The sequence below is a fragment of the Miscanthus floridulus genome, chromosome 4 (genome assembly GCF_019320115.1).
Source record: "Miscanthus floridulus cultivar M001 chromosome 4, ASM1932011v1, whole genome shotgun sequence".
NCBI classification, from domain to species: Eukaryota; Viridiplantae; Streptophyta; class Magnoliopsida; order Poales; family Poaceae; genus Miscanthus; species Miscanthus floridulus.
The window spans coordinates 69,287,030-69,359,118 of NC_089583.1; the positions used below are offsets into that span (position 1 = coordinate 69,287,030).

The 72,089-nt window shown below is 43.2% G+C and overlaps 2 pseudogenes; one reads left to right on the plus strand and one right to left on the minus strand.

Moving 5' to 3' along the window:
• Nucleotides 1–26,286: 26,286 nt before the first annotated feature.
• Nucleotides 26,287–41,153, minus strand: LOC136548613 (xylanase inhibitor protein 1-like; annotated as a pseudogene).
• A 16,607-nt stretch (nucleotides 41,154–57,760) lies between these two features.
• On the plus strand, nucleotides 57,761–65,954 carry LOC136548614 (nicotianamine synthase 9-like; annotated as a pseudogene).
• Nucleotides 65,955–72,089: the final 6,135 nt, after the last annotated feature.

Sequence of the window (72,089 nt, forward strand, 5' to 3'; positions counted from 1 at the left end):
CACAATTGCTTAGAAAGATGACCTATTAAAAGCTAATCGTAGTAAACTAGTGTTGGTCTTTTGAGCCTCATGAACCCCATGTTATATTGCTGAGTACGATATGTACTTACGCTTGCTTTACTTTTCTATACTTTGGATAAAAATCCTAGATGGGTACTAGATTGCTTGTCTGAAGGAGTTAGACTTGTGGTCAACCAGTCAGTCATCTCTGTGGATTTGGAGTCTTCGCCTGAAGATCGGAGTGTTCTTTTCGTTGTCTATACTCTGAGGTTATATTCGTTATACTAATACGTTATGTAATAAGTATTGTCTTTTGATATTACCCTTATTTGAGGCTATATGTGAGATTTAACTTCCTGGGCTCACATATAGTATGTATCTAGTTTTGTCTTTAAAACTAGGTGCTACAAAGTGGTATCAGAGCAATGCTAACTGTGGGACGCAAGTCTAGATAGAACTGGATGTTTTAGTATGCTTTCATATTTGCTTAGTTCTTGTTTTCTCTCCAACCTTGTTATTTGCTAAAAGTTATGCTCACTTCAGCCTCTGTCTGTTATGAAAATTTTGTCTCTATTCTCAATCCTCTATCTTTGTCTATATAGATGGGTCATAATGAGGAGACCACCGGTATCAAAGGTTAGGAGGACCAAGCTACGTTGTCCTTAATTGCCTTCGACAAGGAGAAGCTGGCAGCTATGCAACAACAAGTACTAGAAGGAATGACTCAACCTAGGAGTTTTCAATAGTGCTTGCCACAAGGTCAAACCAAAGGGACCAGTGAAGAGACAAGTAGCAGAAGCTTGGAAGAATATGAAGTCCAATGAAGATATTGGAAGAACGGCGCGTGGATGCCAGGATCACCCACAGCAGAAGCAAGAACAGAAGGTCCAGAAGAAATAGGAGCAAGGAAGTAAAGTAAAGAGAAACTACATCCAAGGAAGATTGAATAATGTGGATATGACTACTACTCATGGAGCTAAGGAGGTTGTGTATGGTTTCATTCTAGTAAACTCAGCTCCCGCCATAGTGTTGTTTGACCCCAGAGCTTCACATTCGTTCATCTCTGCCAATATGTAGAAGATCATAAGATAACTATGCTTCTGATAAGGAAACCAGTGATAATTAACTCCCTAGGAGGTGAAGTGAAGGCATACCACATATTCCCAAAAGTTAGTCTTGACATAAAGGGGGTGATCTTCATGGCAAACCTTATCGTTTTGGAGTAAATGGAAATTGATGTTATCCTAGGCCAAGGATGGCTATCTGCTTGTAAAGGAGTGATTAAGTATGCCTAACATTTGGTTCTTCTAACAACACCGTTAGGAGAAAGAATTGAGTATGAAGGTATTCAGCTTGTACCTAAGGACAATGTGGATAATGAGAGGAAGGCAATATCATCAAAGACACCAATGAGAAGTAATCAACATTTGAGTTCAACTACGTTGCCACATCCAGCTTTAATCCCTAGTCAGATAAACTAAGACTCTAAAGAGTTAGAAGTTTCTCAAGCTAAGATTACTCCACTCTTTCCACAGGAGGTATGCATAGATGGGTGGATAATCACCTACAAGGAGTTTCAACCCCGAAAGATCAAGCGAGCTAAAAAGCGGTGTAGTCAAACAAAGATGAACTTACAGAGTCAGCAAGCTAACAATACTCTAAGCAACAATTATGTGGAGTATGACATCACTAAAGATCTAGCTAAGAGAAAGTGTTATCATTGCCAGCAGGAAGGGCATTATGTTAAATCTTGCCCATAGAAGAATCAACAATTACACCAGGGAAGTAGCTAGAGTCAGATCACTACCGGACTGTTACAGAAAGTGTCAGTGATACCCAACCTGAAAGAAGCATTTGGTGAGAGTGGTGAATGAAGAAGTCATGCTAGACTACCCAAGAACCTTAGTTAAGGAATATGAGTTTGTGCCATTTATGTAATAAAAACGATGGTATCGCAAGTTGAGTCAATGATTGAGATGTGCACTTTTATTGCTTATTGAACTGTCATTATGATTATGATTGTTTTGAATCTTTGTAATGATTGCAATGATCTTGTTAGGTGTTCCCACAATTTCATTTAGTTTATAGGCCTAAGGTATAAGGATTAGTGCAATAGATAGATGGGATGGTTTTCTTCTGTTTCCCATATCCTGTCTTTTCGCAGCAGTCTGCACTCTTTGGCTTATATCTCTGATTTTGGATGATAAAAAATCAAGATAAAATTCTAGACAATAGTAGACTTCAACATATTTCTCTGACCATAAGAATCGCCCTTATAGCCATTATGGTTTAGGACTTATGAAAATCACAAGACGATGCATCTATGCTGTCTGAAACCTGGAGTAGTTTCTGTTGTGCACTATTTTCGACCAAGTGAACTACAGAATTAGTAAAAGTGTTCTATAAGGAAGTTGTGGATAATTTTATAAACTTTCCAACGGTATAAGCTACAACTTTATTGGATTAACAGAATGAGAGTTATAGCTGATTTACCACACTACTATTTTTCTGCTCGCGATGAAAATTCAGATTTCTTGTCCTAGCCCATATACAAGAGTATCATTGGGATGACAGAACATCTTGATACTAGTTAGCCCATTTGAAGAAGGTGCAAGTTACCCTTCTTGTGTCCCCTGGTTTATCTTTTCTTAAGGGGGTAGCCAAGTGGAAGAATTTGTAAGATGAAGTATCATACGTTCTAGTTTGCGCAGTGAAAGCATGTTGGTACCCAAAGATGCAAGAGAAACTCAGAGTTTCAATAAGGTTTGGTTAGAAGTTCAAGAAAGGTTTATCCAAGATCATCAAGATTTTGGTAGAGCTACTAGAGAAGCTTTTAAATTAGGTTGGATCAAGAAACCTCAGGTAAGTGTTTGAAGGAATCCAAGAAGAGGTTGAAGTAAAACCTAGGTATTAGCTTTGTCAGATCAGGACAAGAGTTTTATATCCACTATGATGCACCTTATCAAGGTGTGGGATGTGTCCTTGTATGAGAAGAAAAGTAGTGGCTCGTTCGTTAAGTCAGCTAAGGATGCATGAGTTGAACTAACTAACATGTTATCTGGAGTAATCCATTGTGAAGCATGGAAATACTATCTTCTTGAAAGTAAAAGTGACATCTAGGAGGATCACAAGAATATATAGGACATCTTCACCAAGTTAGTCTTGAGCTTGTGATATCCTCGTTGGAATGAGATTGATTATGACTTGGAAAAGTGCTATCACTTTGAGAAGCAAAGTCATGGCCGATGCCCTTAGCAACGGAGAATTGTGCTAAGAAGGTTCGAGTGACACCAAGGATTAAGAGTTGCATTCCCAGTTCGACCAACTTAATCGGGATCATTAATATTTTGAAGATTGGTGGTAGACTCTCTTTCAGACCAAGAAGATAAGGAAGCTCCATTGGAAGGTGAACATATAATGAAAGAATTATGGCCTAGTGATTAGGGTTACCTGAGAGTTGTTCAAGGTACCTGTCTAAATTTTGGAATTAGTTAGGCAAATTACTTGGAGTAAGGGCAACAGGTATGCAAAGTAAAGTGGATCTTTATCAAGATGATGGAACTACACGAGAAAGTAAAGAAGACTCTAAGGACAGAGTATTCCCATCTCTTAGTCAACGTCATTCGAATCTCGAGGACAAGATTCATCTTAAGGGGGTAGAATTATAACACCCTAAAATTTGCCTCTTTTGAAATAGAGCTAAAATGATTTATTTATGAATTTTTGTTCACATGAAATATAGGAAAATAAAAATTTTCATTAATTTAAAATTCATCATAAGGTTTAGCAACTGGCTGTGCATACATGTTGGTGCATAAAGTTTATCGGGATGAGTGGTGTTGATCCAAAACTCCAAAGTAATTTGGAATGTTTTTTAAAAGGGTTTGAAAATGGCTTTGAAATAAAAGAAAAGAAAATTAGAAAATGAAAGAATTTAAAAATTTATTCTCGGAAAACTTACCTAAAATTGGTTCATTTATGTTTGAATTAAAAAGTATATTTTGAATCGTATTTATACTAGATTCGGTTCATATTTGAATTTATTTTGAATAAGAAAATAGAAAAGGATTTTATTGGAAAATTTTGCTTTTCTCCCTTTCCAGTCCAAACCCAAGCGTGGCCCAACCTCCTCCTCCTCATCCTCCCACGCTCGGCCTATTTGGCGGCCCAGCCGCTTCCTCCCCTCCTTCCTGCCTCCCGCTTTCCTCCTTCTCCCACGCAATGGCCTGCTCCGCACGGCCCGCTTCCCGCATGCGCGCGCCTGCTCACCGCGTGGCCCAGCTTTGTGCCCTAGCCTGCTTTGGCTTTGGCCGCGTCGCCCGCATGTGCCCCATCCCTTCTCCCTCACTGCACCGCTGGCCCCGCGTGTCAGCATTCCCTTTCCTTTCTTCCCCCGCTCCCTTCCTTTCTTTACTGTCGGCAATGGCGCTGCCACCTACGGCAAGCCACCGCGCCGTCGCTCCTACAAGGCAGGCGGCCAATTCCACCGAGCGCTACACCCCTTCCTTCTATCGCATCGCTGCCCGCCTATAAAGCACAACGCCGCACCCCTTTCTTCTCCCCTTCCTCTGCTTGCGCTCACCAGTCACCGCCGCCGCCGTAATTCACTCACTTCGGTGCCTCAAACCTCAACGTCGACGACTCCCTGAGCTCCGCCGTGTTCTCCTGCAGCCGTAGGTATCACGAATTTCGCCACTTTGGTCACCATTGCTCGGATTTCCTCTAACCGCACCATGGTTCTCTCTAGCCACCACCACCGTCGATGACCCACCTCTGGAGCCCATCCCTGACACCACGCTTCCCTCCTACCGACTTGCGGTGAGATCCCCATCCTTCCTATGCCCTCCATGCATCGTTTTGCGCACTAGAGCACCGTACCGGCGACCTCCAAATGCCGCTGGCCATGGCATGCACGTCGGCGGTACCGTGCGGCCGACGGAAGTACTCCCGAGCACCCTACGCCGTTGGATCTTGCACGGCCGGCCACGATTGAACCATACCGGTTTGTGGTGTAACCGGTCCATCGTGGACCCATAGACCTAGCCCATGGTGCTGCGTCAGCGTGTCCACCACGTGCGCGTGCCACATGTCACCCAGTCAGCAACTGCAGTCAACATCCAGTCAGGCCATACGCATTTTGAAAAAAAACCCCTCTATTTTCGGTAAATCAACCCGCAATCCGTAACAGTTCAAATTAATTATTATTTAGTCATGTTTTTATTCATTTAGGTCCCTGTGTTTTCCAAAAATAGTACCCGCAGTCCAGTAGCCGTGTAAATTTATATTTTTAATTATTTTAATTTAAAAATAAGTTCAGTTTATTTACAAAAATGCCATTACACCTTATTTCATGCGTAACTTTTGCCTTTTAAGTCTGATTTGACCCGTTCAAATTGCGTTAGGACTGCATTTACATTTTCTACGTGTTTTATACTACTATTAGGCATGTTTTCAATATTTAAAATTCATGGGTAGATTTAATCTATTATTTAAATAAAGAAAAACCTATTTAAATCATGACTTATTCATTTCAACTCCGAAATAGTATACTCAAGTTGCGTTAGATTCATAGTGACGAGATCTACGCTTTAGTAACAATGTTTACTATATTACTATTTCTAAAAAATCATGGTTTAAATCATATCTTGATTAATAATTATGTAATTGGACTTTATAAATAAAATATGATTTGTTTTACGTTAGTTCTATAATTCAAATCTAAAATTTACTTAATTCAATCTATATTATTTATAAAATATCTTATATATATGAATTTATATAGTTTAAATAAATGAAGCCTATAGTTTTTCTTTTCCACGTATAAAGCAAATTTCTTAGTAGTTGTATCGTTTCAACCATAGCTCCGATTAGAGTGCCACTCGCGACTGATACGTAGAATCGTGTTTCAAACTCTTTTACTTATTTTTCTATGATTGGTGTATTGTTCTAATATGGCTATGTATGTATGTTATGCATGTCCATTTGGATGCTTGTGTGGTGTTCTATGATTATGTTCAGTCGGTGAGATATACGTGGTGGTCAAGAAGAAGAAGAAGAAGAAGAACATTGAAGATTAAAGCTTACCGAAGGATCGATGTTTTAAGTCAAGTATAGCATAGGACCATCCTTGTTACCTATTCAACTTTACTCAATTAATTCATGTTGCATGTGTCTACCTTGGCAACTGTAGTAATTTCCCTAGCTAATTGATATCCTGGATTCCTTGATACCTTTGGGTTATTGCATTGGGTAGTTTTTGCTAGTGCTTAACCAAAACCATGATCTTATAACTTGACTAATGGTATATGCAATCAACATTCAAACATGACTTTTTAGCAATATGAAAATAGGGGGCTGGAGTGTTTAGCTACTTTCTAAATGCTTCAGATTCCTCTCCCTAAGGACTTATCTATAAGTGATCATTTGGGACTTACAGTACAACTATGAGGGCTATATGGCTATGGCTTTAGCTCAGTATAAGGACCTTTTCTAGCTTGTTAGTGGTTACCTTTATGGCGCAAGAGGGTATGTTTCCTTTCCTGCTAGGATGTGTGTATCGTGCTACATGCCCACACGTGCCACTCCTAGAGGAGGGCCACATATGGCTAGACGGCTGAAACCTTAGCGGCCCTAACTTATTAGATGAACCTTTGAAAGGCTTCATAGTGAACCTTGTCGACCTTTCTTGGTAGTGGGTCAAGAGGCTGATCACCTCGGGCGAAAGGGTAAATCATGACTCATAGTGAAAGTGTACAACCTCTGCAGAGTGTAAAATGGTTATAACAGCCGTGCTCACGGACACGAGTGGCCTTGGAGCCCTTACGAAATAGATGATCATTAATGGTTAATGATGATACTAATAATTAATTGTTTATGCTATTCATTATTCATGTTTACATGCTCATGTGTTTATGGGCTTATGATAAACTCATTGCTGCACAATTGCTTAGAAAGATGACTTGTTAAAAGCTAATCGCAGTAAATCAGTGTCAGCCTTTTGAGCCTCATGAACCCCATTTTATATTGCTGAGTACAATATGTACTTGCGCTTGCTTTACTTTTCTATACTTTGGATAAAAATCCCGGATGGGTACCAGATTGCTTGTCTGTAGGAGTTAGGCTTGTGGTCAACCAGTCAGTCGTCCCTGTGGATTTGGAGTCTTCTCAAAATCGGAGTGTTCTTTTCGCTGTGTATACTCAGAGGATATATTCCTTATACTAATACGTTATGTAATAAGTATTGTCTTTTGATATTACCCTTATTTGTGGCTATATGTGAGATTTGACTTCTTGAGCTCACATATAGTGTGTATCTGGTTTTGTCTTAAAAACCAAGTGCTACAGATTATATTGCATTTGATTAGTAGTAGCACCCTGAATTTGCTTAGATGGATTCGGAATTGCCTGGGCATCATCACTCTTAGCTAGTGTTGCTTCTTAGTGGCTAGTACCGACTTTATTAGTCCCCTGAGTCAACGGATGCAGAATATTATAATAAGCCGGTCCAACCTGATCAAGTGGAAATCCATGAAACTCCTCCTTCATGGTATTTTGGAATATATTCAAGAAAGTTGTATTATAATTCAGCATTGCATCATGAACATATTTGTTGATAGCTTTTACAAAGAAACGCCTATCATTAGCTTTGTCTGTACCTGACTGTCCATGCATCAAAACTCTCGGCGGTCGATATTTTTGAACAACTTTATTGTCGCGTGTTTTGGTGTATGACAACAAGCACTTATTCTAAAACTCCTTTATAGCCTTAACAATGACATCTTTGTCCTCATCAGGTAAGTCTTCCTAAGGTACCATAAGAATCTCCTTGTTGTTGTGAACCGCCATGATGATTGTGTCCCACCGGGCGTGCCAAAAAGTGTGTTGACACAAAAAAGTGGCGATGTGATCAACACACAGTAAGCTAAAAGATCTGAGCGGAACAAGACCAGGGATCTGCTTAGCTTCAACTCGGAACCAACCGATTCTGAAAACCCAACGACGTGCCAGTCAATTTAACCTGCAATTGACAAGGAAAGAAAATCTTATCAGTAATTGAAGGTGGAACATGTCGGTGTTGCACCCGACAGTTCCAAATGTATAGCTAGATAGCCGATTCAATAAGGCTATTGACTAAATAGTCGATTATCCGGTGTATCCATAAAATAAAGACCTCTAAATCAAGGATTATTGGCTAATATTAAATGATAATGATATGAATCAAAATAACCGATGCTCATGGATCATAGCAGATTTATGATGACTGATTAATCTAGACAAAAACTAGTATAATACCCCCCCAAAAACAAAAACAAAAGATATTTCCTTAACATTCCAACATATATGACCAAATGGTCGATTGATGTCATCGATCGATTAGAGCATTAATAATCAGCAAAGAAGCAATATAAGAAAGCATCATCGGCTAAATAGAACATGATCGATATAAAGTGTCGAGCTGATAAGTTTGATGAAAAGAGTATAGTATGCGAACAAATCGATTGTCTAATATAAATGAATCTACAAACAGTTTGAGTCTAATCTATTATCATCAACAGTGAGGTTCCATCGGATCAATGCAATTATGATATTGATAACAAACTAAAGCCAAAGAATCTATAAAACCATCTATATATTGACAGATTCATGAAAACATGCTATATGCGTGAGAGTATAGACAAATCGGTTAAAATAGCCGATGCAGTGATAGTAAACAAACATAGTATATATCTTGATTATGAACAAGACCACTAATCGATAATTTCTAATCTAAAGTCTTATCAGTGAGGTTCGACCGGATCGATGCAGCTATGGTAGTGTCATTAGATTAAATCTCATTAATTAGTGAGTTTATTCAAGATTGAAACATGTCTTTGGATGCATACTATGTTTGATTGGAATAGAGATAAAACAACCGATCTAGCGGAAATAAGCTATCAATTATAAGATTTAAAGCGTGACTAGATTAAAAGACGACCAATTAAGATGATATGATGTTGATCTATCTCTATCTCAATCGAGTGATTTTGTTATCATTAATAAAACATTAATTATAATAAGATCGATAACTGGTGAATCAACAAAAAATAGCAAGAAAAATCTTACTAATCTTAATAGATTCGATAACTGGTGATATTGTATTAAACAACAAGTTATTTAACACAAGATCAATAACTTTGATCTATATTATGATTCGTAAGAGATCAATCGGCTGATGTAGCCTTACAAACAATGATATGGATCAATAACTAACTAATATTATAGCTCATAAAAGATCAATCAGTTGATGCAGCTTTATAAGCACAATACAAGTCATGACGGTACTCACAAGCAAGCTGGAGGTCGATTAGTCGATGCAGCCCTGTTTGCTGAAGAACTCGCCGAGATCTACAGTACTCCTACTCCTAATGCAATGGCGAAAGCCAGAAAGATTGTATTGATGGAGTGTTCATTTTTTGTATAATAATCAGGTTCTAATATTTATACCCGGAACCTAAATATACTCAAATACGACTCATTACAATTCTTGGAATAAAAGAAAACTTCCTAACTTAATAATAACTTAGACCCTAATTTTCCTTATTTGTAGAGTCTGACACATCTTCCTCGCGCTATTCAAGCATAGCCCATTGATGCCGTCTGCTGACGTCATCTATAAAATAGCCGATTCTGACATCGCATCTAAATCAGCTGATACCGATTCATATCTAATTGATTCTTTGATGACACAATCCTAAAAACTCCGAGTTCCCACGTTCTTCTTACCAAATTTTGGTGTAAACAGGGGCGCAGTCTCCTATGCCTTAGAGTCAGGAACAAATTTGATGTTGCTAGCTTGGGAAGTCAATTCGGCTCCACCTCCATCGTCGTCGGAGTCAGGGACAAATTCCAAGATCTTGTCGCCACTCCCAACTTCCGAATCAAGGGTGAAATCGACACCCTCCATAGCTGGCCGAGGTTCAGGGTACTGCAGCCACCATGTTCCGTGCGCCGCCTTGCCCTTTCCACTCCGCCGGCCAGCAGCCTGAGGAGGAAGTGCCCATCGGTGAAGGTGGAGAGGGCTTGAGTGGCGACGATATTGTGGGCGGCACATCTCCTTCAAATACCACCTGGATCTGTGAGTTTTCTCGGTGGGGAGAAGAGAACGGGAGCGGTGGGGAGAAGAACGGGAGCGGCATAATTCTCATCGGGAGGGATGAAGGGATAAGTAGAAGAGAGAATAAATGAAAAAGGAAGCAGCAGATCACGTATTTTTTTATTTAAGTAAACTTTATCTTCTTGTTCCCCAAATGCATTGTATTTGGGGACACCTCTCAAAAGCTAGAATACACTTTATTCCAGGACAGAGGTAGTAACTCTATAAATACGAAGCCGGATAGGGTGTGTGTTAGTGTGCTGCAACCATTGCTTTGTTGATAGATCCTCAAACCATCATGCCTCTCTCGTTCTTGGTTTTACTACTGATTATTACTCCTGTCATCGTCGGTCAGCAAGGTAACCAATAATCTTTCTTCAACTTCATCGACCATATAACTTCAGAATTGATGAGAATGAATCGTGCATGTAGATTTCTTGAGCATTGACTGCGGCGTGGACGCCAACTATAGCGGCTACACGAACAAGTTCACCGGCATCTTCTATGTCTCTGACGACCCCTACACCGACACCGGTGAGAACCGAAGGATAGCCCCCGACTGCAAGAGGCGCTTGGAGCCCCATCATCAAACGTTGAGGAGCTTTGTGAGAGTATATTAGGCAACTCCGAATATGGTTAGTTTAGGATTGATTGTAATCCTGGGACAACCTTCCTTATCTCTAGGAGAGGCTACTTGCCCTCCAAGCCATGTACTCCTATATAATCAGCCCAAGGGGCTCAAGCAATACATCCACGCATTATACACCAATCTTACATGGTATCACTAGTCTAGGTTCTAACCCTAGGCTTTCGGCTTCCGCTGCCCTCGTGCCGCCCCGGGGAGATCAATCTCCACCGGGGGCAGAGCCCTCATAGGATGCGCGACTGATCCTTCTGATCCACCGCGCCAGGTGGTCAACCAACAACAGAAGGACCTACCTCTCCCATCGCTGCCAGGATCCACCGCGAGTGCCGCCGTCTTCGCCGCCCCTGTCGAGCGTCTGGCCTTGCGTCCCCATCTACTCCTCCAGCGCTGCCACCACCGCTGCCCTTGAGCACAATCCTGCTGCACTTGAGCGCGAGTGCGCGACTGCGGAGAACCGTAGGGGCGCTTAGCCGACCGCCGCTCCATTGGGGCCGTCTGATGGCCGCGCAATGCCCCTCCCTCGCCAGTCCAGCCGTGCCGCCTGCAGTCGTCGTTGGAGCCGCTGGGGCGACGGCCCGGCCACGCCATCTGATGTCGTTGTCGCCGGGTTGTGGTGCCTCGCCTGGCCTGCTCCACCCCGCACCCTCGCCCTCGATCGCGCTGCTCCTCCGCCATGTTGGCGGGTTGCCGCGCCGTGGGGGCTTCACCCCATGTCGCTGCACCCTGCTGCTCGGCCGCTGGACGGCCGATTCCTCCTGTTCCTGATTTCTATTCCCCTTTGTTCGTGTTGAACTGGGAAGAGATAAGGGAGGGGATGGGGCACTGCTAGGGGCATCCGAGATTGTACCCCAAGGTTCGTCTTGCTACTGCTGTTTTTTTTCTTTTCCAGATTAGAGATCGGGTTACGTCGCCCTGCCGTTCGTCATTGCTTCATCCTCGACACTTCCGAAGACGAGGTTGTCGTTGTGCCCTTCAGGCTGCTGCGGCAACGCTCGTGATCCAGCCATCCTCGCCGGTGACGCTGCCTTTTCAGGCGGTGGCGCCACCCATGCTGCTGGTCCTCGTCACGCTGACTCTCGGTCTGAGTCCGCGTCTATTGCCGCACGCTCGCGGACACCGCCGCCGATATTGTTGAAGGAAGATGCAGTTGCACTCTTTAGCTGCACCATCTACCATCGCAGTCGGCCTATCGTCTTGCTGACCCTGTCGGCAAGAAGCTGCTGATTTTGTGTATTCGGGCGCCTTCACTGACACATCGGACCCGCGCCCTCCTCCACGGCTTCGATCACGTCCACCTCGACCTCGGCTACTTCGGCACTAAGGGGCTACGATCTGCTTGACAAGCCTCTTCGGCTCCCATTCCAGCCACAACATCTGCGGCACATCGACAGTTGCGACTGCGGGGGGATGTCATCTCTTCGGCTTATTCTCGAGTCTCATCGTCTGTGCGCTCCCGTTGTGACTACGGGGGATGTTAGAGTATATTAGGCAACTCCGGATATGGTTAGTTTAGGATTGATTGTAATCCTGGGATAACCTTCCTTATCTCTAGGAGAGGCTACTTGCCCTCCAAACCATGTACTCCTATATAATCAGCCCAAGGGGCTCAAGCAATACATCCACGCATTATACACCAATCTTACGAGCTTCCCGTGCGGCCTGTGGAACTGCTACGCGCTCAGGCCCGGCCCTGGGGCAGGGCGAGCGGGGCGGCCGCTCCAGGCCTTCGATGCCAAAGGGCCCAGCAGCCGTGTGTTGGACGTAGTAGGGCTTTGAGCAGCAGCTAACAGCCAGTAGAACGCTAACGTTTTGCTCAAAAAAAAGTAGAACACGCGCCGGTGCAGTCTTGGAATCTTGCACGCCTGCACATCCTCCTCTCCAGATTTCTGGATCCAATGGCCATCCTGAATCGCTAATTCCTCCTGTTGTGCTAAATGAATGATCAACTTTGCATAAATAATGAATATTAAAGTTAAGTGTTTATTATTAGCAGCCTGTTCGGTTGGCTGATTCGTATCGTTGCAGGTTCGTGAAGAAGTACTACTGCCTGGTTTGTGTGAGAGAAAAATACTGTTCCAGCTAAAAATTTACGATCGTTTACGATAAGTCACAACCAAACGAACAGGTTGTAGATTGATGATAATTTTGCATAAATAAATATTAAAAGAAATTTTAAGGTGATTTAATATGTACTTCCTCAGTTGTAATGTAAACTGTACTTCCTCTGTCCTAAATTAAAAAAAAAACTCAACCCATGGGGGTAAGACAGCCCCCAGGCATCGTACTTTAGAAAAAGACCTGGCATCGTGCTTTAGAAAAAGACCTTCTCACGCAGGTCGAGAAAACCCTCTGAACCTCTGCCCTACCCATACACAACGGCACCGCAGCTCCCGTGAGACTGAACTGGCCTTAGACCTGTGTTTTGACGTGGGGCAAACGAGGCGATTTTTTTTTCAACGCGCAAATAAATTGTGTCTCCTTCGGCCAACAAATCCGTTCCCGAGGGGGTTCGAACTCTGACCAGCAGGGTGCAAAGCGCACAGCCAGACCAACTCGTCTAGCGTTCGCTTGCCTCCGTCTCAAATTATAAGATGTTTTCTAAACATACTATATATCTAGGTGTGTAGCAAAGGCTATAAATCTAAAACAAAAATTTCTTATAATTTGAAATAGAATCAGTAAATCGTTTTTCTTTTGTCCTAAATTAAACATGTCTATTTATATGCAACATCAAACAAGATTTCAAATGATCCTGAGTACAAATAAATTATTTCATAAAATATTGCTTATATATTTCAAGTGTTTATTTGTAACATTTAATATATAATTATATAGTATTATTTATTATTAAGATGACTGTATTATGAAGCCCTGATGATTGCGTGCGCCGCTCCAGGCCCTATAAAACACAGGACCGGCACTGTACGCGCTCCCCACCATGGCCGGAACAAAATACCTGGTGAGGGTGGAGTTCGCGTACGGCAACTACGACGGCGACAACAGCTCGTATCTGGAGTTTGACCTGTACCTGGGGGGCCAACTTCTGGGAAACTTTCCATCTGGGACCTGATGCTACGTCGTCGTCGGGCATTTACTACCCGCGCGAGGCGATCTTCGTCGCGTGGGCAGGCTGGGCACCGTTGTGCCTGGTGAATACCGGCCGCGGCACGCCGTTCGTGAACGTCGTGGAGCTCAGGCCGCTTGGTGCCGGCCTCTATCCGCAGGTCGCACCCGGCCTCATCATATCCATGTATTCACGGGAAGACATGGGGGCAAACGTTTCCACATGGTACGTCCTGCGTTCCGAATTATATTTTGGCAGACAAGTTTTACAATGTTATGTTATCAGGTTATTCACCGGTATAAAAGTAAAAGAAACACACACACACACACAAATAGAAGAAAGTAATATGCAAACACATCGAACGTTGAAAGCTTTGTTTGCCAAATAAAGCATCTCTATTGTGCCTTCACGTTGCAGCTAGACCACTTCATAGGCCGCCCGATTCGCTAGTGCATTGGGTCTGGTTCGGGCCATGGTTTTTGACCCGTGGCCTGATCTAATCCAAAAAATGACCCAAAATGTGAAACCTGAGAAATAGCTAGATCCGATCCGCCAGTATGTCAGGTCGGGCTAACGTCAAAGGTTTTGACTTTCATTTTTCCCAACATGATCTTAACTCAGCCCGACCTGAGGATCATCACTATAAAATGTGATATTTGCTGTTGGACACCGCCAACTCATAAATTTGTCAGTATCATTATAAAATTGTGTTTCTTTGCTGGACAACATAGCTAAAATAAGCATTTTTCTCACCGATCTCGTCACGGTCCGGTGCCATGACACCGCCTGCATCTGGCACCCCCGTGATGGTGGCGCGAATGTGGCGGCATCATAGATCTCCGCCTCGAACAGACCATGGGCTTGGACTCGATCTGCCGCGCCAGGACCAACCACGGGAGTAGCCCTGACTTGTTCCAATGCAATAGACCATACTGTAGGAAGTTACGAACTAGCACAAAAATTTGCTTGAGAGCTTTAATCGACGTTTTGCAGCGTAGCGTGGTGGTATATCCGCTCTCTCCAGGAGCTTCTTGATGAGACCCATGGAGAGTTGCTATTCACAGGGGCGAGCGGCGCGGGGACTGCTACATGCAGCGGCGGCGACGTGCTGTGGGGAATCAGGGCGAGGATGGCGGCGCCGAGGGGCAAGTGGGGGCTGAAGCACCTACGCGCGTGGGGCAAGCCAGGATTAGGGTGGTGGCGGGGCAGCCACAGTGAGATGAATTAAGAGTAAGAATTAAGATTGAATAAGAAACTACTTTTCATTAAGAGTGAGATAAAGATGTGATGAATGTCTACTCTTCATTAAGAGTGAGATACAGATTTTATAATAAACTGAGTGAGATAAAGATTTTAATGAATGTGACCGTCGATCATAACAATGATACCTCTAAGCAAAGAAACAGTTAAATTCCTGAATTTTTTAAAGTTTCGAGACGAAGATAGCGTAGTCACCATCAAAGATATTAAAACAGTGCTTAAAGCACCATATAAGGTTTTAACAGATTGAACCCAAATAAGAAATTGAAAGATACACTATCTTTATAAAAGATGAGAAGATCTGGGGGAGCATGATATGTAGAGACCTAAGACTTGAAGAGAAACGGGAATGTGTGCCCACTTCAGTGATTCAAATCAATAAATTTCTCAATATCTGTTGATGTTGTATGACTTATACAACACTTATTGTTGGCTTTTCGAAGAAGATGAATAATATTAACAAGGATCTTGTGATACAGAAGCCTGTAGAATCAATTGCCTCCTGGCAATGAAGAGCAGCAACAGCCCCATATGAAAGTGCCAGTAGCTGAGGCCTTAGAAGGTCTCAAAGAATTAGTAAACCCGTTTTTTGATGACTATAAAGTCTATGTTAGTAAAGAAATTCAAATGAAGGATGATCACACCTCATTTGAAGAAGTCATGAGAAGCGTTTACTCGTTTAAATGGCAAGAAGCTATGAAAGTTGAAATGAATTCGATGAATACCAACGATGTTGAGGACTTAGAAGTAATTCTTAATGGAGCCAAAACAGTAGGCTATTGATGGGTCTACAAGACAAAATGTGACTTCAAAGGAAATGTAGAAAGATATAAAGCACAACTTGTGACAATATTCTTTACACAAAGAGAATGAATATATTACAATGTGAGTTTTCTCTCCGGTCTTATATAAGGATTCTTTTAGAATCATAATAGTGTTAATGGCACATTACGTTTTAGAGTTACATCAGATGGATGTAAAGACGACATTCCTCAATGGAGATTTGTATGAAAACGTTTACATGGCACAACCCAAAGATTTTGTCATGGAAGAAAAAGAACATATGGGATGCCGCCTGTAGAAATCCATTTATGGGTTAAAAGTAAGTCTCTAGACAATAGTATTTGAAGTTGATGAAACGATAAAAAAATTTGGGTTTTAAAGAAAATAAGAAGGACAATAGCATTTATGTGAGGTTCAAGAATGGAAAATTGCGGCCTGGGAGGGAACTGCACGCGCGCAACGCAGGTTGGGCCAGATTTGCTGTCGGGCCGAAGAACAGTAACAAATTGAGCCATTTTCTTTTTTCCTTTTCCAGTAAATTGTTTATTTCCTAGAAAATGATTAATGGCTCAAAGAAAAACAGTAAAGTTTAATGTTGATTATCTTCTAATTAAATTTGAACCAACAGAAGAATTTAATTCGAAGAGCAGTTATATTTAGTAAATTATAATTATGTTTATCATCTAATTAAATTAGAACCAACAGAAAAATTTAAATTAGAGAAGTAGTCCATTTTATTTAAGTCAGATTATGGTATTATTATTTTCTGACCAACGTTGATGATGACAATATTATAATGAGTTCAAGTTTGAGGTTTAAATCTTTGATAAATTTCACACCAGCATGGTCAATTTTTCAGAGAGTAGATAAGGACTAAGAAATGTTCTTGAAACTAATAGAATATATTTTATTAACATATTTCCGCCGCAATAAAGTTGATTATCTTCTAATTAAATTTGAACCAATGAAATAATTTAATTTTGAAGAGTAGTTATATGGATTTTAAGTTAATTTATGAATTTTATGCATTAATTCTATTTTCTGCCTAACGGTGATGTAGAATTGATGCAGAAGCATATTGCATGTTTTATTTTTAAACCGATGAGACCACTCGGCTGCATGCCAACGGGCTGCAATGCTGGGGTATGTGAATGAAAAGGCTTAACTCAAGCCAGTTCAGGACAATTTTTTTTTAAGTTTACTAATTTTTTAATTAAATTGGAACCAACGGGAAAATTTAATTAGAAAATAAAGTATAAGTGAATATTTTTTTTGTCATCATGACTAAACTTTTCATTACGGTAATTTGTATATAGATTTATCCCGCATGAGGAGAAGTTTGGCATAGTTCTTATGCTAGTCAATCCTTCATGGCAGGAGAAGTTTTGTGATGACTCATATGTTTTTGTATCTCGCATAATGAGAGAAGTTTGGATAGCTCTTATACTATTCTAGTATTAACCATGACACAATAGAAATGCACCGTCATGGTCAATACTAATCAAAAGACAAGAAAAAGATGCAAGCATGACTTGCAAAAGTACAATTAATAAAAGACCTCAATGAGTTTTTGAAGTGGAATGAAGAATGTGTACTCCTATACGGAACAAGAAATAACTTTGTTTGCATGATGTAATCATGTGAATGAAGTAAGTAATCAGTGTCTCGTCGGTCACAGTTTTCCTGAATAGTTCTCGAAATTATGATAGTATAGTTCATGCCATATTTTGAGAGGGAGAATTGTGAGATGAATTAAGAGTAAGAATTAAAATCAAATAAGAAACTACTCTTCATTAAGAGTGAGATAAAGATGTTGATGAAAGTGTACTCTTCATTAAGAGTGAGATACAGATTTTATAAGAAACTGAGTGAGATAAAGATTTTGATGAATGTGACCATCGGTCATAACAATGATACCCCTAAGCAGAGAAACAACTAAATTCCTAAAATTTTTAAAGTTCCAAGAGGAAGATAGCATAGTCACCATCAAAGATATTAAAGCGGTGCTTAAAGCGCCATATAAGGTTTTAACAGATTGAACCCAAATAAGAAATTGGAAGATACACTATCTTTATAAAAGATGGAAAGATCTAGAGGAGCATGGTATGTAGAGGTATGTAGAGACCTAAGACTTGAACAGAAGAGGGACTGCGTGCCCACTTCAGTGATTCAAAACAACGAATTTCTCAATACATGTTGATGTTGTATGACTTATACAATACCTATTGTTGGCTTTTCGAAGAAGATGAATAATATAAACAAGGATCTTGTGATACAAGAGCCTGTAGAATCAAATGCCTCTTGGCAATGAAGAGCAACAACAACCCCATATGAAGTGCCAGTAGCTGAGGCCCTAGAAGGTCTCAATGAATTAGTGAACCAGTTTTCTGATGACTATGAAGTCTATGTTAGTAAAGAAATTCAAATGAAGGGCGATCCCACATCATTTGAAGAAGCTATGAGAAGCGTTTACTCGTTTAAATGGCAAGAAGCTATGAAAGTTGAAATAAATTCGATGAATACCAACGATGTTTGGGACTTAGAAGTAATTTCTAATGGAGCCAAAATAGTAGGCTATTAATGGGTCTACAAGACAAAATGTGACTACAAAGGGAATATAGAAAGATATAAAGCACGACTTATGGCAATATGCTTTATGCAAAGAGAATGAATAGATTATAATAAAAGCTTTCTCTCCAGTCTTATATAAGGATTCTTTTAGAATCATAATGGTGTTAATAGCACATTATGATTTAGAGTTACATCAGATGCATGTAAAGACAGCATTCCTCAACGTGGATTTATATGAAAACGTTTACATGGCACAACCCAAAGGTTTTGTCATGGAAGAAAAAGAACATATGAGATGCCACCTGTAGAAATCCATTTATGGGTTAATAGTAAGTTTCTATATAGTAGTATTTGAAGTTGATGAAACAGTAAGAAAGTTTGGGTTTTATAGAAAATAAGAAGGACAATAGCGTTTATGCGAGGATCAAGAATGCAAAATTCATTTTCCACATCCTGTGAATAGATGACATTCTACTCATTAGTAGTGATGTTAATCTATCATTGGAGAAGAAGAAGTTTTATCCTCAAGTTTCGATGTGAATGATCTTGGTGAAGCCTCATTGGTTCTAGGAATCGAAATTCACCGAGATAGAAGAAAATGGGGTATTAGGACTATCGCAAAGACATACTTAGAAAAGATTATAAAGAAATAAAGTATGCAAGCGAGTAAACCTACGCCTACTCCTATAGTCAAGGGTAATAGATTTGGGAGCTTTAAGTATTCCAGGAACCGATATGAGATCGATCAAATGAATATGGTTCCATATGGTTTAGCTGTTGATAGCTTGATGTGTGTATAAGTACAAGTAAGAACTTACCCTGACATAGTTTATGTATTCGAAATATTTTGGCAGAAGTCCAGTTTAGATATAGATCACTAGAATGGAGTTGAGAATGTCTTGCAATTTTACAAAGTATCATAGGTCTCATGCTGAGTAAGAAAGAATAAGTACTCTCAAATAGTTGAGAATACAAATGTTAAGTCATAGCGAGATGTGTAGTGAAATCAACAGTAGTTGCTAACACTCACAGTTGAAGTATTATTGTGGAAAAACTCCAAAAAAATAATTGCAGTGTCACCAGTAATGCATACTATAGTATAGCTTGACATGAGGCTTAAGGAACAGGCAAAAGGAGGTTAAGGGAATTTGTACCCAGATTTAACAATGGTAGACAACAGCAATAACCATTTAAAGTAAGTTAACTACTAAGATAACATGTCAAGTGTGCTGCCAGTCACATTGACACTAAGTTATATGTTGTAAAAGAGAAAATCCAGAATCATTCGAAAAGCATTGAGCACATAAGTACTGAGTAAGTACTTGCGTCTCCGCTTACCAAAGGCTAATCACCCAGTGCGTTCAGAGAACACACAGTCGACATGTATTTATGGGAAAGACTATGATTTTTAAATACTAAGGGCCTAGTTAAGAATCTGTTTCAAAACAGAGAGGTGCATTGTAGCTGTTAAATCTAATGACAACTGACCGTGACGATGAGGCACGCTCTATGCATTGATCTGTGATGGAATTGGAATAAGATAAAGTAAGTAAGTTAAGTTTAAGTTCTAAGGTGAGATCAAGGGGGAGCATGTTAGTTTGATATCCACCAATTGGCCCAATGGCCAATCGGACCCTTTGACCGTGTTCTGATCGGGGACACTTAATCGACCATTGGTCGGTGGGCCCTTGTCACATAGCGCTATATAAAGATAAAGGTGGGAGCTAGGACACAATGGATGAGGTTTATTGCCGCCACTGACCCACCAAAGTAACCCTAGAAGGCCCCTCCGATCGTGGGCAGCGCTGCAAGTGACGGGAAGCGCCATCGACCGCGTCGCCGGCACCTGGACTACACCGCCACGCACTACGTAACTGCTGCCATAGTGATTTCTTCCCCTCCACCTCCTCTGCCAAGCCCGAAGGTATGGGTCTCTACTCTATCTCCCTCTCTCGAGTCTCCTGGGTCATGTACTTGATCAATTTGAATCAAATAGAGATGAATCCACCCACTAATCTACACCTAGATGATCCTAAGCACTTAACAGCCACCACTTCCGCCATCGTGGAAGGCAACGCGGCGCGGCTCGACTGCTCGAGTGCTTGACATCTAGCTCTGCTGCGGCGCACACTTCAGCGTTGACGCCGGGTGCCATGCCACACGGCGGACCTGTGGCTCGCCGACTGGGAGGCACACCTGGCTGGACAGCAGTGACCCGTGGTGGAGCGGCGCAGCCATGCCGGCGGAGAGACATGGGCAATAGGACACGTCGGGCGGCTGTGTTGTCGTCCTACAATGGCGTCATCGTTGAACGCTAGAGAGAGGGAGGGAAGCGAAGATAGAGGCCTAGAGGGTCCATTTGGATCCCTTACCAAACATCGCCTAGCTTTGCTTTGGTAAGAAAATACAGGAGAGGTGAGTGAACACGCAAGCTGCCTAGGAGTTTGTGCTGGCAAGCAAAATCCTTGCCACAGCCAGAGAGCGAATTTGGCTCGCACGGCCTGGCAAGTTTGTTGGAGTCTGCGCCGGTGAGTCCATGCTAGTCTGTCTTCGGAACCAAACGCGCACAGAGTGTAGGGCAAAAAAGACATTTACACCCCCTTCTCTCTCGTGATTTTGGATAAATGCTTATTTAATGTTTGGAGTGTCAAAAAAATACGATTTCATAACGGTACTAGCCAAATTTATGAGTTAACAGTATCTATTAGCAAACACCACATATGAATGGTGTTCCCAAGCAAAATTTGTCTTATTCTTAATATCTCAAACACGATTTCATGATAATTCTAAAAGATATTATTAATACTAATTGTAGTAAGCTATTTGTTTGAATTGACTAAAGTAAGTTGCCGCTGCTAAAAAAAAGTTCTTGGTAATTAAAAATAAGTTCTATGTAATTTAAATAGCCTAGCTTATAGTCTTGCTTATGGTCTATTTGAATTATTCATCCATCTATAGCTTATAAATGTTATTATCCGACTCCCTCCAGCTATTGCAGTTTATAAAAAAAGCACAGTTGATTCAAACGGGTCCTAAATAGGTACTAAATTTTAACCATTTTTCTATCCTCCAAAGGAACCATGTTTTGGTTTGCCAACTTTGATAATTAAATATCGTTACTGTATGAATAACTCTTATTGTGAAAACAGTTATTTACTCTATAATAATAGATAGGTAGATCCAAAGAATATGAATTATACAAGTTTACAATACCTTTTGATGAAATGAAAGAAAGGGCTCCGGTGTATAGAGAGGGCCTCGCCGTTTAATAGGGAACCATAAAAACGATGGAACCCAGTGTTTTTTAGTATCGTTAGAATTTGTTATTTCTATAAATCGTTCAAATTTTCTCGATATATAGGTTCTATTACGTATCTAGATATATATTATATTTAAATATATAGTAAAAACTATATATCTAAAAACACCATAATTACTTATAATTTGAGACGAAAGAAGTATCTGTATTTTCAATCCACATACAACCGAAAGAAACTAGTGGCCATGATATAATATTAGTTCATATGGTATCACATAATGACATAAATAGCATAGCAATAGAGCGGTACAAATTAAATACAGCTAGCTTCAAACGGACGAATAATTCCAAGTTATAGAAATCCCTACGAGTCTGCTCAAAATAATCACAATATAGAGTAAAGTACATGATCAATCCTTGCAGTTTTATCAAGATGTGTTATGTCGATCATCATACTCACGAATTACATCGTTTCGGTACTCAAATTTATCGAAGTGGGTCACACCGGTCCTCATATTCTCAGATTGCATCGTTTCTGTCCATTCCATAATCTATCTCGGTCTCGGAAGTCATCCAAACAGGCCTGGACACAATTCTACACACCAATGTGACATGCTCATATGGTGCTGACATGGACCCGATCGACATATATGTGTCACCTACATCTCTTCTCTCCCACCTCACTCATGACCATGGTCGGTTGGCCCATGCTGCTCGTCGGCCATTCAGGAAGGGGGAGGGTGTGCGGGCGCCGGGCGGTCTTGCCGGCTAGGGGACAGAGGAGGGGCAAGGATAGTAGGTGCTAGCACTGGTCGGGGGCATGCAGATGACGAGGACGTGACCACGTGCATGGGAGATCTCGCACTGCCTTCCGTGCTAGCCAACCTTAATGGTGAGGTCATGTTGGACCTACATGTCACTGCCAAAGCCAACACTATTGCCTCCCTACGCGCCACCACCACACCGTTGTCGCCACCACCCGGCTCCCAGCGAGCCATGCCACCCGCAAGCCATGCCGCCGCAGCCACAGCTTACTCGTGTGCGCTTTGTCGCAAAGCTATCGCTCACCACACCCTATGCACCGCACTCCCACCGCCACTGCCGTCGCCGCCGCACAACTCTATGCTGGCCACGTACTGCCCGGCCTAGCTAAAGTGTCATCCATGAGCACTAATGGCCTGCAAAGCGTAGCCAGCCATCGATGCCCACCGCCCATGAAGAAGATGATAGTTTGGGGAGGGGGTAGGGGCCGGGCTTAGGGAAGTTTGTAAACTTTCATCTACTTTATATGCCTTGGCCATCTTGCACATAATACCCTCCAATCTATTATGTTAAGCAATTCAGACCTGTCTTGGCCTCCACTTGTCAGGCCTCACAAGTCAGGTTCAAATCCGCACACACTCAGCTTACCACCACATCGGCGTACGGGCACGGGCTCAAACCCGTTTAGATGACCACTTAGACCTGGGCATAGATTAAGGACCAGCGTACACACCTCTACAAGTTTAAAGATTGAAATGATGCAATGTGTGAGTATGAAAACCGGTGTGACATACCCAAACAAGTTTGAGGACTAGCTATATACACTTTACTCCGTTATATATATATATATATATATATATATATATATATATATATATATATATATATATACTATTCTGTAGCTAGCCGTAGAATAAGTTATTCTGTGGCTACTTTGAGTTACGATAATTACTATATTAATTTACGAGATTATGGTATCTCCCTCATAAGTGATTTACTATAGCATTATGGTAAGTATCATCTTGATTTATAGTAACCCATGTATCGTAAATGTGTATTGTCATTATCGTAAATTGGTATAAATATTATCGTAATTCAGGCATTGTTATATATATATTCTTATGTTCTGATTTTGCAAATGTAGCCTTATGCCACCGTGTAATTCAGGCATTGTTATTTAAAACCTGGCAAGCCAGCCGGCGGTTTTAGCAGCTATTTCAGCTGTTGTTGATCTGTACTCCCTTCGTCCCTAAATATATGTCGTTTTCGTTTCCTAAGAAATAATTTTGACTAAATATATATAAAATATTAATATTTATGGTACATAATTAATATCATTAGATAGATATTTTAATCTAATTTTTAATAAATTTATTAGGAGATACAAATATTATACGTATTTTCTATAAATCGAGTGAAAATTTTGGCACGAAAACTAACAACTACAGTTAATTGGGGGACAGAGGAAGTATTAAGGCACTCCCAACCATGAAACTAAATGGTTTCTATCTTCATAGTGCCAACTAAGAAAAAAGATGACATGGCATTCTAATTAAAGAAGAGAGATGAGAAAATAGTTTCTTAAGACAGTTCTAATAAGACATTAATGATGGTTTCTATCTCTATTAAATAAGATGTCAGCTAAGCAAAATACTAACATGGCAGGTAAGGGCCTGTTCGGCAGGACTGAAAAATAATGTTCCGGCTGATTGTTGTGAGAGAAAAATACTGTTCTGGCAGGACATGAACAGTGCTTTCATGAGTGACTGAATCAGCCAGCCGGCCGGCTTAAAGCCAGCCGAACACGCCCTTAGGGAAAGAGAACCAAAATAGAACCAAAATAGAAGAAATCGTTTCTGGGGAGGGAAACGGCATCTCCCCTCACCCCGATGAGAAACGATGCAATCGCCGTTGCGAAAAAACCACCGGAGTCTATTTGTGGCCTCGCCTGCACCGGCCTCGCTGCCGCGCCCGCAACCGCCCACGCCGGCCACGCCCGCGCCCGGCAGCGCTGCCGCACCCGCACTGGCCCCGCTCGCCCACGCCGGCCCGCGCCGCCGTGCCCTCGAGCTCCGCCCGCGCCGGGACCGCTCACCCAGGCCGACGGCGCCGCCGTGCAGCAGGACGCCGCTGCCACGCTCGCCACCGCGAAGGCCGCGCCGCCCTGCAGGCCAAGCTAGCCGCACATGCAACAGGCTGCCGCGCAGGCCAAGCTCGTCGAGTAGGCAACAGGCTGCCGCACGGGCCAAGCTCGTCGCGTAGGCAACAGGCTACCGCGCAGGCCGCGAAGGACAGGCAGGTCCCGCCTCCGTCGCAGGACGCGCAGGACCCGCTGCGGCGCCGTCGCGCAAGCCCCGCCTCCGTCGCAGGACCCACGGCCTCCCGTCCACCCTCCTCTGACCTGCTCTGCTTGCGAAGGAAGAACCGAACAAGAGAAGTTGACGTGGTAGTCGGAGGGAGAAGATGGAGTTGGGAGAGAGAACGAATGCTACATTTATTACACGAAGATACAACCATTGTGTGTGATAGTTTCTACGAATAGTTGATAGTTTCTATGAATAGTTTCTAGCTGACATGGCTGTTATACAAACCGTGCTTAGTTTAAGTATTGGAACTACCCTTAGATAAAAAATCATGTCTATACGAGAACCAAGATATGATTAGTAGAGAAGGGAAAGAGAAAATATATGATTGAATAAAAAAAATTGATAGAAACCATCTATTAAGATCATAGTTTCTATTCACATTGTCTACATCTATTAATAGACGTATGTGTAGATTCTGGGATTGAGAGTAGCCTTAGCGACTGAGGCACTGAGGTACCGTTGGATGGCTGAAAGCTGCTCCTGCAACGAGCAGCCGAACAGACCCGAGTGACATGGCGACAGGAAGTAAATGGGGCAAGAATAGCAGTGACAAAGAGACATCGGTATACAGTGTCAGTCGGTATAGGCTGTGTTTAGTTTTCAAAAAAAAAATCAAAAAAAAAATGCTACAGTATCCATCACATCGAATCTTGCGATACGTGCATAGAGTATTAAATGTAGACAAAAAGAAACTAATTGCACAGTTTGGTTGGAAAATCGCGAGATGAACGTTTTGAGCCTAATTAGTCCATGATTGAACACTAATTGCCAAATAAAAACGAAAGTGCTACGATAACCAAATTTCTAAATTTCGTGAACTAAACACAGCCATACAACATTTGTTCATGCGTACTCCTTATTCAATTGAGTAGAACAAATAATATTAGACTAATTCATGACCTGCAAAACAACTAGCAGAACATATAATAAACGACATTGGATCCATATATCATCGTTATATGGATCTCGATCATTTTATTAGGAATCTGTCTATGCCTGACTCAGTGTTTTAAGCCGCCCGACACTATTTCCTTCACATCTTCCTCCTCCTGACGTGCCATCGCCACCCACCGCCTACCACTCCGCCGCGCGCGCGGTAGGTATCATCGAAGCTCCGCCACCACGACCACAGTCGTGGAGCTCTGACGAGACCCTACCGCACCCACGGCGGCCTCCTTTTTTCCCATCCCCTCTCCCTCCCACCGCCGCCTCCTATGCCACCGGAACCCTAATCATCATCCCCCACCGCCTGGCCGGCCTGCCTCCCACAAAATATCTTCTATGACCGTTGGATTTGAAGAAGAACGGAAGAGAAAGAGATCGAATCGAGTGTTGGATTGCTCCAAAACACTAGAGTGCTATATAGAATTTCTGTTTTTTTATTAGTAGTACATACGTACGGACATACTGATTAATAGCTGTAAACCAACAAGCTAAGTAACATCACGTCCAACCCTTGACGACGCCACTGTAGCCGATCCTCTTGTCCTCGTACCTGTCCCAGACCATGATCCCGCCATAGTTGTGCGCCTTCTGCACCTCGGGCAGCAGGAGGTAGTACAGATACTTGAGGTAGACCGTGATGGTGCCCTGCGCCCCATCCGGCACGCCGCTCTCCGCTGTGGCAAGGCCAAAGTACACCTCCGTCTTGGGGTACCTCGCCGTCCGCTTGTTTCACTCCTCAACGACGCCCTAGGTGCTGCCGTTCTTCAAAGAGCACCTATCATCGCCATAGAACCTGACGTGGATGCGCTCGAACAGCCCCGTTTGCAGTGCCCGGTCGACGCGCCCGTCGGGGCACCCGCACCGTGGCGACACCATGAGCCGCACCCCCTTGTTCCGGGCAAGGCGGCTCGTCGTAGTGGTCATCAGCCCTGCCATTGTCGATGTAGAAGTCGATGCCATCCATGGCGGCGTCGCCGAACAGGCGGTGTGGGGGATATAACCCCAGGTATCCACGGCAATGGACATGGGCCATACCACCAGGGGAGGGCCAGCCCATAAGATCAAGGCCTACGGTGCTTGGCTTTGTCGGCGTGCACCGCAAGGCAATCAGAAGGCATCTAGAAGATAGAGAAGAATATGTTCGGATATGATAGAAATCGTATTCCTTGTAAATACTTACCATATAGCCGAATAGATCTAGGCCTAAACCGACTTGTAACCCTACCTCCCAGACTATATAAGGTGGGTAGGGACCCCCTCGAATTCAGGTCATATTCAATACAATACACCAAAGACATAGGACGTAGGGTATTACGTCGATCAGACTGCCTGAACCTATCTAAATCGTTAGTCTCTACGCTTGTGTCACCATTTGGTTCCTTTTACGTGCACCTCCACCGATTCATATACTACCATGGGCATACCCCTCGGTAGACTACAGACCATATTTCATCGACAGTGGCGCGCCAGGTAGGGGATGTGCGTGCTAATTCTATGGCGAGCCAGATGGTCCACTTCCCGAGCTCCATGATCCTTCTCGAGCTAGGATAGACCTTCACGGTCAGATATATGACCTGGGTCATAAAGGCCAACGGCGTCGAGGAAATCGTGGAGGCGGTGCAGAATCACCCTGCGCCAATCATGCCAACATCTACAACGACATCTCTGATCTCAATGCCTCACCGCTGGGTGAGGAGATCCATCAGCAATGATGATCTTATCGCATCCATCGATCAGGGCATAGACCGCTTAACGGAATGTTAGCTCCTCGTGGATTCGGTCTTAGATCAATCTAGAGTGAGCAACGAATTTCCCATACTCCAAGATCACCAAGCCGCTGCAACCGAGCGACCTGCTCGGCCACATCGTTCAAGGCGGCCAGATTTCGATCTGGTGATCACGGCAACTCTGGAAGGGCGTACCGTTCAACGCCGACCACTCCCCGTCCCGACGGAGAGCATGCTGAAACCCTATTCTTTCAGGCTGGTGGGTGCGGGTCTGATCTATCAGGGCACCGTGCACCATCTTTTCGCCGACCACGCCGAGCGCAGCCACATCAACGACCTATATTAGATCAACTTCCTTGAGGTCGACTAGCCTGCCCCGATGGTAAACATGGTGCAAATCCAAATAGATCTTCTGGATGACACGCTCCATACATCGAAGGCTCTACCAGCACCTGCCCACCTTTCTCTCTAGGCTTTGGGAGAGAGCTCTTCACGGTTAGCCACGACAGCATCGCTATCAATGGAGAAACCAGTGTCCAGCGCCGTGAGCGCGAAACTAGGAACGCTGATCATCGGCGACGTCGCAATGAAGAAGCAGAAAACGCCATCCAAGCTGCCGGAGGTGACCCGCCGCCTCTCGCTCATAATCTTCAACAAGAGTTCCTTATGGTGGACAACCAGCAAGTGGAGTAGACGCCGAGCGCCAATCTAGCTATGGCCACCCACGAGTTGGCTAGACTCCCACCAATGTCGGAGGTACTCAAGATTCAAGTGTTGCTTAAAGCAGCTTAGGTCTAGGTCAACGACATCCAAAACCTAGCTCCGTCTTTTTTTACAGCGACCGCACACAGTCATAACCCCCGTGGTTCTTGCCGTGATGGGAGGAGTCGTTACCATAGCGGTCAGATCATCCTAGGAGGGTCCAGGGGCAATGTTGCCATCAATCTCGGATCACAAGGACCACGAAATCAGCGTGGCCGACAAGCTCATAATGCCAACCAGGAGGTTAATCAACCCGTGCACGGTGACGCTCACGACCGCATCAACTCCAATCTCGATGCCCACAATCGCATCGAGAACAGTCATGCCCAGCGACATCAAGCAGAACTCCAACGTCAACAGGAGTACGACAACCAACACGGCGACCCCGTTGGCCTCCGACCACTCCCCGCTATCGAGCCAATAGGACCCCGCCCCTTCATAGCAAGGCTACGAGCTGTATAGTGGCTTGCAGGCTTCAAGATCTTCGGGGTTGATCCCTACGACGACAAGGCTAATCTCGAGCAGTGGATGTAGCTCTACGAGATCGCCGTACGTGCCGCCGGGGGAAACAGCGACGTAATGGCAAACTATCTGCCTGTTATGCTCTCCCAATCTGCCAATAATTGGCTTATGGGTTTGGGGGAGGACTCCATCGAATCTTGGGATGATCTTAAGAGAGTTTTTATCAAGAATTATATGGCAATGTGTCAGCAGCCTGGCATGAAGTATGATCTAGAGAAACTCCATCATACGTCTGGGGAACCTTTGCGAAGCTACATCAGGCGTTTCTCTGAAACAAGGAACACCATCCCCAACATCGGGGACAACAAGGCCATCTCCGCTTTCACTAGAGGACACCACCATCAGGAGTTGCGCTCCAAACTTTAACGCAAGAGGCCCCAGACCATCGTCGAACTCCTCAAGGTTGCAAACTCATACGTAGATTCCAAAGAAGTTGATTGGCACTTCAAGGATGATGTTGCTCGTGCTTCCTAATGAGGACATCACTCCTTTGGATGTACCAGCTGATCCTCCAACCATCATGCAAGGTCCAATGACTCGGGCTCGAATGCGTCAACTCAATTTACAGGTGAGCTCGTTCTTAAGCGATCCTTTTCATACTTTTGAGAATAGACTACTACCTAATGATGTTATCTTGCTTAGGAACATTGGAGAGGGTCAAGAGGGACTAAGAGGACGTGGAGGAGGTGATGATGACCAGCAAGGACATCCAACACAAGCCGGAGGCCCAGTCCAACACGAATTCGAGTCTGCCTCGGTCTCTAGGACCAGTCTGCCTTAAACTGGTCTCCCAGGACGCATCCGGACTCCGTTTTCGATGATCCACATATGGATAGAAAGCTAATTTGATAAGGAAGCCAATCCAAGTGGTTTCATGTCAAAAGCTATTCGGAATCAATGGGAATCGTCGAAACAAGTCAGCATCCAGAATTTGCCATGGTGCTGCGATACCGTCTTTTGGTCCGTTGGACCATGTATCGAGTTTGGGCCCATTAGGGGCGCGTCTAGGGGTCTTGCACGACCCTAGAGTCTTCATAAACAGTCGCCACCCCTCCATTAGGGTTTGGGTTTTGCTTAGATTATTCTGTCAAGAACAGTTTCATCGTTCATCGGTTTGTGAGACCCCAACTCGTGAGATTAATCATACATCTGCAATTTGGTTGCGATCTTTCTTGTTCTTGCTTATGTTCTTCGTTGCGCAGGCAGGGATTAGCCTTCTTAGTGAGGTCAACCTGGTCCGAGACTTGGTTGATAACCAGAGGAGCTGTGGTGCTAAGATTGCAGGGTTTGATCTTTCGATCTGAAGCCGGATCGGTGTGTCATTCTCTGCCACAACGATAGTTATCATCACCTGACGGAAGATCGGGATCCCTATCTCCACCAAGTGGTAATCAGAGCTAAGGTATACCGTCAGGTTCACTTTTTATTCCCTAGTTTCAGTGTTTCATATTCATCCCATAGTCCAGTGCCATACTCGTTTTTCCTATCCTAGAACCTTCCGCACCATAGCCTTTGCATATTTCAGTTTCAGAGTCCGTCGTGTTGAGTTTGTGTCCTGGTCGAGGTCTTGTTGCTGGTTAGGTCGTGTTAGAGTCCAGTTCGTGTGTTTTTCCCCATCGTTTCCATCAAATCTTGGCTGTTGTGACCAATTTTGCATACATTGTTCCCGTTTTGTCCTCTAATTCGGAGCCAATTCTTAAAACTGGTCTAGTTTTCGCATACGAACTCCGTTTTCGACGTTCCATATATGCAAATCGATTAGAAAATTTTTTTGGATCCGTCCATCCCTACCTTGTCAGGGTTCGGAATTTTTAGATTGGCCAAAAAGTGGTCACAAGATCCTCGTTTCGTAGTCACAAGGTTTTTGTCAATTTTCATCCAGTTTTCTGAAAATTCCACAGGCCACGTCTTACACTTGTTTGGGCTCATATTTTCTATGGTTACTGCTTTTATGCTCCTAAGTAAAGGAAAAATATCAAAAAAAATAAAATAAAAAAGTCAAAATTTCCCAAAAAAACAACGACAGCCCAAAAAATAGAAAAAAAGAGGGGCAAAAGAGGAACAATATCTAGAGGAGCACATAGAGAAGCCCAAAGTGAGCTGTGTTTGCGTGTGCTGTCTGGTTTCTTGTTTGTGTTGCTGTTTTCATCCACCATACTTGTTATCCACCGTACTTTTGTCACAACCTGGTACTTGCAACACTTTAGACCAGCAACAAGAACAAGTACTTCGGACTATAATTCAGCATTACTTTCTGTTACTGACTTGTGTGCCAGATATACATATTACTCTTTGTTTTGCCTTCCAAGCTCCACAAATTCTTCAGATCAGTACAGACAAAGGGCCTTGCAATCTCGGTACCACTACCTCACAGGTATCACGAACCAGCCGCTGGTTGTACCGCCCACTGCTTGCGTTGGTAAGAACTTGGTAAGAGCTTGGTAAGACGCTTCCACTTACTGTGAAAAGTGACACCACTACAACCACATAGTCATTTGGTAGGGATAACTTTCACCTGTTTGTTCCTGTTTTTGTGTTTTCAATTACAGGAGGTAAACAGACTGCAGATAACAATCCTAAGGGTTTTAGCGAGTGTGTCAGCCAAGAGCGACTACAAGCTGTTGTAGAGGATGCCCAAAAAGGATGAATGAGGCCGTTAGGAAGGCCATCACTAACGCACTCATTGAACTCAACATTGGCAATAGCATGGAGAGATTGGACAAGCGAATTTCTATGCTAACCGACAAGGTTACTGAGTTGGAAACCTTTGTGGCGGGCAACAATGACGTTTCTGGTAGCAACACCGATGGTCAAGACACGGTGCATGATGCCGCTGGGAACATAGGTCGAGCAGCTATCCGACAAGAGAGATTACGGCAACGTCTTCGCCGCAACACGACAGGTATGGGTGGTGTCCACCACCACCACCGTCAAGGTAATAATCACCGTGTGCCCGATGATCCTTATGCTAAGATTAAGTTCACAATACCATCTTTTTCGGGTCATTATGATGCTGAGGGATATCTTGATTGGGAGATGACGGTAGAACAAAAGTTTAGTGCCCACCTTGTACCTGAGCAGCATAGAGTTAGACAAGCTACTAGTGAGTTTAAGGATTTTGCCATTATTTGGTGGAATGGGCTAGCTGCACAGGATGCTTTACCTGGTACATGGGAAGAACTTAAGGTAGCTATGCGTGATCATTTTGTTCCTCCTTATCATAGAGACTTACGTAAGAAATTGATGCGTTTAGAACAAGGAGATAAATCTATACAGGATTACTATGGTGAGCTCCAAAAGGGATTGATGCGCTGTAGTGTTGTAGAGGGAAACGAAGATGCCATTTGTCGTTTTTATTCTGGTTTGAGGCGTGACATTCAGGACATTGTTGATTATAAAGAATTTAACACTATCAACTAGTTGTTTCAGTTTGCTATGCTTGCAGAAAAGGAATTGCAGGGGCGTGAACAGCAGGGCAAGAGCAAGGTCAGCACCAGCACATACACGCCACGCTTGGCACCATCTTCAGGGCTGACCAAGCCAACCACTTTTCGGACGCCTCCACCAGCGAGCAAGCGACCAACAGCCTCTGGAGTTTCCGCTACACCTAAGACACCTCCCGCACAACCTTCAGATTCAGGTAAAAATTCTTTGTAGGTACCTACCAAGAGTTTCTCATCTGTTGCATCGACGGGACGCACTTCAGGTATTCAGTGCCACCGCTGCCATGGCATTGGCCATGTGCAGAAGGACTGCCCAAGTCAGCGGGCATATATTGCTACAGAAGATAGTTACATCAGCACCTCTGACATTGAGGATGAAGAAGACCAAGATGCAGATGTGGAGGACGGCGAAGTCCTTGGTGACGAGGCCACGGCGTCCTATAGGAGCATTATTGTACAGCGGGTGCTCAGCTCACAAGTCCAGCAGCCTAAGAAGCTACAACGCCATAACTTGTTCCAGATTTTCTTCGTCATCAGCGACCATCGAGCACATGTCATTATTGATGGAGGTAGCTGTAACAATTTGGTGAGTTCTGATTTGGTCAAGAAGCTTAGCTTGACCACACGCCCACACCCACGTCCATATCATATTCAGTGGCTAAATGATTCTGGTAAAGCAAAGGTAACACAAACTTGCAGAGTTTCATTTTCCATTGGTTCTTATGCTGATTCTATTGATTGTGATGTGGTACCTATACAAGCTTGTTCACTTTTATTGGGTCGTCCTTGGGAACATGATAATGATGCTACACACCATGGTAGAAGTAATAAATACACTTTTGTGCATAAAGAAAAGAAAATTACTTTGGTACCTTTGACCCCTGCTCAAATTGTACAAGCTGATAGAGAACGCGCTGCTAGTTTGAATGATGTTCAATCTGAAAATCAGCAAGTTGCTAATTCTATTTTCCCACCTAAAAAGGATAAGTTTACATCTATTTCTAAGGCTGAGGGGATTAAATTGAAGGGTGGTGTTATGCTTGCAACAAAATGTGACTTTGCTGAAATTTCTATTGATGATATTTGCTATGCTTTGGTATGCAAACGAGCTATGTTTTCACTTGATGATATTGTTAGCTCGGTACCTCCTGCTATCACTAACCTTTTGCAGGAGTATGAGGACATTTTTTCAGCTGAGATACCCCCGGGGCTGCCACCTATGAGAGGGATAGAGCATCAAATCGATTTGATTCCGGGAGCAACCTTGCCCAACCGAGCTGCATATCGAACCAATCCTGAGGAGACTAAGGAAATTCAGCGGCAAGTCCAAGACCTTTTAGACCGCGGGTATGTACGTGAAAGCCTTAGTCCTTGTGCTGTTCCTGTACTTTTGGTTTCTAAGAAAGATGGAAGTTGGCGTATGTGTGTTGATTGTAGAGCCATCAATAATATTACTATTCGGTATCGTCATCCTATTCCTAGGCTAGACGACATGCTTGATGAGTTGTGTGGTTCTATAATTTTCACTAAGATTGACTTGCGAAGTGGCTACCACCAGATTAGAATGAAACTTGGAGATGAATGGAAAACTGCATTTAAAACCAAATTTGGGTTGTATGAGTGGTTAGTTATGCCTTTTGGACTGACAAATACACCTAGCACTTTCATGCGCTTAATGAATGAGATTTTAAGAGTTTTTATTGGTCATTTTATGGTAGTTTACTTTGATGATATATTGATTTACAGCAAGTCTTTTGATGAACATATAGATCACTTATGTGCTGTTTTTAATGCCTTACGTGATGCACGTTTATTTGGTAACCTTGAGAAGTGCATCTTTTGCACAAATCGAGTTTGTTTTCTTGGCTATGTTGTAACTCCACAGGGAATTGAGGTGGACGAGATGAAAATTGAAGCCATAAAGAGCTAGCCGGTTCCTCAAACTGTCACACAGGTGAGGAGTTTTCTTGGTCTTGCAGGATTCTACCACCGCTTCGTCAAAGATTTCAGCACCATTGCTGCCCCATTGCATGAGTTGACGAAGAAAGGAGTGGTGTTTCATTGGGGAGAGGCACATGAGGAGTCATTTGACACTTTGAAGGACAAGCTTACACACGCACCATTGCTGGGAGAGGCACATGAGGAGTCATTTGACACTTTGAAGGACAAGCTTACACACGCACCATTGCTGCAACTTCCAAATTTTGGTAAGACATTTGAGCTAGAATGTGATGCTAGTGGACTTGGTATTGGTGGTGTTTTGATGCAAGATGGTAAACCTATTGCTTACTTTAGTGAAAAATTACATGGTCCTGTTCTTAATTATTCCACGTATGATAAAGAATTGTATGCACTTGTCCGTTCTTTAGAGACGTGGCATCATTATTTGTGGCCTAAAGAATTTGTTATTCATTCTGATCATGAATCGCTTAAGTATCTTTGCTCTCAAAATAATCTGAATCGTAGGCATGCTAAATGGGTTGAATTTATTGAGTCTTTTCCTTATATTATCAAACACAAGAAAGGGAAGGATAATGTGATTGCTGATGCTTTGTCTAGAAGATATACATTGCTGTCTCAACTTGATTGCCGGATTTTTGGTCTTCAATCCATTAAAGAACAATATGCGCTTGATCCTGATTTTAAGGATGTGTTGCTTAATTGTAGAGAGGGACGCACATGGAATAAGTTTATGATCAGCGATGGGTTTTTGTTTAGAGCTAACCGTCTATGCATTCCAGTTGGTTCCGTTCGTCTTTTGTTGTTGCAGGAGGCACATGGAGGTGGATTGATGGGACATTTTGGTGCCAAGAAGAGGAGCAGGTGCTGTCCACACACTTGTTTTGGCCTAGGATGCGGCGTGATGTGGAGCGGTACGTGGCTCGGTGTGCCACATGTCAAAAAGCTAAGTTGCGATTGAACCCACATGGTTTGTATATGCCTCTTTCTGTTCCTTCTACTCCTTGGGCAGATATATCTATGGATTTTGTGTTAGGATTGCCAAGGACTAAGAGGGGGAGGGATAGTATTTTTATGGTGGTTGATCGTTTTTCTAAGATGACACATTTTATTCCTTGTCATAAGAGCAACGATGTTGTTCATATTGCTGACCTTTTCTTTTAAGAAATTGTTCGCTTGCATGGTATGCCTTCTACTATTGTTTCAGATCGTGATACAAAATTCTTGAGTCATTTTTGGCGCATGTTGTGGAATAAATTGGGGACCAAGCTGCTGTTTTCTACAACATGTCATCCCCAAACTGATGGGCAAACTGAGGTTGTGAATCGAACATTGTCCACCATGTTGAGAGCCATTTTGAAGCGCAATTTGAAGATGTGGGAAGAGTGTTTACCGCATATGGAGTTTGCATATAACAGGGCAGAACATTCCACCACCAAGGTAAGTCCTTTTCAGGTAGTGTATGGTTTTAACCCCCGTGCTCCTATTGATCTTTTGCCTTTACCTACCACTGAGAGAATACATAGTGATGCTAGAGAGCGTGCTGATTTTATTCGTAAGTTGCATGAAACAACTAAAGCAAATATTGAAAGTATGAATGAAAAGTATAGAATTGCTGGTAGTAAAGGTAGAAAAGAGATTAAACTTGAACCGGGTGATTTGGTTTGGTTACATTTAAGAAAAGATAGATTTTCTGAGCTACGTAAGTCTAAATTAATGCCAAGAGCAGCTGGTCCTTATAAGATTATTGAGAAAATAAATGATAATGCATACAAACTTGAGTTGCCACCCGAGTTCGGGGTTAGTCCCACATTTAACATTGCAGATTTGAAACCTTATTTGGGAGAAGAAGATGAGCTTGAGTCAAGGATGACTCCAATTCAAGAGGGGGAGGATGATGAGGACATCACTCCTTTGGATGTACTAGCTGATCCTCCAACTGTCATGCAAGGTCCAATGACCCGGGCTCGAATGCGTCAACTCAATTTACAGGTGAGCTCGTTCTTAAGCGATCCTTTTCATACTTTTGAGAATAGACTACTACCTAATGATGTTATCTTGCTTAGGAACATTGGAGAGGGTCAAGAGGGACTAAGAGGATGTGGAGGAGGCGATGATGACCAGCAAGGACGTCCAACACAAGCCGGAGGCCCAGTCCAACACGAATTCGAGTCTGCCTCGGCCTCCAGGACCAGTTTGCCTTAAACTGGTTTCCTAGGACGCATCCGGACTCCGTTTTCGATGATCCACATATGGATGGAAAGCTAATTTGATAAGGAAGCCAATCCAAGTGGTTTCACGTCAAAAGCTGTTCATAATCAACGGGAATCGTCGAAACAAGTCAGTGTCCAGAATCTGCCAGGTTGCTTCGACACCGTCTTTTGGTCCGTTGGACCATGTATCGAGTGTGGGCCCATTAGGGGAGCATCCAGGAGTCTTGCACGACCCTAGAGTCTTCATAAATAGCCGCCGCCCCTCCATTAGGGTTTGGGTTTTGCTTAGATTATTCTGTCAAGAACAGTTTCGCCGTTCATCAGTTTGTGAGACCCCAACTCGTGAGATTAATCATACATCTGTAATTTGGTTGCGATCTTTCTTGTTCTTGCTTGTGTTCTTCGTTGCGCAGGTAGGGATTAGCCTTTTTGGTGAGGTCAACCTGGTCCGAGACTTGGTTGATAACCAGAGGAGCTGTGGTGCTAAGATTGCAGGGTTCAATCTTTCGATCTGAAGCCGGATCGGTGTGTCATTCTCTGCCACAATGATAGTTATCATCACCTGACGGAAGATCAGGATCCCCATCTCCACCACTTCCCGTTCGGATCGCCACCCACGTCGTGATGATGATCGCCACGAAGAACGGCATTATGACGATCGCAACAGGTGTTACGACAATCGCGAACGCCAGCATAATGATCGGCCAGAGGGATTGAGGACTACATAGCCACATCGCCGCTGATAGGAAAACTTCATCAACAATGTAGAGCAGCCATGCGCTGAGCGCAATTTTAATGCTGCCTACAAAAAGCTCCTTGATGGTCTGTGCCCAATTCACAAGAATAACAAGCACACCATGAGACAATGCTATGGCATGGCCAAAGCTTTCCACGATGAACAATAGAAATGGTAGACGTGTAGGACGATGAGTCCAATGACCACAAGGAGGAGGAGCGTCCTAAGGATGCACGACTTATTTTCTAAGATGCCAACAAGATGGTCGCCACAATCTTCGGAGGATGCGTCATCTCTGAGAGCAAACGCTAGCAGAAGCTCACCGCTCGGCAGGTCATGTTGATCACCAAGTATGACACGGTCGTCGATCCCAAATATCTGGACTGGTCGGAGCATCCTATCACATTCAGTAGGGCCGACCAGTGGGCTAATATCCCATACCTTGGGCGTTTTCCACTCGTGATGGATCCAACCATCCGCAACGTGCGGTTCAAGAAGGTCCTCATTGATGGCAGGAGTGCCCTAAATGTCCTCTTTGTCAAGGCCCTAACTGAGTTAGGACTCACGGAGGATGATCTCATTCCTGTTGATTCTCCATTCTAGGGTATTGTACCTGGTAGAGCGTCCCAACCTTTGGGGCAGATTACCTTGCCAGTCCAATTTGGCAGTGCCGACCACTTTCGTACTGAGTACGTAAATTGGTTTGTGGTAGACTTCGACACTGCCTACCATGCCATCCTTGGCTGACCAGCTCTCGCCAAGTTCATGGCTATGCCCCATTATGTCTATCTAGTGTTGAAGATTCCAACGGAGCATGGCGTCCTCACCCTGCGTGCCAATGTCTCCACCGCCTACGAATGCGAAAGAGAAGGACTCGCCATCACCGAAGCAATGGACATCTCAGTCAGAATACAGGCTTGCATCACCGACTCCAAGAAGGTCCATACATCGTCAAGGTTGTGACCCGACCAGGGTCATATAGGCTCTGTGGGGGTCATATAGGCTCTGTGATCAAGACAACATTGACATCCCTAATTCCTGGCATATCGAACACCTTAGGTGGTTCTATCCTTAAGACGTTCTACAAAAGATATGTACCTTTTTATGTATATATGCATTTCAATAATGATTTTATCCATGACGTTTTCTCCATTTGTTTTCCATAATTTTTCTCAAATTATTTATTTCTCCATGCTAAACATCTTTGAGACAACGCATTCTATCGCCATTCAAATCGGACTGTGCCCTCGCCTCAGTCGGACATGCCCGAGTACTTCACCTCCCCACGCGAATTGACGCCGTCAGGCTCCGATTACGCCCGTTTGCCTATGACTCCGCGTAGCCGCTCGAGCTGCTCGAGCCGCTGGAGCCACCGAGCGAGCTGCCAAGCGAGCCGCCTGAGCCGCCAAGCAAGCTGCTAAGCGAGCTGCCTGAGTCGTAAGCACTCTCCATGTTCTCCAAATTTTGCCATGTTCTCCAAATGTCGCCACGTTCTCCAAATTTCGCCACGGTATAGTGCTAAGCACTCTCCATGTTCTTCAATTTCGTCACGGTATAGTGCTAAGCACTCTCCATGTTCTCCAAGTTTCTCTATGTTCTCCAATTTCGCCATGGTATAGTGCTAAGCACTCTCCATATTCTCCAATTTCGCTATGGTATAGTGCTAAGCACTCTCCATGTTCTCTAATTTTGCCACGGTATAGTGCTAAGCACTCTCCAAATTTTGTCATGGTCAATTGCTAAGTACTCTCTCCATTTTTAAGTGCTCAACACTCTCCAAATTTTACTCCTATGTCCAGCATGGGGATTTTATCCTTTATACAAATACGAATAAACTCCAAATAAACATAAACTGCTCTGTAGGATATAAAATTCACCGATACATTGCTCCTGATAAACTCCACCCTGTTTTCTTCATCACCGAGTTCATATATTTTATTTTTAAATCATGTACTAGCTGTCCTACATATTTGTATTGTAGGATCATCATCTGGGTGGTTGCATCATCTGGCCTTTAGATTTCTCCATCGATCAACTGGTCGGACTGCTTGGTTCATGACTTCTTCATCGACTAGTTGGTCAGACTGTTTAGCGTTCACTTCAACTTAGCGCTCACTTCGCCGCCAACTAGTTGGTTGGGCTGCTTGATACTTGATTCTTCGCCAACTAACTGGTTGGATTGTCTGTCGCTTCATCATCAGTTATGTTGGGGGCTCGCCAGCTAAGCTGGGCACTTTGTCTGTCGATTCGCCTATTGGCTTACTATGTTTTGCCAACGCTGCATGTCATGTGTGATATCAAGGTGTTCCATGATGTCCAAATCAGGGTGCTGATCCTAGGTGGCACGTTAGGGGCTTTGATAAGTATATCTATTGTAGCAATCCAGTGCTAAGCACTTTCCGTTTTCTTCACGTTTTACTGCTCGATATTATCAAGTTTTACTCCATGTGCCTAGTGCTAAGTATGGGTACTTCGTCCTTTACACTTAATTCTTTGATCCTGCTACAAGATGTTTCTCTATCTTATAGCAGGCTCGGGGACTAAGTGTGTACACTTTACCTTACGGTGAATGTACTGTTTTTTCTTCTTACTAGTTTTTCAGCTAAGCTAGGGACTAGCTGTGTGCTTGGCTAAGCTGGGAATTGATTGTTTCGACTAAGTGATCATTGAAATTCTTTGATCCTGACACCAGGTGTTTTCTTCACCTACTGTCAGACTTGAGGACTACAATGTATACATTGCACCTTGTGGCGCATGTATCAATACTAACATCGTCTTTGACTAAGTCATGGACGATGATCATCTAACTTCGCCAATGAGGCCTAAGTGTGTACACTTTATCAAAGGAGGACAATTTTTAAAATTTTAAACTTGAGCTCCTTACATCCTTCTGGCAGGCCTTACTTGGCTAAGTCTGAGATTTGTGTACCAGTTAAACTGGTTGGATTGCCAATGAAACTGGTCGGTACTTCATCTTGTTGATTGAACTACCAGTGGAACTGGTCGGATTGTCAGATTTACTCTCAGACTCCAAGTTAAACTGCTCGAACTTGCTTAAGACAACATTGCTCAGTGGATACAAGGCGCTCGGAGACTAGCTGTGGGGGATATAACCCTAGGTACCCATAGCAATGGACATGGGCCTACCACTAGGGGAGGTCCATCCTATAAGATCAAGGCCTACGGTGCTCGGCTCTATCGGCGTGCATCGCAAGGCAATCAGAAGGCATCTAAAAGATAGAGAAGGATCTATTCAGATATGATAGAAATTATATTCCTTGTAAATACTTACCATATAACCGAATAGATCCAGGCCTAAACCGACTTGTAACCCTACCTCCCAGACTATATAAGGTGGGTAGAGACCCTCCTCGAATTTAGGTCATATTCAATACAATACACCAAAGACACAGGACATAGGGGATTATGTCGATCAGACCACCTGAACCTATCTAAATCGTTGTCTCTACGCTTGTGTCACCATCTGGTTCCTATTACACGCACCTCCACTGATTCATCTACTACCATGGGCATACCCCTCGGTAGACTACCGACCATATTTCATCGACAGGCGGTACATGCCGTGGCGCCGCTCACCGAGGTGTGGGTTCCACAAGTTGTCAGTGATGTTGGCCGCGGACTGCGAGGATGGGAGCGAGTAGTCATGGCCGCCGCCGCTGATGGAGAGGAGCACGAGGATGCCCCTGGACTAGTGGTGCTTGATGTCGGTGCCAACGCCGCTCAGCTAGTGGCCCGATAGGTCGTTGCGCTAGTAGCGCCCGTGGCCAAACATGCTGTAGAAGGCGATGATGACGGTGGTGTTGAGCCTCGTGTCGTAGGCCTCATGCAGCAACCCCTCGTCCTTGTTCTAACCCTAGAAGACGGTCACCTGGTTCGTCTGCTTCAGCGTGGTCGGGACGGCAGCGAGGCAGGAGACGAGAACAAATGCGACGGCGAGCAGCTCCACATCCACTTGGCGGCGTGGACACCTTCGGGACGCCATCACTACTACAGAATTAGACATCACTGTCGGCCTTATCACTGCCGGATTTTAAGAAACCGACAGTGATAGTCCATCACTGTCAGTTTTGGCTAAAATCGACAGTAATAGGATCAATCGACACTGATATTTGGGTCTTCATCGTCGATTCATATCACTGTCGGTTTTAGTCAAAAATTGACAGCGATATTGAGTCATCACTGCCGGTTTTAGCCATGAACCGACACTGATACTATCACTGTCGGTTCGTGGCTTGAACCGACAGTGATATGCTGTAAGAAAACTTTATAAGTTTCTCATATGATGTTCGATTAAGACGAACTTTATATCAAAGTTGTAGTACTCAATGGGATCTACAACTTTGTAGTTTAAACTTTTTTAATTTGAGATTGTTTGGATGTCCAAATATTTTCATTTGAAATCATCTATCTAACAAAAATTACGTTCGATTTTTCAAATTAAAAATTTAAATTTTTTAAACGACCTTGAATGGAGAAATGCCCAAAGCAAAAGTTGTAGATATCAAAAAGTTATGCAACTTTGTAGTTGATAAGTTTTTTATTTGAAATCATTTACTAGTTCAAAAAGCTATTTGAAATTAAATTTTAAAATGGTTGAAGAACTCTAATTTCTCTTTTTAATCTCTGGCTAAAACTTATAACTATTCTTTCTCCCTCGTACTAACTTCAAATTTGATGATTTTTTTCTAAAAAATTCTAAAATCATGCTAAAACTTGTAACTAGTCTTTCTCCCTCATACAAATTTATTATGTTCTTACAGCTATTATTTTATCTAACTTTTCATGTGATTATGTTTTATTTATTTGAATTTTGAATTTCAAAAAATGGCAAATTCAAACGTCATTTTGGAATACTAAATGATTTCAGCTGAAAAAGTCATGAACATAGAAGTTGTAGAACTTATCAACATATATAACTTTTATTTTAGTCATTTCTTCATCCGATAAAGTAGTAGTGATATTGTTCACAAAATTTACGTATCTCTCTTATAGTTTCATAAACTATAAGAGGGATATTTTATATTTGTGAATAATGTTACTATCATTATGTCCGATAAATAAATGATCAAATGACCAAAATAAAAGTTGCAGACTCTGAAAGTTATAAAACTCTTTAGTTGACAACTTTTTAATTTAAAATCATCTTGTCAGGGAAACCTACGTTTGAATTTCTAAAATTTAAAATTCAAATTTTGTAAACGAACTCGGATAGAGAAACTACCAAAATAAAAATTGTGGATCCCAAAAAATTATGAAACTTTGTAGTTGACAACTTTTTGATTTAAAATCATCTTGTCAAGAAAAACTACGTTTCAATTTCTAAAAATTTGAAATTTAAATTTTTTAAATGACCTCGGATGGACAAACAGCAAAAACAAAAGTTGTAAATCTCAAAAAGTTATGAAACTTTATAGTTGATAACTTTTTTATTTGAATTCATCTTGTCATGAAAAATTATGTTTGAATTTTTCAATTTAAAATTCAAATTTTTATAAACGACCTTGGATGGAGAAACTACCAAAATAAAAGTTCTAGATCTCGAAAAGTTATAAAGCTTTATAGTTGATAATTTTTTCATTTGAATTCGTTTAGGGTCCCAAATACTTATTTCAAAATTAGATAAACATAAAATGGCTAGGACGATAACTGGACACAGACAACTTGCAGGTGGAGTGGTTAGGGGCTGAAGACATGAAGCAGGAGGTCAGGGGTTATTGCGCCGGTGGCCATGAAGCGTGTGATTTTCGCGTGAAAAATCGTGTGACTTGTGACTTCGATGTCCGACCGTTTTCGCGTGAAAAATCGTGTGACTTGTGACTTGTGACTTCGCGTGAAAAATCGTGTGACTCGTGTGGCCTCTCCCGAAATAAAAAAAATTCCTTATTTTTTGGCCTGTTTTTGGATTTCCTAAAAACCACATCAGTATCGGTTTATAAGAACTAACAGTGATGTCAACCCCACGTCACTGCCGGTATGCCACTGCCGGTTCAAAATCCGGCAATGAAGGGGGATTTTGAACCTGCAATGACGTCGAAAACTGGGTTGTGTATGGCGCCTAGTAGCTTCTTACCTACTCGATATGACGATGTGCGAATAGATCGGAGCTATGCTGTGATGTTGTGAAGGTTGAAAGCATGGGGATGTCTATATGTATAGATTGCACTTGGTATTTTGGTAGAGAGCTTACAAGTGCAGCAGGTAGCCAGTCGTTTCTCTTCTTGTGTGTGCCTGCCGTGGCCGGAAAGCATGCATGGAAAACAGGGTGTAACGCGCGGTACGCGGGGGCTTGACTTTTCAGTTTTCATTCAAGCACGGGAAAGAGGGAAACTTTATAACGCACGGTATTTACGGATGCATGCATGGTACTCGTTTCCCGTTCCGTTCATGAAAAAGTAGTTCTACATTTAGGACAAGTCAATTTTTTTCTTAAATTTGATCAATATTATTTATCTACATTTATATCTCGAATAAATTTACTATAGATATATATACACACAATTTACTATAGATATATATACACACAATAAGTATACTTATTCTACGTCATAGATGTTATTTTAATTAATTTAGTCAAATTGTGCACTCCGCGGAAAGTGAGAATGGAATTATTTTTTGAGATAGGAGTATATATATGGTTAGAGATGACTAGAGGTGGTAATGGATTACAATCCAAATCCAAATGGAGAAGTCCAATTAAAATCTAAGGGAGAAAAGTCCAACATCTCCTACAACTAAAAAGAACAAAGCGTGGACATTTTTTTGTGTGATATTTGTTTTGGATCTACCTCTCTGCCAACGACGTGTGACCGCGACTCTTCTTCTTTCGAAGCGCCAGCAGGTGGGACCGGATCGTCCGTCTCGTCGCGCCCACTCCTCCTCGTGCGACGCCTCCTCCTCCTCCTCTGCGACGCCCTCGCGAGACCGCGGCTTCCTCCTCGCGACGCCGTCGCCTCGTGCGACGCCCTCGCGAGATCTCGTGACACCGTGGCCTCCTCCTCACGACCACAGCTCCGTCCTCCTCAATCCCGATCCATCGATCGGCCTGACGCCACCGGACGCCAAAGTTGCGCTGCTGACCCGACTCCACCGGACGCCGCCGCCTCCACGATCGCCCGCCGCTGCCCCGACGCGACGCAGCAGGATCGCCAGGTGTGCCAATCCTCCGCCTCCTCTTCCTCGTGGCCCTCCTGACGCTCGCCCGCTCCCTACCACCGCCACGTCTCGGCGTCTGCCGCGGTAGGCCTCAACGGCACCATAGCTCCTCTGCTACCTCGCTCCCACTCTGATCCATGACTCCCGCCTCACACACCCGCTCATCCAACATGCCCTATAATGGAGACGGGGATCCCGATCTTCCGTCAGGTAGTGGTAACTATCGTTGTGGCGGAGAGTGACACACCGATCCGGCTTCAGATCGAAAGATCGACCCTACAATCTTAGCACCACAACTCCTCTGATTATCAACCAAGTCACGGACCAAGTTGACCTCGCCAAGAAGGCTAATCCTTGCCTGCGCAACGAAGAACACAAGCAAGAACAAGAAAGAACGCAACCAAATTGCAGATGAATGATTGTCTCTTGAAGTTGGGGTCTCACAAACCGATGAACGGCGAAACTGTTCTTCACGGATTAATCTAAGCAAAACACAAAACCTAACGACGGCGGCGACGTATGATTATAAAGGTCTTAGGGTCATCGCCTACCCTGGACGTGTCCCCTAATGGGCCCAAACACGATACATGGTCCAACGACCAAAAGACGGTGTCGCAGCACCCTGATAGATTCTAGATGCTGACTTATTTCGATGATTCCCGTTGATTCCGAAGAGCTTTTGACGTGAGACCACTTGAGTTGGCTTTCTTATCAAATAAGCTTTCCATCCATATATGAATCGTCGAAAACGGAGTCCGGATGCGTCCTGGGTGACCAGTTTAAGGCAGACTGATCATGGAGGCCGAGGCAGACTCGAAATCATGTTGGACTGGGCCTCCGGTTCGTGTTGGACGTCCTTGCTGGTCATCATCACCTCCTCCACGTCCTCTTAGTCCCTCTTGACCCTCTCCAATGTTCCTAAGCAAGATAACATCATTAGATAGTAGTCTATTCTCAAAAGTATGAAAATGATCGCTTAAGAACGAGCTCACCTCTAAATTGAGTTGACGCATTCGAGCCCGGGTCATTATACCTTGCATGACGGTTGGAGGATCAGCTGGTACATCCGAAGGAGTGATGTCCTCATCACCCTATCGGCAGATCTAGTGCCTTGGTACCGCACCGTGGGAGGAGACCAAGGTAATGCTGTCGATTCGCTAGAAAACCCGCTGGTGGTTTGGGGTATGGGGCACCAAATGACATCGAGTCGCCAGACTACACCATTACCGATCTATTCACTCTACAGCCGATTCATTATCTTGCCCCATTGTTGCAAGTCTTGTCCCATTGTAATGATCTTTCCTAGAACCGATCTATTCACTCTACAGAACCCTGCTTTCCTAGAACCTCCACGTCGACGGCACCTCCGCAGGTTCCCACGGCATGCTGCAATTCAGGATCCGTGGCTCGGTTATATGGCAGTGGCAGCACGGACAAAGGCAGTGGCAAAGAAGGGGCTGCGGCATCAATCTCGTCATGACCTCGGACTCAGACGAGGCATCAAGAGGTTGCACTCTATGGTTTGCTCTAGGAGTCATGATTTGTTTTTCCAGTAAATCCACAAAATCAATTAGCTTGTAAGATGTTTCGTTTGGGCATCTGTTTTGCGCAACAATTTTTGTGAAACAGTTCGTAAACTGCAATTCGGAGTACATGCATTTAGTTTGTTTGGGACATGTAACTCAGTTAATATCTAGAACTGTGATTCTAATTAATTCATGGATTACATTACACGAGATAAAAAAATAGACAAACTCTATCTACAGTCTATAGGTTGTTGTTATGAGAGTAGATTTATATTACGAGAGTAGATTTGTGTTCCTGAAGTGCAAAAAGGGTGGTCGGGCTGCTACGCTTCCTTTGTTCTCTGTCTGAGCAGAACTAGTCTCTCAGATTACGCATTATGAAAAATAGTTTGGTCCAGATGCAGATGAGGAGTTGATATATGGAAGACCTTGAGTTATAAATGCAGTTTATATTACGTGACCTGAAATTGTGCAACATTTCTTGACAGACAATTTGGTGGTATTGGACGCTACTGTTTCATTTCTGGTGAAGAGGTGTGACCTAGGTGAGAACACAAGCAGCTCACCATATAATTTTGTTGTTTATTTAACAAAGAGAAAATATTTTAGCACGTGCAAAATATTATTACCACTTGGCTTATTCTCTGTATTTATTCTGTGCTGACCTGTATTTCGAGCAATTTGACAGTATTGGTTTAAAAATGCTATACTGGTAAGTTTGATGTGAAGTGAGGCTTTTCTTTTTATAAATTTGATGGTACATAATTGTTTTATCCTAAATGTTGGATGTTTGTTAGCTTGCAAAATTATATTATGGTAACACACACCAATGGTAACACTATCCTCTGATAATCAGCTACCTCACTAAATATTTTGCTTTCATGTTTTCTTCAGCTCATGATATTTGAAGCCATGAAATCAAATTATTGTTGTTGTGGTGATGCATTTTGCAGACTAAGAGCAGCTTGTCCGGTCATTGCTGGTGAAGCAGAGCCATCATTAGAAGTGTGCGTTTCAGATTCTTGATTCCTTTGGCTTGGTGTGCCTGGCATTACGGGAGGACAGATCTTTCCTTGGCTGTCAGCTTCTCTATCCTCAGAGTAGACCAGTGCTTGATGCAGTCTTGATTATCTGAAAGAGGGCTGCATGAAGAACAGAGTAAAAAACATGCTCGTTAACAAAAGTTTTTCATGATACATGAAACTGAGCATGTGTGTATCTATGGTCTCATCAAACCATTGCCATGTCATTTGATGACTTCTCTATTCTACAGACACAGTATTTGAGTGGAATAGCTATTGTCTTTGGGTGGCAGTCAATACATGTAGAATAAACCATGAGTTCCTTTTGGGATCAATATGTGAGCAGGGGCAATTCTACAATTGCATTTTCTACCGTTTAGCATGAGTGATTCTAAAACGATTACCATAGAAATGGAACCATATGACTGTTCACTAGGTGTTCCCACTTCTCACTCAAGAAAATGCAATTATCAACCATATTTGGATGCACAGCATTGCAAATCTAGCCTTGAGTTGTTTCTGACTCAACAACAAAATGGTTCAATGTAGGGAGGCTCGATAGCATCTGCTAACTGGAACTGGATAGTTGGTCTTAGGTTGGATGGGGAGAGAAACGCAATATATATCGAGTCATAGATTAAGTTAATCCTTGTTGTATTGGACAACATAAGTTTGATCCTTTTTGGATAATAATATAATAACCCTGTAAGTTTGTATCACTTCTTATTTTATACCGCGTTTGGCTGTTACTTTGCATCACCTAAAATGTGATCGTGGTGTTAGCCCGGGGCAATATACGCTCTTCACCCGTCTGAATTTTCATGGGCAGCTCAGAGGTTGGCAGACGAATGGCGGTGATCCTTGTGGCCATTCATGGCCGGGCATTACTTGCTCAAGATCAGGGGTCACTAAAATGTGAGCCTTTGATGTGGTAGAACTTATTCGTGGATTTATTGGCGGACGAAAGAAATGAATATCGGATATTTCTTCCTGCTGATATAAAATATTATCTTACCCGCATCACAGAAAGGTCTATATAGATATACAATAGAGTTTGTAAGCCTGCGACGCCGCTCTCTCCATGACTGCGTTAATTTCACGAACTTTGCTTTTTAGATTAAACGTCGCTTTAACGTCGGTATTTAATTTTACAGTATTGTTATCTTATCATGCGATCCGTGTGTTTTTAGTATAAAAGTTTAGTTGTCCCGTAGCAATGCACGAACACGCTACCTAGTTTAACATAAATCCAATTCCAAATGACTAATGTATGATCTAATACAATCCAATTACTTTACAATCCAAATCCATCCACGACGATCCAACAATACCGAAAATAATATGTCCACGTTTTGACTACATGTATAAAGCTGGATCTGAAAATGAAAATCTCTCGTGTTCACATTTTAAACTTTTAACAAAATTAATTAAAATTTGTTGGAGACGACGATGATTTTATATATATATGACAACAGGCTAATATATGTATATTGGTTTGGCTATATATAACAGCGAACTCCATGTTAAAAGCCGAACCCTAGGAATAAAAATATTGCATTGACATCTAAATTGTTTTAATAAAACTGATCGAAAGTTGTTTGAAAGGACTAACTATAACAACCGTCTACTATGTGTATATTAGTGCGGCAAAATCAACATATGAGTTCCACATTGAAAATCTAAGCTAGACATTATTAGAGACCGCACCCTTTGGTCCAAAGGTATCGAATGGACATTCGATCGACTTTTTGAATTGATCTCCAATGAATTTTAATTTGAACATCATCGGATCCCATGGGGATAGATATAGATATCCAAATCTAAATAGATCTTATATAAGTATATCCAAAACAACAAATATCCAATTGAATTGTGGATGATCCAAATTCAGTACCAGCTGTGTCTATACATGCTGGTATGTAAGTTGTTGTCCATGCTTATCTTATCCATGCGCAGAGCTTGTCATCGTCGTCGTCATCATCATCATCGTCGTCATCGTCATCGTCATCGTCATCCGACGACCCAACGACCGCACAAGGGTTGACTTCACTTGAAGATGCACGACAGAACCTGGAGAAAGCCACGGCAGCGAATTGGTGTTCTTTCTATTTCTAGTATCTTATTTTTGATATTTTCACTAGTGTGTTTTAGACCTGCACGTCACCTGACCTCTATACCGCTGCAGGATTGAGATCGAATAATAACAGTTGGGACGCTTTTATTTCTTCTACCTCACGCTTGTCGCCAGCTTCCTAATCGTAGATGCCATGATGCTGCCTCCCACGCGGCACCGTCGATCGTCTCGTCGGACTCTCCTCTGCCGCCGCCGCCGGCTGTTGCTTATTCGTTTTTAGCAACGCGTGTACCAAAGTACCGTGGGCGATGTTTTTCCATATCTATGCTCGTTGGATCATTTTCTCATCATGTATAATAAGCTTGCACCACTCTACATTGGTAAAATTAGTAGAATTAATTGTCTTAGAGCAGCATCTTCGTCAGATCTCTTATATTGCATCTCCTATAAGTTGCTTTAAGAGAGTATCCTAAAATTAATTTAGGATATAAGAGAGTACTGCTGCAGCACTCTCCTCTACCAATATATTTGCGTGGTATATTCGTGCCAGCAGTTTTTGAAAAAAAAAAAGGAGTACTGTTGCAGCAGATTAGCTAAAAACTTATCTACTATGTTTTTCTAGGAGAGGGTGAGAGGAGGTGTAACATCCTAGATGTTAAAAAGCAATTAAAACTTGATCATGAGCATCATCTTGCATAATCATCAAGTAATGTTTCAATAATGCAACTCATGTTTCATTTATAGCATTGCTATGTTGCATATATAGTGTTTCATATGTTGCATATGTGATGTTTCATATGTTGCATTGTAGTGTTTCATATGTTGTTTATAATGTGTTTCACATGTTGCATAAAATAATGCCAATAAAAGTGATTAAGAAACTTTGTGAATTTATATATGTGAATTCTACTTGAACAATTCAAATTTGGTAAATATAGACTTTGTTGTTTAAAGTATGCTCTTTAACATGGAAGCAAAGTTGAGAAATGTTTTCAATTCAAACATGATTAATTTTGAATTCCAAAATTGAATTCTGTAACTAGATCCACACACACCATTTGGATGTCCCTGAAATAAAGTTATCAAGTTCAATTTTTGGGGAATTAATAAATCAATTTTCATAAATAAAAATGGTGCAAATTTTATTTCATTGATTGGAGTGATTTTTAATCTTTGATGATATGTAATTAGTTGTGATGGATGATTAGTGGTTGTTCTCTAATTAATTGCCAAAGTAGCTTAGTCAAATCATTTTGCAAACCCTAAAACTGAACTCTGTTTTTCAGTTGCATGTGCCTGCTTTCAAAAATAAAAATCTTCAAAACCAGAAAGTTTTGGGTGTGGGTTCCTTAATCAATGTTGGAGAGCACGTGCAGAGGATCAACTTTCGTTCTGGAAGTTGATCCAGCTGCCGCATGAAATCGTGAGATGGAGAGCTCTGAAGATCGGCTGTCAGGCTTGAACAGTGGTCGCCGACAGCAAGCAGTCTGCCTGCTCACCGCCGATGCCGCCGCCCCCGTTTTGCCGCCTCCTCACGTGTGGACACGCAGCAGTTGGCGTGTCGAGGCCAAGCAGGAGCTGGTGCACCCGGACACCGCGTTCCCGCCGTTAAAACATAACGCCGCCGGCCACAGCTCTCTCTTTCTTCCTTCTGCTTCGCCGCCGGCCGAGCCCATCTCGCCGGCGCAATTAGCCACCACCAATCCGCCTCCGCCCAATTGCTTCGGCCCACAGCTCCGCCCCATTCTCGCGCTTCTCCCCAGCCGGATTGACCCGCCTCTCTCAGCCAGGCATGGCCGTGCGCCAGGGTTCCGCCGTGGCGCCGCCACCATGGCCACCGCGAGCACCCCACCGTGGCCAGCTCATTCCGCTACGGATCCTTTCATCCCAACGCTTGTTTAAGCTCCACCTTGACTCTGTGATGCTCATAGTCTCCTCCATTTTATATCTACCATGTAGGGCGCACCGGAACGCCGCCATCTTCTCCAGTTCAGGCCACCGTGTCCGCCCTCATCGACGGCAGTACCCTTCCACTGCGTCTCCATCTCAACTGGGTTGCCACTCAAGTCACGGTGATCCCCCTTGTCGTGCGCCAACGCTCTTCCGTTGAGTTTAGGGCCGGAGTTGGCCGGAACGTCGCCGCGCCGCCGTGCTCCATGCCGTCATGCCGCCATGGCCGCGGCCAAGCACGCTACGTACCCTAAAGCGATCAACTAGTATCGTAGAGAGGTGCGCGGGGTAGTGGGGAACGCGTAGGAGTAACTCCCATCGCTGGCTGGCTCGCCGCCGGGGAGTTCTCCGGCTTACCCGCCGGCGCAGCCGCGGTCAAGGCGCGCAGGTCCGGTTTGACCACGGGACCCGTGTGTCAATGACTGGGCTTGGGAGCATGCTGGGTGAAAAGAAGTTAAAACGGTTTATTCTTTTTCAGAAATGGATTAAAAGTGCAGTTTCTTGTTTTATTCATAAGTAATTCTATAAGTATGATAAAAATGTGAAATATGCTCAACTATGGAAAAATATGAATTGGTCATTTTCAGTAATTTTGGTATGCTTAAAATTACCCCTTTTAATTAATAAATGAACCTTGCATGATTTTTATAGACGAAAATAATTAACCCTTAACCATGAAACTTTTTGTGTATGCTTTACATGCTTATACCTGCCATCACAAAAAATTTGGTACTGTTTTGATAACTCTAAATTGGTTAATTAATTTAAGTGTGTTTAAATACCTTTTATGGATTAATAAAAATAACAAAATGATTTCTATAAATCCATAAATGACTTTGATGTGATTTTGGGTTTAATTGTGGACCTTGGAACACTAATCCCTTTATTGTTCCTTGGCAACTTAATCTTTTTCATGTTATGCTCATGATTAACTTGTTAGTTAATAAATAAAGTAGTTTACTCAAATGACTAATTAGTTAATGCATGTAACAGGTCATGTAATGATCTTTGCTTATCCTCCTCATGGGTGAACTTATGTAATGTTAAGTCAAATACCTTGCCTTGCTTGACTAGTATAATGTGATAAGTGTTGCTTTCTTAATAACCACATGATCAACTTGTTTATATAATAAATAAAATGGCTTCATTAGTATTTAGTTTTATGAGTTCCTTATAATGATCATGAGTTAAAGAAATATGTTAATCTCTTGCTGGTCTATGTTAAGTTATGCCTTTCATGATAAACAACTAATTAACTTGATAGTTAATTAACTACAATGCTTTGATAATAAACAAACCCTAGTCCTTAGATGAAGAAAAGTTGTACTCAACTTTCTTAACTTTGTTAGACTTCTATTAATGCAATTGTGTCTCTCATCATGCATCTTGGCATGTAGTCCATCATGTTAAACAAAGCATCATTTATTACGTGTAGTGTATGAGAGTGAGAAGATTCATGTCAATCAAGTTTCGGAGAAGGTTCATCCACCAGTGGTGTTGGTGCCAAGTCTAACTCTTGTGATCCTCTGTGGAATCTAACCTTCTCTGCAACGCAGGCAAGCCCCGGTGCATACCATCCTTCTCTAGCATTTACAAATCTTTATTACACTTTAAGTCTTGTGAGATGTGCATTAAGTAATTAGGAGTTGGTCGAATACCATTGCTGCATGATTACCTTGATAATCAGGTATCCTTAGTTGCACCCTGCTAGTATGGATAGGTCGATACCTCTTATGCTTAGTAATGCTTAGACTACGATAGAAGTCGAATGATGGTTTCATCGTTCGCGAGATATAGGTTTTACCTTGGTTCTTCTTGGCTCCATTTTTTGGATCGTGAGAATACCATGATAATGATAATGTTAAATAGAGACCGGGCGGACTCTTTGCTTGCATCAAGTTTGAGTCTTGACATAGTGCCCCGCCTATGTCGATTGAGGACCGTTCGTTGTAGGCCACCGTGTGGTCGAGACCTTGCAGTACTGGCCACATACTCCGGTAAGCCTGATGCCTCGACTATTCCAGTATGTGAAAAGACAACTGCGCACTGGGAGTGTGGAGATGGTGAGAGTAGCGTGTACACATCTTGTGAACCCGTCAAGGATGAACGACGTAGGGAGGTGGAGTACTGTGCTCTCAGGTAGCGTAGACCAGTTCACATTTTGGAGGATCCGAGTGAAGGTTGATATATGTAGGTCTAGGACCTACGTATGTCGTGTGGTAAGGAAACCCCAGCTAGGCCTAATCGATTTGAATCGTCATGCTCCTCGGTTATGGAGACTCGACCCTCTGACCATACATCGTAGTTAGTCAATGGAACATGGTTACTGATGGATACAAGCTGAGATAAGATGAGATGAGATGATTAATGAAGTGATTGGTTTAGATTAGGTGCAAACTGGATACCTATAATGACCTAATACGTAGCTAAAACATTGAAAGTAAGGATCCACTTGTAGTAAGCTTTTCTGCAAAAGTTATTCTTACTTCCAACTTTTCTTTAAGCCTTCATACCCTTGGAGTTATTTCTTTTAGTCGGGTAAGACTTGTTGAGTACCCTCAAGTACTCAGGGTTTGTTAGCCCTTGTTGTAGGTTCTAACTTGTGCTGCTAATTGAGGTCGTGTCAGTAGGCTCAACATGATCTGGTCGTCTCTTTTACCTTAGATGTTGTACCTAAGTCACTTCCGCAATTCTACTCATCGTTTGAAAGTTAGTTAAAGGTTTTACTTGAACATGTTTTGTAACCTAAATGTTATAAGTCTTTCGTACTCTGATGTAAGATATTTTTGTACCAAATGTTGTAATGTTGTGGTAACTCCATGTTGACATCCGACAGACTACCGGAGTTATCTGGCTCTCATGTGCAGCAGTCAGAGGTCTTAAGGACAATGACAGGTGCATGTGGACCATATAATTTGGGTGGTTCTGCCACAGAAGGTTGTCTCCTTTTATTTAGGAGAGATGATGCTTCTTTTAGAAGATCTCTAAAAATTAGTGTTTTGGACATCACTAGTGGTATGCAAGTATTTTTTTTAATTAGTGGCTTTTGTTACAAACGTTTCTATTAAACATAGGCTAGCGCACCGTACTTTTTATCTAACTATATTTCGATGCAAATCAACTATGTCTTTTTTAACTATTTAAAAATTATTGCAGAGAAAGTCATTGTAGCTAATTTAAAATAATTAATTGCTGATGTTAAAATGTTACTTTCCTTTCTTTTTGAGTGGATAAAATGTTACTTATCTACGACGGGAAAAAGTAATTTGGTTTTAGGAAATGTTATAGACATAGTTAAGGGCTAGGGCGCAACTAGTTGTATACCACGTACTGTCCACCCGGTGACCTGTGGGCCACTGGGCCATCAGGCTGCACGTGCATGATTGCGCCGGCCCATGGCCTTATAAGTATATAATTATAATAATATAGACAAGTGATCAATGTAGAGCATTTAGCCAAAAATCAAATACTCTGATCTGATGGTGAAGAACTATAAACATGTGTTCCTCATAGAGTTCCTCCATTCAGTGGGTTCTAGATCTCGTTGTGAGCGACTAGTGGATTTTGTAGTTTTCAAAGCCTTGTATGGCGAAGGTGTTTGCAGGTGTCCCTTTCCTTTGCTGTCTCTTCGGTGCATTTCTCAATTTTCAACAGGCAATGGATGATCGAAGGAAGAAGATGATTGGTTTGATCTTCAATCTACTCTTATGATTTAGAGGTCATTTTGTGTCGAGTTGTCTTTTTGTACCAACTTTTATTTTCCTTAATATATATCAGATATGAGACTCTTTGTCTTCCTAAAAAAACATACCAGAGTAGTAGTAGCTAGGTAGTAGGACTATAGGAGTTATAAGTACTTATATGTAGTAGAATGTTCATTAAGAATAATTCCACCAGATATCCGATAGGGTCTTCTATCCTTAAAATCTTGTGATATAAGAGTTTTGTAAGTGCCCCACCATGTATCCTATCACATCTCCTAACCCTATAACTTCTAGGAGGTCTCTTAAAACCAAACCTCTCTCTCCTAAATAAAGGAAAGACCCCTCCCTCTCCTCTCCGCTGTCAGACGCGTCTTGGGCAACTATTTCCAAGTTTGGACGAAGAAGTCATGGAGGTCACTCCTCCATCAAAGAAGAAAGGGACAACGACAGCCAACTACTCAGTAAAAGAAGACGAGGCCTTGGGTTTAGCTTGGGAGAGTGTGAGTCTTGCTGCTGTCACAGGAACTGATCAAAATAGTAGCACATATTGGAAGCGAATTGGAGAGCACTTTCATCGCAATGTTGGACTTATGCTAGCTTCAAATTTGATATGGATTAAAAATGTTATGGATTAAAAATGTTGGATAATTGTGTGGTAGAATGATAAAATCATGAATTTTCTGGAGTGGGAATGGAGTTTATAATGAGAAGTGTATGCAAAAGGTAGGAGAAATAGAAGAAAATAAAATATACTCCATCTGTTCTAAATTATAAGACATTTTAATTTTTTTGGAAAATCAAAGCATCTCAAGTTTGATAAAAATTATAGAGAGAATACAAAGATTTATGACATCAATTAGGTTTATTATAAAAATATAATTAATGGAGAATCTAATGATACATAGTTGGTATCATAAATGTTATTATTTTATTATATAAATTTAGTCAAACTTGAAATGCTTTGACTTTCGAGAAAGTTTGAATGACCTATAATTTGGGATGGAGGGAGTAGGTGACAAGTTTTAAGGAATCTGTTGCATCAGTGTTCTCTTATAGGCTAAAATGGTTATAAGAGACTCTAAACTAACATATAGGAGATGCAAGATAGGATATCTAGTGGAGTTGCTCTATACAGACGTGTTGCTGGTTTGCTGCAGCACACAAGATCGACCATGCAAAGCCGATCCAAATTTAGGGCCTGTTATGCACTGCACTGCTCTAGTTTTTCTAGTTCTACTCCACTAACTCCACCATAGAGCAGCTTCACTCTAGAGTTCTAGGAGTAGATAGACCTGTTTGGAATGCAACTTGACTCCAACTCTAGGAATAGAAGGTTTTCGTGGAAAAAGTCTAATATGCCCCTAGATGATGTTTAGTTCATGTTTTGATTTTGTAAGCATATGTGAGTGTCTGTTTGCTTTAATTTACTAATTGAAATATTATGTAGAAATACTATAAATGCAAATAATTTAGTACAAAGACACATATTTGACTTTCTAGCGATACAACCCAAGAGTGCAAGCTGACTATGACAAATCATAATATTATACTACTTTTTGTAATGCAAGCTGCAACTACTGTACTAATATAGCCTACAGCTACAAAGCAATCCAATAGTAGGTTTCAGAATATTGACAAAATGGAAAAATCTTAGGTTTGATACACGTTTACTGAATTTCTATTGCAGACCAACAATAGGATCCAGATTATCCAACCAACTTGCACTACCATATCTGAATTTAGGCCCCGTTTAGATCCGGAAATTTTTGGGTTTTGGGTACTGTAGCACTTTCGTTTGTATTTGTTAATTAGTGTCTAATTATGGACTAATTAGGTTCGAAAGTTTCGTCTCGCGATTTCTCACCCAACTGTGCAATTAGTTTTTTTTTCGTCTACATTTAGTACTCCATGCATGTGCCGCAAGATTCGATGTGACGGATATTGCGTAAAAATTTTTGGGTTTTGGGGGAACTAAACGGGGCCTTACTCATATGAGGTGAGCAGACCTAACGACCTGAGCCACGGAAGGAAAGGAGTTTCGTGCGCGGGCTCACGCTTGCTGCATTGAACACATTGCCACCAAACGCGCTCCAAACCCATCGTCGCCGGACTGACATACGCCGGATCACCACCGGACACACTAGCCACAGAAATGTCACATGAGTGCTAGAGCCTGGCCTAGCCAGTGGCGGAGCCAGGGGCCGGTGACCCCCACACCCCCCCCCCCCCAAAAAAAATGACAACATATTTTTATTAGTATAGTATTGCAGTTTTTATTTATATTTAGTGCAATAATTTAACAAAATTAGTGTACTAAATATAAATAAAAATTATAAGATTGTACTATTAAAAAAATGTTGTCATATCTTAGGGGGAGGGCATGGCACTGTGGGAAAAAACAGGTGACTAATTTTATTTTCATTGTACAGATACAATTGAGACATGTATACTAAACCCACGGTGCTACACTAATGGGTGCAATATTAAATGTCAACACCCACGAGTTACCTATTGTTGAAAAAAATGACAATTTGTTCTGTTGCTGCGGTAATAAGAAATCAGCCCTGTTGGCAAATAGTAGCTATAGCAACCATGCATGATGAAAAATATGGGAAATAGCAGCCGCCTCTACAAATATATTTATAGAGACGGCTGTTTGGAACTGATTTATGGAGCCGGATGTAGATTGAGCTGCCTTTGTCCAAAAAGGTTATCATTGCTAAAGATCATTTCTGTATTAGTTGTATTTTTCTTGAGATAATTCCTTATTTGACACCAGACAAATGACCTATTCCTTCCTTGGCCCTTGAATTTTTTTTCTTCCTTATTTGACACTGACTTCAACTTTCGTTCCCAAATTGACATTCCGTTGGAATTCCCGTCGTGGAACCGTCAAATGCCCTGCGAAAAGACAATGTTGTCCATGTGGGTCCCACCACCCTTCTCCCTTCTTTCCTCCCCTTCTCCCTCCTCTCCTCCACACTGGAGCCTCCCCCTGCAGCCACGCCGGAGCTTCCCTCCTAGGCGGCCGCGCCTCCCTGCGACTCCTCGACGGTCTGCGCCTGCCGACGACGCTCGGGCGAGCACCGCCGGTGCCTGGACGCGCATGGGCCTAGTGCATGGAGGTGACTCGCCGGGAAGGACAAGGCGAGCCCGGTGGCATGGACTCATCGGAGGAGGCCGAGGCGGCGCTGGTGCACAAGATCTCCGGCCTGGCCGCCGCCATCGCGAAGCTGCCGTCGCTGAGCCTGTCGCTGGAGGTGAACGCGCTCTTCACCGACCTCGTGACGGCCAGCATCCTGCACAGCACAGTGGACGTGGAGCACCTGGCCCCGGAGCTACAGCGCATGCGCGCGTCGCTCATCCGCTCTGCGCCGACGCTGAGGCCCTGCTGGAGGCGCACTACTCCGACCCGCTGGCGACCTTCGACAACCCGCTGGACCACCGGACACTCTTCCCCTACTTCAGCAACTACCTGCTGCTGAGCCAGCTAGAGCACGGCCTGCTGGCGCACCACGTCCCGGGCCCGTGTGGCAGAACCTCCTAAGTTATAGGGCCCACATACACCTGTCACTGTCCGACGACCTTTGACATCTATGCATATGTTTCCATGAACTTAAAAAGACTGTCGGGTGTCCTCGAGGAACCCCGAATCATCCACGATTTCCGAGCAGGATCACGTTACAGAGTCATTGCAGTATTACAACATTATTCAAATATCAAAACCAGAGTAAAAACAGCGGAAGTCTTACGATAATATAGTTTACAAACCAGTTGTTTCAAACCTTACAAACTAAGTTCGATAATTATTACAAACCATAGTAGTAGTGGAGTGGCATAATTAATATAGACATATCACACAAAATAAACATCCTGCCCAAGGATCACACATTTACTTCTCATCGTCAGAACGAACGATAGTCATGCAGCATGATCCAAAACAGATCTGCTCATGAGGCTCACCTGCAACAAGGGGTCAACGAACCCTGAGTACGAAAGTACTCAACAAGACTTATCCGAAATATTAACTGATAAACTCAGTAATGTAGGCTCAGGGATTCAAGGTATAGCTTTAACAATGATCAAAGTTCTTTTGCGTAAAAGCTCTTTTAACAACATTCTTTATATAGAAAACTTCTCAAGAATTATATACAAAGCTGACGCGATCCGCACTGAGATCATGAGACTTCATATCCAACACCTTCATAAGCCTTATTCAAGTTTTGGTTATTAATTCTACGATGATGAACAGTGAGTTGAGTCTCCTTAACCGAGGAGCAACGACGATTCGAACCGATTAAGCCCAGCTGGGGATTCCAGACCACACGACATATGCAGGTCCCCGACCTACATATACCAACCTACCCTCGGATCCCCTAAAACAAGAACGGGCCTGCGCCACCCGAGAACATAGTACTCCACCATTCCAGCCCATGGCCACATGGGTACACGCTATTCCCGCCATCTCTCCACTCTCAGTACGCGAGTAGCCATTCTCGTAATAGAATTGCCAAGTTCAGGCTTACCGGAGTATGTGGTTAGTACTACAAATTCTCACCTCATACAATTCAACAACGGACGTGCCTTAATCGACATAGGCGGAAATAACCCGCTCATAAGACCTCCATGTCTTATGGCTCACACACACCGAGTCCGCCCGGTCTAGATTTATTGCTCCACATTCCCATATCACATGCTAACATAATTAACCAATGTTCCATTTGTTACTTGCAGGTGGCAGGTAGTCACCCGACTTTCATCGTTCTACGCATAGCTAAGCAAAACTAGGCATATACGAGTTTTAGACTGGTAATATGGTAAATATGGAATAACAAGGGTGGTAATGCACCAATTAGGCTCTTACTTAACTCCTAACCACTTAATGCAGTAATAGAAAGCAAAAGCGAAATTAATTTGTAAAACACAAGGTAGGGTTGTATGCATCCGAGGCTTGCCTTCGTTGACGGAAAAGTCCGTTTCCTGCGACGTTACACAAGTACACGATCCGACCTCAACAGACGGATTAACCTCTTCAACAGCTTGATTAACTACCACGTTTTCACCTTCGTTCACTACACGTAATAACAATGACATGTTCAACATGCGGAACACTAAATATGATGCTCGATGATGGATACAAAAATTAACAATTTGAATACAACTTTCCTTCGCGGTACAGTTGCAAGTCAAACAAACTAAATCTTTATCGTAACACATACATCAATTGCCAAGGATCATTATCAACTAATGACCCGAGGTCATCACTCAATCCAAAATTACAAACAAAACCTAAATCACTAAAGGTTACTATTTGCTTTTATGAATTAATTATTTAATTCAAAATTATGAAATAAATCAACTTATTCTAATTGAGCTCAAAATTTTAGTACATATTCATTACATGATAAGTAAGTGGCAAAACAAATTTCATAATTTTTGGACAATTAAATAAGCCTAGAAAAATCATGGAAATCCATTTATTAATAAATTGAGCAATTTTTACCACATTCAAAAAGTACTGAAAAATATTATTTCATATTTTTATTAAATACTATACATCACAGAGAAGTCACTCAAAAATTTTCATAATTTTTGGAGCTCTAAATAAATCTACACAAAAATAAAAAAAATAGACACTATTCATTCAAATATGAAAATAGAAAAATCCATTTGAACGCTGAGTCACTGACAACGGGTCCCACCTGTCATCCCTAACCTCGCGTGTTTGACTACGACGGCGACGGCGCTGACCGACGATTTCTCGCCGATGGCGAGTCCAACGGCGACGGCCAACGTACCAAAATGATCACCAAGACTAGGCGCATCGATTGACGTCCCTATCAGCACTGATTACGGCCCTATACTAGCTCGTCGTCGGCCATGGCGGACGCGGTGGCACGGCGACACAACGTCGGTGAAACGAAGCCAAAAACGGGGAAACAGAGGGCATGGGAAGGTCCAGTAGCTTACCATGAACACGTTGGAGCAAAGAACGAGACCGAATAAGCTACGATGACACGGGTCGACGTTGACAGCGGTCACGGCGGAGCAAAACGTCGTCGGCGATGGTGTACCGGCGACTGCAGTGGTCAAAATGAGCAACCAGCTATGGATTAAGTACTACATCATCGAGACGAAACAGAATCAACCAAAACCAGGGACGGAGATGCACCGTGGAGCTCTGGCCGCGGGGAATCGTGCTCGGCGGAGGAGTTGCCGGCCGCGAGGAAGAAGACGATGCAACTCGAGTTCCCGACTTAGACTAGTTGAATTGGTGGGTTGGCTGGATGCGCAAGGATACGGCGGAGCTGGAGCATGCTTTGCTGCGATGGCGTGGGCGCTGGTTCGACGGCAAAAGCTCGACGGAGCTGCGGCGGCGGTGACTGGAAAATAGAGGAGAAAAGAAAACGAAGAACGGCGACGGTGGCTGGCTTATAACGCGACCAAGGAAGCGCAAAGAAGCCACGCGGAAGCCTTCGCCGTGCCAACGCGATGCCCAGACGGCCACGCGCGCGACTGGAAGCAAGCCGAAGCTCGCCGGCGGTGTAGCGCAAGCGGTGAACACTGTTCACAGTAATTACAAGTTTGCCATTCACCAAAATTCATAAATTACTCCCAAATTTTCATAACAACTCAAAAATCTCCAAAAACAAAAGTTGCTCAAAATCAAAAGTTCTACAACTTTGCTTTTATAACCATTTCCTAATTCGGTCTAGATTTTGAAATGAACTTTTGAATTCAAATAGGGAAATTTAACGAATTACGCCTTTTTGAATTACTTAAAATTTTTCTAAACAACTTGAAAAACTCCAAAAACAAACTTTGTATAACTTGCCAAGCTCTACACTTTTTCTTTTGGGCCCAACCCCAAAATATGCTTAGATTTTGAAATGGATTTTTAGGGTAGGGTTTAAATGTTGAAAAGCGGGGTTTTCTAGAAAAAAATTCAAAATCTATCTTGGAGAAAACTTTGGCTCCGGCCAATTGATCAAAAAGCAGATCTATCTGAGGTAATGGATACTTATTCTTGATGGTCACTTCATTCAATGGACGATAGTCAACACATAACCTCAGGGTCTCATCTTTCTTTTTCACAAAAATTGCCGGACATCCCCAAGGTGAAGAACTAGGTTGGATAAACCCTTTCTCAATCAATTCTTGTAACTGAGTTTTCAACTCGGCCAATTCCTTAGGTGGCATCCTATAAGCTCTCCGAGAAATCGGAGCTGTTCTAGGTTGTAACTCTATATTGAACTGTACATCCCTATCAGGTGGTAGACCGGGTAAATCTTCAAGAAACACATCTAGAAATTCACACACTACCGGAATATCTCTAATCTCTTTGACAGCAGTTGCACAAATCTTGCCCACTGATCTTCTTAGGGTTGGAAGTTGGATAAGAAGTTGAGAATTACTATTAGGCAAACTCACTCTTAAGGTCCTATTCAAAGCATCTATAATAGCCTTATGCTGATACATCCAATTCATTCCCAAAATTACATCTATATCCTGATCCTTAAGGATAATCATGGTAGTGGGAAAAATATGCCCACCCAGGTTTATGGGTACCTGGTATACCATTTCCTTAGTACATAGACGTCCCCCAGGCGACTGTATAAAGAAACTTTCCTTTGTTGCCCCAATTGAAATTTCATGCTTCCCGACAAATGTTCTATTGATGAATGAATGCGATGCACCAGAATCAAAAAGTATAACTGTAGGATGATTGGCAACAGGAAACATACCCATCATCACTGGCTCCCCTTCTGGAATTTCTCTAGCTTGAATATAGAACACCCGTCCTATCTTCCTCTCATCTTTGCCCTTCTGAGCATTCTGATTGGGGTTCTTGTTTGGTGCCTGACCCTGTTGTTGATTAGCAGGGACCTTCTGATAATTTTAATTAGCTTGCCTAGGATATGGACATTCCCTAGAGAAATGACCAGTCCTTCCACAATTGTAGCACGGATAGTTGTGACCCTGGGATGTTGGAGCATTGCCACCAGGAGCATTGGTCGACTGTGAATTCGGATAGGTTATAGCAGGACGGACATTTGACTGTTGCCCGGCTTGGAACTGCGGCGGACGATAAGGAGGACGATTATGATGTACTGGATGATAAATCACCCTCTGCCTCTTCTGATTTCCCCCAAAAGATCCAGATGGCACACTCTTTTTCTTTTTGAGCTCCTTATGCTGCCGATACTTTGATTCTGAATCAATTGCAATATTTACTGCCTCATGATAAGTGACATTGGTGCAAGTGGTCATCATAGTCTGCAACTTGGTATTCAGGCCTCTCATAAACCACCTCTTCTTCTTAGCATCAGTATTGACATATTCGGATGCATATTGGGACAGATGATTAAATCTTCCCACAAACTGCATCACGGTTTGATCTCCTTGTTTCAAAGCAAGGAATTCATCTAGCTTCATAGCCATCACTCCTTCAGGGATATAATGGGCTCTGAAGGCAGTACGAAACTTAGCCCAAGTTATTGGAATGTCAGCTGGTTGCATAGCCACTAAGTTTGCCCACCAAGCACTTGCTGCTCCTCTAAGTTGTTGGGCGGCAAATGTAGGTTTCTAATACTCCGTGCATGGGATAAGGTCAAATTTCTGCTCCATGGTTCGAAGCCAGTCATCAGCCTCCAATGGTTCATCTGCCTTGGTGAACACCGGGGGTCTTGTGTGTGTAAAATCAACATATGTAGCCTCCTGTCGGTTATGGTGGCGTCCACGATTTCCGTACATCTGATTCTGATTACTCTGAGCCATCTCATGAAGCAAACGAGAATTTTCAGCCGTCACATTGACAAGTGCAGTTATAGCATCAGCTAAATTGGTTGGAACTGGTGGCGGATCTGGAATACCGTCCTCATCTTGTGAAGTTCCCAGAATAAATGAACCCCGCGTACGACGCATCTGCTCATAACAAACCAAACTTTATTCACATGTCTTTATTGAATTGTACCAAAGCTTACTCTAGACACATTACATTGAGTTTACTAATGTACAAACAAACCCACGAGTACGAGAACAAAACTACATAACTTAGCTAGAGCTACTATTATACAACTCTACTCTTTTCCTCAATTTCTTCAAACTTCAGGCTCGGTATCCATTCCGGAATTATTACCGCCTTCATCATCACTTTCATCGATTATTACTAATTCTTCAGGATCTTCTTCTTCTTCCTCTCCTGATTCATCATCATCGGCAAGGATGACACCAGGGTCCATGGCATCAGCTTGAGGCTCATGATTCGGATTCAGTAGATTGCTAAGCCTATGAACCTCCTCATGTAGATATGTATTATGTTCTTCTAAATCTTCTACATAGAATTCTAGCTCATGAGTTCTAGCTCTAGTTACATTTTCCCTGTGCCAAGCTTCATTTCTTCCTTCCACCGTACGAACTAGCATACTTTCGCAGTTCCTATGCGCGATGGTGAGCTGCCTCAATTGACCCTGTAATTCTCCTATTTGTATAACATCCAAAGCCCTATCTCTAGTAGATTGTGCTAACTCCATAGAAACCCTCAGTATCTCTGCCTAGGGATCAGGCCTAGTACTGCTACTGCTAGCACCATCATTTCTAGGGGCAAGTTGGTGACGAGGAACTCCTTTGGGTCCGGTGGACTTACGGGGCGTCATCTTGGCACGAGCCATACTGTAGGAAACCAATTGAATCCAAGTAAGACCATTTGATCAAAATCCAAAAAGTAGCTAAGATGGGTTACATTCCTCAAACCAGACTCACTACTTAACTCCAGACTACGAGGTGAAGGAAGTAACGAGTGAATTATTCCTGATGCATGAATCGTTCTTACGAACAAAAACATCAAAGTTAATAATGTACATAAAAAACATTTATTTTTATATAGGGCATAGTAAGATTACTACTCCACCACACAAAACCTTTTTAATCAAATATGGAATGGTGAGAAAGAAATAAGATAAGTCAGAAGCAATTTGGACCAAATTATCAAGTTAAATTTAGTCATCCCAAATCATTTTGAAGTTTTTGTAAAACAATACAACAAAAACCTTGTAACGATCGCTCTGATACCATTCTGTGGCAGAACCTCCTAAGTTATAGGGCCCACATGCACCTATCATTGTCCGACGACCTTTGACATCTATGTATATGTTTCCATGAACTTAAAAAGACTGTCGGGTGTCCTTAGGGAACCCCGAATCATCCATGATTTTCGAGCAGGATCACGTTACAGAGTCATTGCAGTATTACAACATTTATTCAAATATCAATCTTGGAGAACGATTCAAATAGGGAAATTTAACGAATTACGCCTTTTTGAATTACTCAAAATTTTTCTAAACAACTTGAAAAACTCCAAAAACAAACTTTGTATAACTTTCCAAGCTCTACACTTTTGCTTTTGGGCCCAACCCCAAAATATGCTTAGATTTTGAAATGGATTTTCAGGGTAGGGTTTAAATGTTGAAAAGCGGGGTTTTCTGGAAAAAAATTCAAAATCCAAACAAACATTGAACTTGAGTCAAACAATACAATGCAACACATACCACATAAATATAAACTTATTTTAGTGTATGCATCTCAAAGTTTCACCAAATGCCAAATGCTTTGCAATGCATATGATGACATGTCAGATTTTAATATTTAAACACCCGAGGTGTTACAGCCCGCGTCGCCTTCGTCGGCTCCGGCCCGCTCCCGCTCAGCTCCCTCGTGCTTGCGGCGTGCCACCTCCCCGCCGCCGCCTTCGACAACTACATCTGCGGGGATGCCAACGACCGAACGCGCCGCCTCGTGAGCGCCGACGCCGCGCTCGCTGCGCGTATGGCGTTCCGCACCTCCGACTTGGCCGACGTCACCAGGGACCTGGCCGGATACAATGTCGTCTTCCTGGCGGCGCTTGTGGGCATGGCCGCCGAGGAGAAGGCCCGCGTGGTGGAGCACCTCGGGAAGCACATGGCCCCCGGCGCCGTGTTGGTGGTGCGGAGCACGCATGGCACGCGTGGGTTCCTGTACCCCGTCGTGGACCCCAAGGAGATCCGCTGAGGTGGCTTCGATGTGCTCGCCGTGCACCACCCGGAGGGGGAGGTGATCAACTCTGTCATCATCGCGCGCAAGCTTGTCCCCGCCGTCGACGCGCACGTCGTCGCTGGGAGAGGGAGAAGGAGAGGAGAGGAGGGAGAAGGGTGTGGAGCATGGGCAAAATCATCTTTTCGCAGGGAACTTAACGGTGGTTGGATGGAAAATCGAACAGAGTGTCAATTTGGGAACGAAAGTCGGAGTCAGTGTCAAATAAGGAAGAAAAAAATTTCGAGGGCCAAAGAAGGAATGAGTCATTTGTCTGGTGTCAAATAAGGAATTGTCTCATTTTTCTTTCACAAAGATTAAGGTCTGGCATCGGCATCGATAATTAAACTAAGATTTCTTTCATGTGGACTTTTGGATGTAATTAAGGGCCTACTTGGGACTGCTCTGCTCTACTTTTTTCAGCTCTACTCCGCCAACTCCATCATGGAGCAACTCCACTTTGGAGTTCCTAGAGTAGTTGGTTGACACGTAGCCTAGCTCCAGCTCTAGTTTTGTGAGGTTCCCTTGAGAAAAGTCTAATATGTCCCTAGATGGTATTTGGTGTAAGTTTTGTTGCATGTGGAGCATAATGTAAAACTTTTTTTTGCCAATTGAAATATGATGTAAAACATTGTAATGTAAAAAATATTGCAGCTCCACATTACAAATCAGCATACATATATAGAAAATAAAAACTAGTGAAGCTCATCATAGATACGGAGTACAAAAGAAAAAAAAGATACTGCAGCTCATCATAGATAGAAAGAAAAAACTGTAGCTCATCAAAAGGAAAGGCGGGGCCAGAGCGCTAGCCAGCCAGCCCTGGTCATGGCCAGCGGCGGGAGAACAATGTCGAGGGAGAAGAAACATATGGGGGCTAGCGTACTGAATTTTTTTGTTTTTTTTTGCCCTTTTTTTTTAAAGTTTTTCACAAATCTGCCCTTGAGGTATGCTTTCAAAATCTAGATCCTCACCTCGGCGTCAGGGTTATTGGTGCCGAGCTAACACGTCTTGGCGCCAGTGTATTTGGCGCCTAGGTTTTGGGGCCACATAGGCGCCGATGAAAACGTGACGGTGACCTGGCAGGCACCTTGGCGCCACAGATCTTAGCGCCGAGCTTGGCGCTGTTGCGGCCTTACAGGTGGGTCCATTTTCTTTCTCTCTTCCTCTCCCGTTCTCTCTCACGCCTCTGTCTCCCGCTCGCTCGACGCCGCTCGATGCTGGGGCCGCTCCTCATCGCCCGAGCAACTCCAATGCGGCTAGCCGTGCCCCGCCCCGCCCCGCGCGCCGTTCGGCCACGCCCAGCTCGCCCATCCCCATGCGCGCCCCCGTCCGCTGAGCCTCGTGCGCTGTGCCGCGCCGGCTAGGAGTGCCCTGCCGCGCCCTTCCCCGCCCCGCATGCCAAGCCGCGCAGCGCCCTGCCTCGCCCATGACTATTGCACCGTCCTCCCCATCGTTGAACCCGGACGACCACGATCGTGCCGGCCCCTGCTGCACCGCCCTCCCTTGCTCACTCCACAAGGGCAGCGGGGGCCGTAGGCTAGTAGCGGGGTGCTGTTTGCTGGCCTCCTATGGCCGCCTGCCCCCGCCCGCTTGGCCGTTCTAATTGCTGGCCGGTGCATGCATGGGCGCACGACAGCTTCCCCGCCAGTCGTCTTTGCCTCTCGTCAACCGACTGCGCCTCCCCTGCACTCGAGGTACATTAGTTTTTTAATTTTGTTCTTGTTTAACAGTGGTTGTTAGTTAGTTAGTGTGGTCATGATTTAGATAGGTAGAAAGATATTTAGATTGATAGGTTGATTGATAGATACTTTACATAGTTAGATATATAGTTAGTAATATAGTTAGTAAGATAGTTAAATAGTTATATAGTTAGTTACATAGTTAGTTAGATAGTTACTTGACATCGTTAGTAGTGAATTGATAGTATCTATTTAGTTAGTTATTACATACTAGAGACCTTGTACTTAGTATGCTTCATTTATATTGGACTAAAGAAAATGTGCTTTGTTATGTGTATGAACTAGATGGACAACCTAGTGAGTATATATCATGGAGGCACAGTGGAAAGAGATCGCTATGGATATATTGAGTTTGTTGAGATGCAAAGTGTGCCTGTGTTATTCAATGAGAAGCCTTCATTTAGTGAGTTGGTTGCAAGGGCTCAGGAGGAGCTACATTGCCCTGGAGATGATGGCATCATAGTTGAGGGTGTACTTCACCTAGGTTCCCCTCCCAACATCCTAAGGAAGATGATCCCAATTGGGTGTGCGGATCTATGGGAGAAGATCGGCTATGAAGAGCCAGTTCCAAAGTTTGGATGTGGTTGTGTGTCGGGTGGTACTTGATCGCATCCCTCATGGGGTTTCCCTAGAAATGGGTCAGCAGGCACACTTTGACCCTCCCATCCTAGAATCTGATATGGATGTGGAGGTTGCACCTATAGTTCCCGATGCTCAATCTGCCCCCAATGTGGTAGTTGGAGATGCTTGTCGGACTCATGATGTTGTGGCAGATCCTCCTCATGAGATCCCTTTGACACAGAATCATCCGAGTAAGTGTCTTATCTGCATTGTTATTAGGAGCTTATCCCCTTTCTTACATCCATTTTTCTCATTCTTTCCTTGTATTTCTACTTATGTTGCAGGAGACATTCCTAACAATGTGGATGTGCCCCCTGTTGTTGCGCAAGTGCATTATGGAGATGGATTTAGTGCCTCCAATAGTATTGAAATTATGAATGATTCGGAGCCATATGAGATGGCAAGGGCTCTTGATTTTGATGATGATCGTCCTATTGGAGAGCTGAAGGAGAGTGATGTTGAGATGTTGAGGCGTATCTTTCCCGACCGCCGTGATACAATAGTTCACGAGTTTAGTGATCTTGCTCATTCCGATTAGGTGTGTGTAGAAGGATGTGATGATGAGCTGCTAGAAGCTCCTAAGGCCAGCCCTAACATGGTAATTGAGAAGGGTAGGGTATTCAAGGACCTTCCTACATTGAAGAGGTGGTTGCAGGCATTTGTAGTGATACGAAAGAGACCTTGCAAGGTCTTGTATTCGTATGCAGAGCCCCGTTACATAGTTGTGTGCGACAAGGAATGCTGCCCATGGAGGGTTTGTGCAAGGAAGCAAAAGGTCACTGGAAAGTGGAAGATCATGAAAGTTGTCGGGCCACACAATTGTGCTGACCATGTGCTCACATTGAAGCATCGGTAGTTGAGATATACCCTCATTGGCAAGCGGTTGATAGGAATATTGCAGGGAGAACCCAACATGATGGTTAGGACAATTATTAGGACCATTGAGACATTGTATGGAGGTTATGTGATAACTTATGGTAAAGTTTGGAGGGCTAAGCAGCGAGCGTGGAATATGATATATGGGGACTAGAGGATGGGTATGAGCAGCTACTAGTACTTTTCAATGCAATCAAAGCGGTGAATCTAGGCATGCATTATGAGTACATCCCAAAACCAAATGCATGGAAGGATGAGAGGTAGATATTCTTCCATGCTTTCTGGTGCTTCCCTCAGTGTGTTGAGGCCTTTAGGCACTGTCGCCCCATCTTGTCCATTGATGGTACGTTCTTGATTGGCAAATACCAGGGCACACTTCTTATAGCCATATCCTGGGATGCGAACAACAAGTTGGTTCCTTTGGCATTTGTTTTGGTTGAGAAGGAGAACAATGACAGTTGGGGATGGTTCTTAAGGCTAGTCCGGATACATGTGGTTGGGCCTAGCAGGGAGATTGGCGTCATATCTGATAGGCACCAGGGCATACTTAATGCCATGCGAGAGCAGATAGAGGGGTATGCACCGTTGCACCATCGTTGGTGTATTCGACACCTTGCTGAGAATCTACTCTAGAAGGATGGTGTGAAGGATAACTTTGATCTATTCTAGCAGGCTGCTCGATAGCTTGAGGATAAGTACTTTCAAAAAAAGTTAGAGCAGGTCAGAATCGCATCAAATGTAGAAGGTAGACAATGGCTCATAGGTTTGATGAGGGATATGGAGAAATGGACAAGGGCTCACAACACCGTGGATGGAGGTATGAGTTTTAGTGTAGCAACATGGCGGAGTCATTCAATAAGTTGCTGTTGGAGATACGTGGTATGCCCGTGAATGCAATCGTTCAATTCACCTTCTATAAGTTTGTTGCCTAGTTCAATGATAGACACGCCCAAGCAATGAAGTTGTGGAGTGATGGAGAGATATGGGCTCCAAAACCAAAGGTAGACCTAGAGAAGGCAAATGAAAGGGCCAGCACACATGAGGTTACATGTTTTGACCACACCATAGGGACTTATCAGGTCAAGCATAGGGGCGGATCTAGCTTACCGTTGGAACAAGCGTGGATCCAGAAAGAGGACGAGGCACAGGATGGTTATGGATCAGATACCTGGAAGAATGAGGCGTGGGAGAGGAACCCCATTTCTTACTAACCCTGAGTAATATGAGTGTGGCAAGTGCATTAGACTAGGCCACAATTCACGCACTTGCCATTGGCAGATTAGTGAGGTGCGACTATTGGTTGTTTTCATTATTTCATATTTATTGTATTCATTCCATTAATTATGCATGTCTTAATTTATGCTTCTAATTGTGTAAATTACTTGTACATATCTAAGTTTATGTTTCATTGTATATTGAATTCCTATTTCATTGACTTTTTTTGTAGGATGGCGCAATTCCACCTGCTCGATCAGGCGTACAAGGAGACCCACCAAGGACGTCTCATAGCGAAGGGGCAGGTAATAATCTATACGTCTTGTTCAAATTTTTGTAAGCATACATGTGTTCGTGAAGTAACGGGAGACTGTTTTATTCCATGTAGGACCTTTCGCTCCTTCATCCTAGAACCCACAATGGGTTCTTGGACATGCAGTACGGTGATAGGTATAGTCCTTTCCTACAAAGAGCTAGCCTAGATGTCATCTCTTTTCAGGTTCATCATGGGTTGCCCATGTTCAACTCAGCGGCCTTAACTGTGCTGGTTGATAGGTATTATCTTCAACCATTGCCTCCATTCATATGCATTTGTTCATGTGCTTGCCTTTTTGACATGTAATCTTGCTTTGTCTAAAATGTAGGTGGCGGCAGGAGACTCGCAGCTTTGACTTGCCTTTCGGGGAGATGACAATCATGCTCTAGGACTATCAGAACATGCTAGGTCTGAGGATTCATGGCTACACAATGACTAGGCCATGCATGTCAGAAGGTTGGAGAGCATGAGTAGAGGCCTTCCATGGGCGTGAGGTTGGTGAGTGAAAGCATCTAGGCCCCTAGTTGGATTTCGGTGATTAATGTCAATACAAGATTACTATGACTAACGTGTGTTTTGCAGAGGCAATTAAGTTAGGTCATGGTAATGGAGATCAATTGGGCAATCAAGGTAGTCATACCCCTATGATGGAAATCATTTCGGTTTTCAAATGATGGACGACAAGGTTAAGGATGACTAGTTCTAAGTGTCGATTGGAGTTAGAGAGACACTTAGAGTAGTTTAGGACTTTGTTTTTCCTTTGGCCGTACTATTAAGGGGGGTATGGACGGGTAGCTTGACCTAGGTGAGTCTAGTGAGTTAGGTGTGGTGCACACTTGTTAAAACTAGCACTAGGTAGCTCCTATGAATGCCTAAGATCCTTTGGAGCAAACTTCATTCACATATGATCGAGAGTTAGAAGTGAATGGAGGGTCAAGTGCTGACTGGACGCTGGCACCGGTGCGACCGGACGCTGGCCGCAGGGTCTGGTCAGTTCATTTGATCAAGTGACTGTGTTTGGTGTGACTGGACGCTGGAGTGGTCAAGTGACCAGATGCTGAGAGGCAGCATCTGGTCGACTCCAGTAAGGTTCTAGAGAAGGGAATCTATGACCGGACGCGTCCGGTCAGTACTGACCAGACCCTGGGGGTTCTGCATCCGGTCAAGTACAGTAAGCATCCAGTGAGGGTTTAATGCGACCAGACACATCCGGGCAGTGGTGATCGGACCCTACCAGCGTTCGGTCAACACATTTTCACTGGTTTGTGGGTTGAACTGACCGGAGCATCCGGTCAACATGACTGGAGCGTCTAGTCACCCCGCAGAAGCTCATAACGGTTCGTTTTTCAGGCTGCCTTATAAATAGAAGCTCCACTCATGTGTGGAGTCACTTTTGCTCATTCCAACAGCTAAGAAACATGTTTGTGAGTGCTAAGAAGAGCAAGGTCCTAGTGAGGTGATTGAGATTTGAGAATCCAAGAGAGTAGCCTCATTAGTGAATCAAGAGTAGCAAAGTGTGCATCCATCTTCTCATTAGGCTTTGCGTGGTCAAGTGAGAGTTTGTGCTTGTTACTCTTGGTGATCGCCATCACCTAGATGGCTTGGTGGTGATTGGGAGCTTGGTGATCACCCAGCGGAGCTTGTGGGTGACCC